Source organism: Saccopteryx bilineata, chromosome 1 (assembly GCF_036850765.1).
Source record: "Saccopteryx bilineata isolate mSacBil1 chromosome 1, mSacBil1_pri_phased_curated, whole genome shotgun sequence".
NCBI lineage: Eukaryota > Metazoa > Chordata > Mammalia > Chiroptera > Emballonuridae > Saccopteryx > Saccopteryx bilineata.
The window spans coordinates 164,265,317-164,337,405 of NC_089490.1; the positions used below are offsets into that span (position 1 = coordinate 164,265,317).

The 72,089-nt window shown below is 37.7% G+C and overlaps 2 protein-coding genes across 2 annotated transcripts; one reads left to right on the forward strand and one right to left on the reverse strand.

Annotated features, from left to right (window-relative positions):
* Positions 1-40,915: 40,915 nt before the first annotated feature.
* Positions 40,916-54,146, forward strand: SCRG1 (stimulator of chondrogenesis 1). Its single transcript, XM_066253432.1, has 3 exons — positions 40,916-41,041; positions 51,068-51,320; positions 53,909-54,146. The coding sequence occupies exons 2-3, from the start codon at positions 51,082-51,084 to the stop codon at positions 53,961-53,963; spliced, it is 294 nt and encodes a 97-aa protein (XP_066109529.1). The 5' UTR covers positions 40,916-41,041; positions 51,068-51,081; the 3' UTR covers positions 53,964-54,146.
* An 11,192-nt stretch (positions 54,147-65,338) lies between these two features.
* On the reverse strand, positions 65,339-71,290 carry SAP30 (Sin3A associated protein 30). The gene is made up of 4 exons (XM_066253433.1): positions 70,532-71,290; positions 68,851-68,976; positions 68,340-68,438; positions 65,339-65,666 (listed from the first exon to the last, which is right to left on the reverse strand). The coding sequence occupies exons 1-4, from the start codon at positions 70,853-70,855 to the stop codon at positions 65,544-65,546; spliced, it is 672 nt and encodes a 223-aa protein (XP_066109530.1). The 5' UTR covers positions 70,856-71,290; the 3' UTR covers positions 65,339-65,543.
* Positions 71,291-72,089: the final 799 nt, after the last annotated feature.

Below are 72,089 nucleotides of genomic sequence, written 5' to 3' on the forward strand. Positions count from 1 at the left end.
TTCTTGATAAATTCTTTGTCAGTAGATGTGGACATATGGTGCTGTTTCTTTAAGAACTCAGATGCCTAGCCACTCTATCTTAGAATCCCAGAAAGGTAGCCACCTGGAAAAAACTCTACACTGATTGTGAAAGGCCCATTTGTGAAGTAAATCCCAGCATCCTGACAGCAGGCGCCCTCGGAGCCGCAGCACCCAGACAGAGGTGGTGTCGCGGTGGAAACAGAACCAGCAGAGCCGCCTGGCTCTGAGGTCTGATGATTGGCTTTGACATTGGGTGAGAGGATCAAAAGCCCTTCAAACACCAGCCTCCTAGGAGAGCTCCATTGTCTTTTTTCTCTTCCAGCCCCGTGTTTCCCCACTGCCCCCCGCCAGGAGGGAGACTGTCAACACCATTGTGCTCCCAGCTCAGACCTTTCATGAAAAAAAACAAAACACTGAATTCTGAATCTAAGTTCTAAAAAAAAAATTCAGAAAGTTTTTATTCTATATAATAATGGATCCTAAACCTGTTATTCATCAGAATCTCTTGATCACATGAGGTTTTCTAAAAATACCAGTTCCAGGGTCCCAATCCAGGCAAGTCTGACTCCCTAGTCCTGGGGTCAAACTCAGCAATTCATCATTTTAATGCTCCCCCAGATGATTCTAATGATCAGCCATATTTTGAGAACCAGAGACTTAGTTCAGTTACTTTTTTAAACCAAATATTTTAAAGTACATCTTTGGAGATTCCGTTCGGAACATATTGTTTGCATTTTACTCCCAATTCCAATACTCTACCAAGTCCCACTGTCTCAAAATGGCCAATGTGTGGTTTATACATGTGGCCAATATAGCCAGCAGGATACATTTCCTTCCATCTTACTAGAATTGCTGAATAACATAAGTCAATGGATGAGAAAGGGTTTTGTAATTCTCTTTTTATAACATCCCACAACATCTCCTATTATCTCAAGGGACGCTGTAAACTTTTCAAGTTGAAATTCCTTTGCATTCACTTCTATTACTAAAGCATGAAAGCCACTGCTTTAGGTTCAGGGAAAGAATTCAAGGTTTTTCCTCACCTGCCTCCTCTGCCCACTTGCCCATCCTACCTCCATCACCACACATAGGACAGAGAAGTGCTCACAGGCCTTCTTGTTCCATCGAGGCCTAGTTAGGAAAATAGACACCATGCTAGGTATTTTCACAGAGCAAATCTGATATGAAAAAGTTGTTACAGATGTCTGAGAGCTGAAAAGGAAAAATGGCACAGTAACATAACAAGAAATAGATAGGAAGCAGCCCCACTCTTAGGGAAGAGGTGGAGATACCAGAATTGCATGTTGGGTCAGGGCCACTTAGAGCTGGAGCTCAGACCTTACAGTGGGCAGTGCCAAGCCACTGCTGGTACCTCAGTCGCTTGGAGGAGAGCTCTGAACCACGAAAAGGGCGCCACCTGGAGCCACTGTGACCACAGAGTGCAGTGAGGCTCCGGGAGCACGTGGAGGGCTGAAGACGGTAGCTGACCATTGCTGCCCAGTGCAAGGCCATTGATAGGGTGACACCCAGGCCTACCAGACAAGAAGAAAGAAGGAATATTTCTGTTCCTTCCTCCTACTGTCCAGTCCCCATTATGGACACCCCGAAAGGAAGTCCGTTGACCAAAGTAAACTGTGGTTTCCATTGTCTTGGCCCTTGCATCGCAAATCAGAGGAGAGAAGGGAGCCCGGAGATAGTATCTCAGTCACCGACAGCTCAGCCTTTGGGGCAGGCGAGCAGTGAGACTTGCATCTGCAGGAACCAAGTTAAAAGCTTTTGTTTCCACAGCTGTGTCTCTTTGATGGTCAAATACAATTTTAAAAGCTGTAATTATAACCATTAGCATATTAAATGATCTGAAAAGTCCTATAGCAAAGGAACCTGTTTTATTTGGTTTAATTATTCCTAAAATGTATTTAGTGTGTATTCTTTATTTTTTTCATATATGATATCCCTCAGAATAAGCAAACTGGGCTGTAAATGCCACTCTAAAACAAGGTACTACTTAAATCTAAAGTTAACTTGTTTTGAACTTGTTAGCTTCTAAAGCTGGGAGGAAAAAGAGTAAATCAAAATGTGAAACATAAAGAAAAATAGAATTTTATCTGCAAAGTATTAAATCTAACAATTTCTCTTTCATGTCTTCTGGTATCTATAAAAGGGACACCCTCCTCTGCTCCCAGAATTCCTCACTCAACCCAAGAAGAAACTCTATGCAGGACTTATCACTATGATCACCAGCTTCAACAAAATCTGAGAGAAACAGGAAACACTACATGAAACAATGCAAATCGGTCTGTGAGTCCTGGGATGCCCAGCTCCCCTTAACCCCACAGGGGAGCTTGAAAATGATTCCATGCAGCAAAGGGTGGCTCTAGTTTTATTCAAGGAGATAAGAAGAAATTCCACTCTCTATCTTTCTAGACCTTTTAGTACTATGATTACTTCTACCCCCTCCATGCCTGCCTCAAGCTGGAAGAGGCGTCTGACTAGAACACCTGAATGCAGACTCAAACGCTGTGCAGCGCAGTGCAGCACTGTTAACTGGAGAGGGGGGCTGAGGCCGTTGCGTGGCAGCTGCAGATGAGTGCGTGGGCAACAAAAGATGTCTGCAAAGGCAGATGCCGAGAGAAAAGGGCCAACTAGGATGGAGAGAGAGGAGGAAAGGATTGAAAAGGAAGAAGTGAAGAAAGGGAGGAAAAGAGGAAGGGAAGGAGGGTGAGAGGGTGGAAAAAAATAACTGCCTGATGATTTTCCTGCTCCCTTGGGGACTTGGCTCTCTTTTATTCTTATTTGACGTTTTATTTTATAACACAACAATGTTTAACTAATACAATGTTTCCATCATGTTATGCTAATCTGGCTTTTACCTTCGAGTTAGATTCCTACTTGGAAATTGGGACATTCCTTAAGCAAAAACAGTTGAAATTATTTTACTTGTCTATTCCATTCCTATCCTAAAACCAGGTACCAAGAAGTTCCAACAACTGAATGTAGATGGAAGTAACCATCACATGACTTCAGCATTCTTCTTCCATCATGATATGCTGCCTGCATACCTGACAGGATACTAAATTTGTGTTTAAACATGAAAGCCCAAAATCTAGTTCTAAGAAAGTTTTCCGACCCATTTATTTGGGAACTGATAGGTACAGACAGAAGGCTCTTGTAGTTTAGTCTCCAACACTCACATAACCAGGGATAGAAATTCCTGGAGCAAAGACAGGTGAAACCAAGTCCAGTTAAATATGCATAGTTCCAGGGATTAAAATCTTCTATTTCATCCTAGCAGACAGTCTCTTTCTGAAATTAGATTTCTTTCCCTGAATCTGGCTTCACTTCACAGTCAAAACAAGACTTCTGAGTATTGCCCAAGCCAGCTGCCAACCACACCTCCTTTGAAGGTGACATATAAAGGTTGCTTCCATTTGCATTCGTTTGCCTTAAAAAACACCACATCCTCCACCTAAATTCACTGGCTATGTCTTGCTTTTCTTTCATTTGGTTCTTCCACTTTCCGCACTTTTGGAATTAATAAGCCTGCTTTCCAAGCTTTAGTTCAGCTGGAATACAGATTCAAACTTCCTTTTGCTTGTGGCTCACAACTGAAGGCCAGCAGTTCTGCTCACTGAACCCCCGTATGTGCAGGAGGGGATGGTCTGAAAAGAACATGGAGTGCCTTCCTGCCGATAAGCAGAACTCTGGTCCTGAGTTGTTTCATAATAAAGTGACCTACGGGAGAGCACACAAATTAACCCCTTCACAGACTTGAAAAATTACTCAATAAAAATTTCAGTAGTCCTTGCTTTTTCTCCTTAACAATTTTAAATATATTTATTTTATAACCTATTTCTGAAGTTCTTAGTGTCTAATTATACCGGTTGTTTTCGCTGATGATTCTGGATCTTTCCTTCACGTATTTTGTAATTTAGAATAGTGAGTTCAAGTTTGGTGGGACTTTAGATACAGGAATCCTGTGCAGGGTTAAAAAATATGTCTTTCCACATGCAGCCCCATGTTCATTGCAGCATTGTTCACAGTGGCCAGGACATGGAAACAACCAAAAAGCCCGTCAATAGATGACTGGATAAAGAAGATGTGGCACATATACACTATGGAATACTACTCAGCCATAAGAAATGATGACATCAGATCATTTACAGCAAAATGGTGGGATCTTGATAACATTATACGAAGTGAAATAAGTAAATCAGATAAAACCAGGAAATGCATTATTCCATACGTAGGTGGGACATAAAAGTGAAACTAAGAGACATTGATAAGAATGTGGTGGTTACGGGGGGAGGGGGGAGAAGGAGAGGGAAAGGGGGAGGGGGAGGGGCACAAAGAAAACTAGATAGAAGGTGACAGAGGACAATCTGACTTTGGGTGATGGCTATGCAACATAAGTGAACGATAAAATAACCTGGACTTGTTATCTTTGAATATATGTATCCTGATTTATTGATGTCACCCCATTAAAAAAATTATTTTTTAAAAAAGAAAAAATATGTCTTTCTACAGAAGGCTTTTAAGTACTTTTATTGAAAGCTCTATTATTTTTTCTACCTGAGACTATTTTTATACTAATTTTGTTGCATAATTTAGGCCATCCAAACAGTATAAATTTAACCCCTAAATTTGAGCGAGGGCAGCTTGAGGTTCTCAGGTTTTTTCAGATTCTTAGGGTTTTTCTTCCCTTCCCCCGATAGATCAGGCTAAGGTAAAGAATTTTCTTTAAGTCTCCCTTTGGGAAGGGATAAAATGATTTTAGTTCTTCCCTTTTGAAACTGGAAAAATATCCATGTTCTTGATGCCTGTTACCACTCAGCCAAATTAATAGAGACAAGATTAAATCTTTATGGGCACTTTATTCAGATGACTGGAGGAGTTGGGGGTTCTGTACCCCAAAACCATCTTAACACCTCATCTCAGCCAACCATTTTATAATGAGAAGAAAGGGAGAGGTAAGGGATTTGGAATTTAGGGAGAAATTAATTAGATCAAAGTTGTAGTCTAAGGGTTCTTCTAGCATTTCTTCATCTTTGTCTCCATCCTCGTCAGTGGGCATTCAGTCCTTGGGGCATCAGGGCTTAGATACCTTGTTTGTGGATCTCCAAGGCTTGGGGCACAGAGGTGGACTGCTTGCAGCCTCATGAAGTTGTGTAGGCCTATTCATGGATCTAGCTCCTGGAATAAAGCTTTTGACTTACATTAATCATTAATCCAATTTATTATAACTAAAAGCTACCATTACTAAAGCTAAATTTCTAACTCTTGAGTTCCCCCTATCACTTTCACATATGTATTCAAGTGTTCTTTGAGTCTTCGATCTAAATTTCTGCCCTTCATGGACTCCATAATTAGTTAACTGTACTTTCATACCATCAAAACCAGTGGTGGGATTCAAAGAATTGAACAACTAGTTCTCTGCCTTAGTGACTGCTTTAAGTATAAAAGACAATATACCAAAAGGTAGTTTATTATATGTCTTTAATACTTAAATAAGAATAAAAGAGATACACAAAACTAGATTATAAGAAAGAATTTTTATTTATTCATTCATTTTAGAGAAGTGGGAGGAAAGAGAAAGACAGAGAGAGAGAGAGAGAGAGAGAGAGAGAGAGAGAGAGAAGGGTGAGAAGAGCAGGAAGTATCAACTCCTATATGTGTCTTGACCAGGAAGCCCAGGGTTTTGAACCAATGCCCTCAACATTCCAGGTTGACATTTTATTCACTGTGCCACAGGCCAAGCCCTATTCTTTCTTTTTTTTTTAGAAAGAGTTTTAAAATATTAGTGAAAAAATATTAAATAATACCTGACAAAAAGCAAAACTGTTATATGTTTGTTTACTAAAGTAACAAACATGAGGGAATTAAAATGTAGTATTTCATCAAAGGTATAATGAGTTTTATGAAATGAATAAATAAATATTACAAGCATAGTTCTGTCAATTTTTTTTCACCTATGGACAGAATGAATATTACTATGGACACTTAGAATACGCTGCTGCTCAGATGAATGTTAAAAAAGAGTAAGGAATATAAATTGGTGATTTCCACATTGGGCGGCTGCCTAGGCTCCCACCTTAGAGAGAACCCTGATTACAAGTGCCATTTTAACAACTGGTTTGCCAAACTCAACAAAAAATTAGGTATTAGCCTGACCAGGTGGTGGCACAGTGGATAGAGCATCGGACTGGGATGCAGAAGACCCAGGTTCGAGACCCCGAGGTTGCCAGTTTGAGTGTGGGCTCATCTGGTTTGAGCAAAAATTCACCAGCTTGGACCAAGGTCGCTGGCTCGAGCAAGGGGTTACTCGGTCTGCTGAAGGCCCATGGTCAAGGCACATATGAGAAAGCAATCAATGAACAACTAAGGTGTCGCAATGCGCAATGAAAAACTAATGATTGGTGCTTCTCATCTCTTCATTCCTGTCTGTCCCTGTCTATCCCTCACTCTGACTCTCTCTCTGTCTCTGTAAAAAAAAAAAAAAAAATTAGGTATTGGTTCTGCCAAACTGGTGAGAACTGGCTAAATCCCACCACTGATTAAAAACCAAACCCAGCATGACCAGGCAGTATGGCACAGTGGATAGAGTGCTGGCCTGGAACACTGAGGACCTAGGTTCAAAACCCCAAGGTCACCAGCTTGAGTGTGGGCTCATCCAGCTTGAGCATGGGCACACCAGCTTGAGCACAGGGTCATTAGCTTGAGTGTGAGATCATAGACATGACCCCATGGTCTCTGGCTTGATCTCAAAGGTTGCTGGCTTGAACCCAAGGTAGCTGGCTTGAACCCAAGGTAGCTGGCTTGAGCAAGGGTTACTGGCTCGGCTGGAGCCACCTGGTCAAGGCACACATGAGACAGCAATCAATGAACAACTAAGGTGCCACAATTACGAGTTGATGCTTTTCATCTCTTTCCTTTCCTGTCTGTCTGTCCCTGTCTGTGTCTCTCTATCTTGCTTCCTAAAACAAAACAAAACAAAACAAAACAAAAACACGCAAACCCATGGTTAACCAGACTGGCAAAAAATAAATCCAGAGCAGTCCAAAGATCAATTTCTGGAGTATTTCCTTCACACTTTCTTAATAGCACTTAAAAGCATACTTGTTATATTTTTATTCAGTATATCTAACTGATATTTAGTAACAGAGTCCTCAGATTATCTAGTCAGCAATATTGCTAGAAATGAAGGTCCTATGTTGTTATTTTTCATGTATTTATACTTCTAATGTATTTCTTCTCCTTGTTATCTGCCAAAATTCCTTTTTGTGTGAAACCACTTCTGAAAATAGACTTGCTTGATAAACACTTTTGATCCCTTGTAGACTTACATTGAAAGTATCTTCTCAGGCAAAGTGAAAAGAAGATCTGTGCAATTATCTGCTGGACTCAACCAACAGAAACCATCAGTATGGAGAGTGCAGCACCTCCTCCCGTCCCCCTTCACAACCATAGTTCAAAAGTGTCCTGATACTCTTCAAAACAAACTGGAGTATGTGTGCTTCTTTATGGAAGAGGTTCTTTGGAATCAGTTTGGAAGAGGAAGGAAGGAAGGAAGGAAGGAAGGAAGGAAGGAAGGAAGGAAGGAAGGAAGGAAGGAAGGAAGGAAGGGAGGAAAGAAGGAAGGAAGGAAGGAAGGAAGGAAGGAAGGAAGGAAGGAAGGAAGGAAGGCTCCAATTCTCAAAAAAACCTAGACTCTTCCTGGAAAAAATGAAGGTTTAGGCCTTACATCTAATATTTATTTAAAACCCTCTCCATTTAAAATTTTTCTTTGGCTTGACCTTTATGGAAATCTTTGAGTGGGAAAATTATAAGACCATATATTTACAACATCAAAATTAATTTTTAATTTGATCAATTTAATCAAACTCACCCATCCAGTTTTAAAAAATATTTTATTGAATTAATAGTAATAAGAGGGATTATTTAGAAACGAGAGTGATTCTGGAAAATTGGATAAAGTAATGCAAATTTCATATGCTGGATAGAATATTCATAAGGCCTTGTGATTATTAAAAGCTATTAGCAATGTACTTTATATCATAATTTTACAGATCTTCTTAGGAATGGTATTACTTAGACTTTCTTGGGCATCATTTTACTGATTACCAATACAGAGAGTATTTGGATCTAGCCTAAATTCTTCCTTCTGCAAATCAAACATATTTCCTCTTGTTGTATTCCTAATGGAGACCAGATTCCTACATAATAACCTTTCATCTTCCTGAAGACCCACCCACTCAGCCATGCATTCCATTGCATTGTCTTAGTTACCCAGCCACTATGGAGGCTATATCCTGAAGGGAAAAGTTCAAGATCAAAAGAGATGTCTCTCTCTTCATGAAATAACAAGTATAATTTCCTCCTTTCTAGTTTTATTAACAATGAGAATTTCTCTTCAAATAACACACTGAAACCAAAAGTGCCAAAGACAATGCATCACTTCTAAATCCCAGAGAGGCCTGAAAATGTTCCTCTAGTAAACATTTTCAAAGTAATGCCATTTGTGCAATAATTATAGTTTGAGTTTTTCTGTCATCAGAATCAAGTGGCTGATTCTCTAATGACCCTTTTTGCTCCAAAAACAATGATTCTGACTGTTTCTGACACAAATTACATTGTTTACGGGCATACCTTGATTCCATCTCTATCTCTTTTTGACTCTGTTTTCAAAGTAAGTAACATACAGTGTTAATTAAGTCAATCTGGATAATTAAATTCTATCATCTCTATTCAACATTTATTCTGTTCCTTTGCTCTTTCACTTCCCTCCACCCCAAACATATACATAAAAAGAAAGTTTTTTATTCTCAATAATTAATTCTTATGTCTGACTTTTCTGGTTGTTTCCACATTTTTCCCACATAGACCCTCTCTCTATATATGTCCGTTAATCCCAAAGAGTCACCATGTATTTATAAAATCATTATAGAAAACAAAATTAGTAATAACTATAACACCTATTATTTATTAAGCACTTTTTATTACCCAGGGTTTCTGTTAGGTGCTTTATATACATTACCATATTTAATTCTTTTGACAACCTGTCAGTATCTCAAAGTGTGACCTTATTTGGAAAGAGAATCTTTATAGGGGTGACTAAGTTATAGTGAAGTTATTAGGGTGAGCCCTAATCCAGTAGAATTGGTGTCCTTATTAAAAGGGGATATTCGGGTACAAAGGCAGGGAGAATGCCATGTGACTATAAAATCAGCTACCTACAATCCAAAAAGAGAGAGGCCGCACAGCCCTCAGAAGGAACAACAGCTCTCAGAAGAAACCAACTCTGTCGACACCTTGATTTCAAACGTCCAGCCTCCAGAACTGTAAGCTAATAAATTTTTGTTGTTTAAGCCACCCAGTTTGTCATACTTTGTTCCGCAGCCATAGAAAATCAATGCACAACCCTACAATTTAAGTCTTATTCTCTTTTTATAAACAAAGATACTGAAGCATTGAAAACCTTAACCAGAGTCATATGGGTAATAAGTGGTAGGACTGTCACTTAACAGATCTGTTTTGTTCTAAAGCCTGTATGCTTTCCACTATATCATGCTGCCTCCAAACTTAAGTTGTTATTTTTATCTATACGTCTAAGAAAACATATCCAGTGCACATGGGCTACAGAATATACTAGAATTGTACAACCAAGGTATTTTTATATCCTTTACTCTGAGGAAAGCTTTCTGAAGACTACTTCTCTGTTTTGGGAGTGAGTTATCACAGAAAGTTCAAGAGTTAGGTTATCACAGAAAATTGACCTGTTCTGGGAAAGACAAGGTTATTTATTCACTTGGCCAAAGGCCACAGTTTTCTTGCCCTGGACATCCCTGGAGAATTGGAAAGGTGAAACCAGACATGTGGGAGGGGCTTAGGAAGTTGAAAGATGTTGTGCTTGCTTGCCTGATTGAGGTTGGATGTGGAGAATACAAGGAAATCTTTGAGTGATTTTTCTGGTAGAGTATCCTAGCTCAAGTTTGGAGCGAGGCAATAAGATTCCCAAACAGCAGGTGGTAACAAACAAACAAAACCAGACAAATCGGAGGTAAGAGAGATTTCCTGACTTGACTTTTAACAAAACACTAGTCCAAGGCCCAGCTATGCCATGAAAGGAGCCATTACCTACAGAGCTGTGGACTGTTCATTCACTACATGAAGGTGCCTGGCTAGGGTGGTGAATGGGGGTTGAAGTCCAGCCTGTGTTCCCCCAACCAAGCTGTGTGCCATGGAGCTGCACTGTGCCTGGTCAGCAAAAGGTGCATCTTTTCCTGATTCACACAAAAGCATCTCCTAGGCTACCTGTGACCCTGACAAAGAAATCATTATCTCAAATTGGGGCATTTGTATCAGATCCTCAGATCATCCCTCTGCTCTGTGGAATACAACAGAACTTGTTGGGTATTGTAGGATCAAAAAGCAGTACTTTATACACATGATGGTGTTGTGATTTTGAGATTTTTTTTTTGTTTCCCTTAAAGGGTCTCTTTACTTTTTTGTTGCTATTATTGGGATGTCTTTTTGTTAAACTAACAAAGTACAAAAATGCAAAAAATTTTTTCATGTTGGGACCAAAGTTTCAAGAGAAAAAAACATACCAGGAAGGCTGGATAAGCTGCTAGACAGGAGACAGGCAGAAATAGGCAGTAATGAAGTGCTGGAGCTTCCCCACTAGTAAGATCTACATATGAGGCCCAGCTCTGCAGTGCAAATCAGGTGAAATAACTTCCCAATTCTCATCTGCCTCGCTATAAAATGAGAGCTCGTTCATTCATCCCACAAACATTACCGTATTTTTTGCTCCATAAGATGCACCTAAGGTTTTAAGGAGGAAAATAAGGAAAAAAAATATTCTGAACTAAATGGTGTGTTAAAATATTTAATAAAATATACCACAATAATATTTCAGCAATGTAAACTCAACAGCACTATTAACAACCATTAGCACTGTTATTAACAAATGAGAAGAGACTTTAATGTTCAAATACTCTTCTAGTTGTCCGGGAACCCCAGGAACTCATCATCGCTAGTGTCAAAATTTAAGCAGCTCAGTTGTTCACAATCACTGGTATCACTTTCTTCGCTATTTTCATATATGATACCATCTTTAGTGCTCTTCAGTACCATCTAAGGCATTGCTAATGCCACATTTTTTGAATGACTGTACCACGGTTTCATTCTTCACTGACTGCCATGATGTTTTCACCATGCACAAACTTGAGTGACAGTGGGTCTCTTCACTCGTCCAGTTGGTATCAGATCATGCTTATCAGCAGCCATCCATTTGTTCCACTCTCCTTGCATAAAGACTTTAAACGGTTTGTTGATGGAAACGTCTAGAGGTTGCAACTGGCTGGTAAGACCCCCACGAATTACAGCTAAATGAATCTTCACTTCTTTAAAGTTTTTTTGTGTGTGGTTCTGCTAATATGTGCTCTAAACTGGTCAAGCACTAAAGGGCAGCAAGTGACATCAGCACTTCACACAGAGCTCCAGCAGCTGCAGCGCAGCCCGCCACCGCTGCAGCGAGCCTCTCACGTCTGCCCTGGATGATGCCAGATGAATGCGCCCACACAACGTCACTCACCTTCCCTCCTGCGCTGCATGCAACTGTGGAAACAGGAACCAGGAGATCACTCAGCAGATGCCGCTGTGGCGGGTATGATTACGCTCCCGCTGGTGCTCATTCTATAATACATATGTTTACCAGCGCAGTGCCCCATAGCAGATAAAAAAAAAATGAACATTTGCTCCATAAAATGCATGGGCATTTTCCCCTCCATTTTTTTGGGGGGGAGGGAGTGCATCTTATGGAGCAAAAAATACGGTAACTAGGTGGCTACTATGTGCCTGGTATTATTTCCGGGGCAAGGTCCGTGTTTTCATGGAGATTACATTCTACATTGGGGTGGAAAGAAAAGAAAAAGACAAACAATAAGCTAAAATATGTGTATAATTTAATGGATGAAATCTCTCTCCCCACAAATACATCAATAGGCATTTCCTTTTTGCATTTCCTGGTATCTGTCTTAACTAGAGCCATCCAACTGCCAAAGAATGGGGAAAGAGATACAGTAATGCAGTAAGAATGCAAAATGATTTAAAGATTTAATATTTAGTTGCTGACATCCAAAAAGGATTTCCAAGTCAACAGTAAGATAGTAATCCTTGAAACCCAGGTTTTTTTCAGCAAACCTTCTAAAGTGGACTGACTGAATAAGATCATAGATTTTTTTCTTTATAATTAGTTTTTATTATGCTTACATTTATAGTTGATATTTGAAATATGAATGTATGCCAAAAGTGAATTTATAAAGATATAGCTAGAGTCATTCCTTGTAACAAGTGCAACTTGTAAGAAAAATAAGTATTACTTAACCAATGTAGAACCTTCTATATCCCCATTATGAAACTGGGAAAACATACATTCCATTTTGTCTTCATATTTGACAAAATGTTGATGTGACTGGTCTGTGCTGATTATTCTTTATTACTAAGTGTGAGAAATTACAATGATTTGAATGAGTAAAGCTACAGATCATGGAATTTTAAGCATACCTGCCGCAGAGAGTAGGAAGATATGAAGAAGAAGAAGGTTAAAGTCCAAGAAGTGGGGGAAGAAAGGAGAAGAGAAAGCCGGACACATTCCTTTTGTTCTCTGCCCCATTTCCCGGGCCCAACCTCAAAGATCTGAATGGCTGTGGAGAGTGGAGGAGGACATCAGAGTTGTGGCTTACTCTCTCCTGCGGCACAAGAAGGCTCCCAAATAGGATTGTCAGATAAACTGCAGAAAGCCCAATTAAGTTTTTATTTCAGAAAAACAACAAATGGTTTTTTAAATATAGGTACCTCTTATGAAATATTTGGGACATACTTACATTAATTTTTTTTCTATTGTTTATCTGTAATTTAAATTTAACTGGGTTTCCTGTATTTTTATTGGCTAAATATGACATTACTAGTCCAAAGGAACTTTTAACTTGGGGTCCCAGCCCCCAGTAGCATGGAAATGATGGCATAGAAGTGGCAGCAGGAGTGTTGGCAGCCAGACCTAAAGAAGGAATCTTGTTCTTAAATGTTACCTGTATCAATAAATATTATCTATTATTTTTATTAAAGCAATTGTGAAATACCCTCTTTTGTGAAAGGTCCCTGGAGAAGGTGCAGGTGTTGGGGAATGCAGCAAGTATGGAGAGAAGAAGTAGGCCCTGGCTGGATAGCCTGGTTGGTTGGAGCATCGTGCCAAAGCGTAGAGGTTGCCAGTTCAGTCCCAGGTCAGGGCACAGACAGGAACAGATCGATGTTCCTGTCTCTCTCTCTCTCTCTCCCTCTTCCTCTCCCACTAAAATCAACAAAGAAAATAATAAAGAAGAGAAGAAATAGGGCTGATATTTTTATTCCAGGGGTTGATTGGCACTGGATAGGTTTATGTAAGATAAGAAAACTGGTGAGGCATGCTGGTTTAAGGAATGAATGCTCTGAATCCAGCCCTCCTGAGTCTCAGTGGGCTTTTGAACGAATAGACTAAAAAGATACAGAGCTCTAACAGAACCAGCAATTATAGAAGCTGGGAAATACAGTAGCCCACTATACTTAGGGGGAGGAACATGAAGAGATCCAGTAGGTGTGTGAGAGACACAGAAATGGATGTCTTTTAAATTAAGTGGAGTGGAATAGTATTACTGCATTGGAAAACTGCTGGAAAGCCAGCTACTAATTAAAACAACCAGAAAATTCCTTGCTGTTGAATGAAACTCAAGAAAAGCAATCTTTTTGAATAGCTTTTCCTTCTGAGTTCATGGCTAAACCCTCTTAATTAGTAAGAAGAAATCTTTTGGAAAATGAAAGGAAATGTCCTAAGACCAAAAAGAGTAAGTCAAAATGGCAGTCATGAAATTGGCAACTTACTGATAACTGATTTTTTTTCCCCTTTAAAATAGACTTTTACTTCTGGGTTTACTCAGCCTTAAAATTTTCAAATGACATTACAGAACTGAAAAGTATTTCCACAGCAGTAAATTCTTGTCAGCTAAGAAGTTGTAACACGTATATGTAATTTTCTTTCTCATAATTAGCATGGGAACTTGGATATTTGGCATTAATAGATGATGACTGACAGTTTCTACAGAACATCTTGTCTACTTTGGTTTGTAATATCTCTCAATATGATGAGCTCACACATTTCTTAGGCTCAGTGTACATGGAGTGGCCTTGCATACTGAGGATACAGAAGGGTAATCCTACCTCAGTAGCTTTTCAGAACAATGGTGTGCCAATCAGATGCATCCTGACCTGATATATCAAAGTTTACATTATTTGCTTTAGTGAAGCTACTGTAGGTTAGTAGAAGCCGCAGCTATATTTATTTTAGTGACATATTGACAAAAAATGGAGATATCTCTTTGTAGTAGACTGAGTTGTTACTCTAGACTCTTTACATTACTGTTTTGACTTTTAGAGAAAGAGATACAATTTTGATTTTGTTAAGAAATGAGACATAAAACCAAATGGGCTAATTGATAACAGTATGGAACACCATTAAGCACAGTTAAATAAATCGTTTATGCTGTGGTCCAATAGCTAAAGCTCTTGTGGTCTGTTCAAGTTCTTTACCAAGAGTCTCCCTCATTATAAACTGATTGTTAAGTTTTCATCAGAGGGATTATATTCACAGAAAAATATTATAAGTAAAATGTTATAAAAGAGAAATAAAAAGAATTATACTATATGAAAATATTTATTCATATTAAAGGAGAATATAAATATAAGGTTTTCTTGTTAATAATTTAACTAAATTTCAAATTTAGAATAACTTCCCTAGACTGCCTAAAATTTAACTTTTTTAGCAAACATTTTCTTTATCAACGATGTAAATTAACATGCTACACCAATTAGGAAAGAATGGTTAAAATACAAAAATGTTAAACAAATTTTCTTGGGAACGTGGTTGCATTTCAATAAAAAAAAATTGATGCATTCAGTTAGGTTGATGAGCTCTAGGAGAATAATGATGACTTGGAAATCTAGACCATGTAGAAACTTAGATTTGCAAAGCTTGGATCAAGCCTTATCTTTGCATTAAAAACTTTGGCAAGTGCTACTAGGTAACAATACCTGTATTGGTGATTAAATCAACTTGGTAACTATCAAGTGTGTTGTTAAAAATATTTTAAATTAATAAAGTCACTTTTTAAAAAGATAGTCATAATTAGTATTTTAATAATTCAGATTTTTCCAAATAGTCCTGAGGTTCATGGCATTTCTTCTAAATTTCTTTGTGAAGTAAACCAAGATCACTCAGGTCTACTCACAGGTAGTACCAAAGGAAAAACAGGATCCTCTGAGCCTGTTCTACATAATATAAAAAATTCTGGCCCTATGCAGCTAATCTAGACTATAGATAATCTCTGACAGGCAATTTTAATTCATTGTATAGAAGTGTAATTATAAAGAGTGGATTTAACTTTTAAATTGTAAAATAAAAAGCCAAGGCCCTGGCCGGTTGGCTCAGTGGCAGAGCATCGGCCTGGTGTGCGGAAGTCCCGGGTTCGATTCCCGGCCAGGGCACACAGGAGAGGCGCCCATCTGCTTCTCCACCCCTCCCCCTCTCCTTCCTCTCTGTCTCTCGCTTCCCCTCCCATATCCAAGGCTTCATTGGAGAAAAAGATGGCCCGGGCGCTGGGAATGGCTCCTTGGCCTCTGCCCCAAGAGCTAGAGTGGCTCTGGTCGCGACAGAGCGACGTCCAGGATGGGCAGAACATCGCCCCCTGGTGAGCGTGCCGGGTGGATCCCAGTCGGGCACATGCGGGAGTCTGACTGCCTCCCCATTTCCAGCTTCAGAAAAATACAAAAAAAAAAAAAAAAGCCAAGATATTGATAAATAATTATGTCATATATGGTCATATTTTTGATGAAACTTATGAATTCAAGTCACTAGATAAAGCAAAATGTCAATCTGTCACTTTTCAAATGGTTTTTTATATCAGATAGTTGAAACCATGTATAGAATCCTACTAGATAGAAGTCAGTTATTTAACAATTTAGAATCACTGTTTTTTTTCATTATCTCTATGACAATTCTTCTTCCTTTTGACCTTTAGAAGACGTGTCCTCTAACGGTGATCAATAGAAACAGGTAAAATTCAAATAAACACTTGTACTCATGGCAATCCCAGCAAAAGTATGAATGGGGAGAGGTGTGAAGTCATTGGCCACAATTACCACCATTTGTGTGACTCTGAACATACTAGTCTCTCAATAAATTCTTGACTAATTAATTAGGGATTTGATCAATTTTTGCCTTCTGGCCATTATCACATCTAATCAGAAGTTGATTGTAACCATAAAACCATCTGAAACTACTAATAATCATAAATTATATTTTAAAATTAATGGAAGAATTAATGCTGACTCTGAATGCACATGTGCTTTATTATTCAGTCTCACAAAGCATTTGAAAACCACAGCTGTTGATAATGCTTTTGATTTGCCAGATCCTGTAACAGTCCACTTATTTTGCCTTGAACATGGCATTTGTACCACATTAAGGTTTGGCAAGCTTAATCTTTGCTAACCACTGGCAAATGTGAACATGCTATAAAATATAAAAATATATTTCAGCCAAAGCTATTATCAGGTATGTATTTGTTTGGATTTGACTAAGAACCTCTAATTTGTTCATGAACATTTGGCATCTTTACTTCTGTGTGGTGACTTTGCTTGCAGTGAATATATAACATGCCTAATAGTTAACTAAAGCTCTAAGTGCAGTAAAGGAGGAAAAGAGAAAGAGGACAAAGTCGTATTTTACTCCTGTTGGAGTGAAAATAAACCATTATAAATTCATAGAGGGAGCTCTTCCAATGTCTGCCCTTCCCCATCCTCCCATCCAACATGTTCTACACTAAAGATATTTTTGAGTAGTTTGCGTATTCTCTTTCATATTATCACATAAGAGCATCTACCCTTACATTTATCTGGCTACAAGTCTTGTACAAGAATAAAACTATGTTATCTAGCTCTTTACCAACACAAAGCTCAAGAAAATCATCACTGCTGATACACTGCTCACAAAATTTAGGGGATACTTTATAGCTTCATATTCATTTTGAAATATCCCCTAATTATAGTCCAACATATTGGAGTTCTTCAGTCTGTAAATCCACTCATTTAGACAAAAACAACCAGAGCAACATGTGTAACAGGATGGAGTTTGTGACTCAGTCACATTTCCTCCTGAAGGGGCATCACAGAAAAACATTTTATTAACCCACCAATTATTGCCTAACTTTCCTATTTAATCACTTCAAACTTTTCAGATATGGCATCCCATGTAAAGGAGAGAATGTAAGAATTATGTAATTATTACTTTTCATTGTACAAAATCTGAAGAAAAGGTCAGTTTCATAGCAGGACCAGAATTAACATCCACTCAGCTCTTCATCCATGCCTACCTTCCAGTGTCTGGTGACTGAAAACATTTTCTATGAATACTTTTTAGTGCCCAGTAAATAGACATATGAAATAAAGAACACTGAACATATATGTACCTACATTTCAGGTTTAAATTAAATTTAGTTCTATCAAAGAAATAAAATCAATCATCTCAGATAAACCAAACAAAGAAACAGATCCTTTCTTAACATTTATTTACTCATTCACTCATTCATTTATTAAATGATTATTTAGCGTCTACTAAGTTCTAGGTGTTATCGTTGATATTGTTCACTTCAGGAGTGACTGAGATAACATGTAAAACTACTTATCCCGGTGCCAATAAAATTAAATTTCTTTTCTGCTCAAATTTTTATGCTTAAACGAATCAATCAATCATAGCCTATATTCAATCTAAAGAAAATTATTTGCTTCCAATCTAGTGTCAGCATTCCTTTACACCCTCCCTGTATTTAATGATATACCATGACACTCAGGCATGAGCTGTTGATCCAGAGTGAATAAACCAGTCAGGCAGAATTATGGCTTGTGATTCTTGGCTTGCCATTTTTTTTTATGTAAAAGAGGACAGGAAAAGGTCAGTAAAGTGTTATAACAGTACAAGACTGTATCTGTAAACACACATACACATAGACACACACTTTTAGGAGGTTGTTTTGTTAATCCAGGCAAATAACTTTGCGATTAAAAATAAGCATTTACTATCTTTTCTGGTGCTTTGACTGAATTTAATTTTATTTATAAGCAATTTATAAATTTATAGAAGTAGATACAAAATTAAAGCCAATAATTTTTGCTCTATCTTGCATCCAATTTTCTATTTCTCTTTGACTTTTATTTATTTATTATTTTTGGCTTAGCTCCCAAGATGAGGTCATATATGGAGGAGAAGCCAATCTGAGCCATGATCAATTTTTACCTTTCAGCAATTCTCATGATCTATGCCAACTGCCACCACTGAACTGATCATGTGACCATCTACACCAGTGGTAGTCAACCTGGTCCCTACCACCCACTAGTAGACGTTCCAGCTTTCATGGTGGGCGGTAGCAGAGCAACCAAAGTATAAATAAAAAGATAAATTTAACTATAGTAAGTTCTTTTATAAAGATTTATTCTGCAAAACTTAGGGAAAATCTGACATAAAGTACTTGGTAAATAATTATTATGATATGCTTTAACTTGCTGTAACTCTGCTTTATAAATTTTATAAAGTAAAGTTACTTCCCTACTTTATAAATCACCATTACTGTGGAACCGGTGAGCAGTTATAAAATTTTACTACTAACAGAGATACAAAAGTGGGCAGTAGGTATAAAAAGGTTGACTACCCCTGGTCTACATGAATCCCTGACACATCCGGAGTGAAGAGATCATTGCATAAACATAGACATAAAGTCGTTGAAGGTCCAAGATATTTAAAGAACTCATCTATGACCTCTACTGGTCATGTTATTAAAACACAACAGCTACCATTCTTTCAGAAATGTTTTCATATTTTCATTCATTCATTTAACAAAAACTTTTTAGCACCTGTGATGTGCCAGACACTGTTTAAGGGATGACAGTAAACAAAACAGACCAAAAAAAAAAAATCTTGCTTTTTAAAATTCAGCTGGGGAGACATTTTAACTATATGAATTATAAATAAGTTAATTGAAGAGTACATTGGCAGGTAATAAATGCTTTTAAAAAGAGAAAAAAGTAAATCAAAGTGAAAGAAATCAAGGTTCTAGCCGGTAGCTCAGTAGATAGAAGTCAGCCCTGTGTATGGACATCCCAGTTTTGATTCCTGGTCAGGACACACAAGAGAAGTGACCATTTACTTCTCTACTTCTCCCTCCTCCCTTCTCTCCTTCTTCCCATTCTGTGGCCAGTGGCTTGATTGGTTCAAGCATGTCCCCAGGCACTGAGGATATTGGTCCCAGCATGACCCCCACGTGCTAAAAATAGCTCAGTATTCCAGCATCAGCTTTAGACAGGGTTGCCAGGTCACGGTCGATGCCATAATAGATAAAACACTTTTTCATTCTCAAACAATATGATGATCCTTAGTAAATGTTTTAGAAATACATGGTGAATGAATGAATGAGAGGGAAGACTGTCAGGTCCTACTTGGTAACTTCTTTTAATTACAGTGATTCTGGAAAGGAATGAGGAACATAAAACAAGAAAAGTAATTTTTTTGGTGTAATGAGGATTCTGTGGTCCTGGAAGAGAGAATTAATCAGCAGTAAAGTCACACACAATGTCAATCAGTTGCATGGAGAGAACATGTGAGGTAGATAGATGACAAAAGAATAATAAAGTAATTGGTATGGGGCAAGATTAGCATGTTTATTTCAAGCAAAGGCGACATATTAACAAGCTAAAGCAATGCTCTCCATGAGGCTCTAGCACATGCAGGAATCTGCCTCACTATCACCCCTCCTCTAACCTAAAAAAAAAAAAAAATCAAAAGTACTGTGGAGGCAGAGCCAGCTATAAGTAGGCTATAAAATTAAAGTAGATGCTCAAGATAACTGTCAGTGAGAGAGTAGAACTAAGCACAGACTTGAAGCAATTGAGAACATCAATAACTTAAGACCTAACGCATAGGTTCTCAACCTAGTTAGACATCACCTGGGAGTAAGGTTCTTTTTCACAGTGAGGTCCCAGAGAGATTTTGAAGTCAGACGTTTGTTGAAAGCCTGTATTGGTCAGCTTTTGCCAGAGCATATCCCACCTCAGTGGCATAAAAAACTAATTTTTTGTTCACATTTCATGAGGGCTCCAGGTTGACGGTGGGTCAGGTGTGACTCTCAGGGGCTCAGCTCAGCTGGCTTCAGCTCAGATCCACGTGTCATCTCATTCCAGGAACCAGGGTTGAAAGAATAACCACTCTCTCGTGGAGGAGGTTAGAATGAAGTGTGCCTCATCAAACCACAAAATTTAAAGCTTTGCTCACATGTGGCACATATCAGGTCCATTCACATTTCATTCACCAAAGAATGTTGATTTGGCCAAGCCCAGACTCACTGCAGCAAGGAGTATATATCTGGCCCATGCACAAAAGTATGGCAAGGACTAGGAGGGACTGAATAATTGTGAAGGGATAAGACACTGTAACTTCATTGAGTTACCCAACCTGTCTGAATCTTACTTGTCAATTTGTGAAACACAAATAAGAACAAACTACCTATGAAGAATAAATGAGATACTTGTAAATTTAAGACAATAATAATGGCTTATAATAAGGGATCACTAAATGTTAGTATCTTTTTTTGTCTTCTTCCAAAAGGGGTATCACTCTGGCTCAATTCTTTTTCAGGCTTACTTAAGAGGTTATCATAAGTTTCCTCTCTGTCTCTCTCTTCCCCTCCCGCAGCCAAGGCTCCATTGGAGCAAAGATGGCCCAGGCGCTGGGGATGGCTCCTTGGCCTCTGCCCCAGGCGCTAGAGTGGCTCTGGTCGCGGCAGAGCGATGCCCCGGAGGGGCAGAGCATCGCCCCCTAGTGGGCAGAGCGTCGCCCCTGGTGGGCATGCCGGGTGGATCCCGGTTAGGCGCATGCGGGAGTCTGTCTGACTGTCTCTCCTCGTTTCCAGCTTCAGAAAAATACAAAAAAAAAAAAAAAAAAAAGAGGCTATCATAATATGTTAGAAAATTGAGGAACCTAGGATTCAAAAATCTCAGTTTTTCCTTTAAATCCTGGATAAATTACTAATCTATAAAATAAGGCAGCTTCCTTTTCTGTGCTAAAGAGTCTCAATTTGGGGTAAAAGTATTTTCAGCATGTTATTTTTTTCTCTAGAGCCACTGTTTACTTTTAACACCAGGTGGCGCAAGAAAACAATGTAAAGGAAAAGGAATAAGGCGTGTGTGTGTGTGTGTGTGTGTGTGTGTGTTGAAAACAGGAAAGTTCTAGATTGTTATTATTTTCTTCTTATAGACTGTCATAAAACATAACTTGTATATGATATAATACAACATAAAATAATCATTCTAATTCTAGAATCTCAGACTTTGAGTGACCCAAAGAGTCCAGGAACCCCAGACAATTTGCAGGGTTTGACTTTGAAATTGGGAGCTTTCCTCTTTTTGAGCAGAAGTCTGAGCTCTTTGAAGCTGTGCTTTAGGTTGATACACCTAGTAGCCACATGAGGGGAACAAGGAGTGTCTGGCAAGGGAGAGAGTTGTTTAGGAGGCTCTCACAACAGACCAGAGTACACATACAAGGGTAAAATAGAATAGTGGGAGTGCGCATAGAAACAACGAGATGTTTCAGTGACAGAATCCCTAGAACTTTGCAACCATTTACATAAAGAGGTTTCAGGTAGGATAAGTCATTATGAGAGATGACTCGTATAACTAAGAAAATGTTAAGGCCACTAACAGAAGTGGCAAAATGACTTTGGAATGGCAGGATTGCTGTTATTTCTGCACTTACATACATAGAGAAGAAACCATGTGTGTTTCTGCCCTCTTAGGTTCTGAGACCATTCTCTGCTATACAAAATGCAGGTCCTAAAAGAGTCAGACTTGCCCTCTGTCCTTGCCTGCTGTGCAGAACATTGAAATGATCCAATATGACATTTGGTCTTTTCTCAAAAATAAAGGGGGTTGTTATACACACACACACACACACACACACACACACACACACACACATGATTTTACTGGTGGTAGTTTAAAATCCCTGAGGCATATTTCGGTTGATAATGGGAAAGGTTATGCATGTGTAGGGGCAGGGGTATATGGGAATTCTTTGTAACTTTTGCTCAATTTTGCTGTGAACTTAAAACTGCTCTAAAAAAATCGATTTTTAAACATCCTGGAGGATTCTGGAAAGATGGCTGAGTAGAGTAGGAAGCACTAAGAATCTGTCTCCCCTACTATACAGCAATTGCATTGTCAGGATCTGTCTGATGTAATTACTTTAGAACCCTGGACAGTTTATTGAAGGCCTGCAACTCCCAGGGGAAAACTTGGACAGTTAACTTTTGTCATTATCAGCTCTCAGCAGAGCAGCAGCGACCCGTTCCCCACCCCCAGCCATGAGGCAGGCAGCTGTATATAAGTTGCTGGGGCAGCTTGCATACACCTGCAGGAGCCACAGAGGACTCTGTCCTCCAAATATCAGGGATCTGTTCTCTGATCACTGAGTGCTGCCTCTGATCACACATGTGAAGACAGTGAGGTAGGTAGCCACTGTTGTTGCCCATTTCTCCCTTAATGGAAGTCCCACCCCCACTGCCTTAAGTGACAACCAGGAGATTTAAAGGGCCTATGACCTTTTTTTCCCTTTTTTTCTTCCCTTCATTATTCTTTTTCCTTTTTGGGTAGTCAGACATTAAAAACTAAAACATTTTTTTAAAAAGCTGCATATATGGGGAATATTAGAAAGTCACTGGGCATGCCCAGGGAAAGGCTCAGAAAAGACCGAGGATCCTGAGCTTAACACCTGAGGCTGACCCTTGGCACAGAGACAGCTTACACAATACAAAAAACAAAAAACAAAAAAAACCCCACGATAACAAAAACAACAAATCCTGGAAAGGACAAAAAAACTCTTGATTTCTAGAGCTATCATATTACTAGATTCAAATGCTCAACTTTCACAAGGAAAAAAAAAAGGGAAAGTTTGGTGCATTCAAAAACTAAATCAATAAAAACTGTTCCTAAAAATGATTTGGTAGCAGAACTATTAGAAAAAGACTTTAAAATACCTGTCATAAAGAATTGGAGGAAAATGTGGGAAAAAATCAGGAAAACAATATAAAAATAAAATGGAAACATTAATAAAGAGACAGAAAACCTAAAAAGAAAAAAAAAACAAAGAGAAATTCTGGAGCTGAAATATAACTGAATAACTGAAAAGTAACAATAACTAAAGTAAAAAAAAATCATTAGAGGGATTCAAAGGCAGAAGTGAGCAGGCAAAAGAAAAATATCAGCAAACCTAAAGAAAGGACAATGAAAATTAGTGAGTCTGAGAAACAGAAAGAAAAATAATTAAAGAAAGTGAAGAGACCTTAAAGATCTGTGGGATACATCAAGTAGACCACCATACACACTGTGAGACTCCCAGAAGGAGAAAGAGAGAGAAAGGGGCAGACAGAATATTTGAATAAAAATGGTTGTAAACCTCTCAAACTAGATGAAAGACGTATATATAAACATACAAGAGGATCAACAAACTCCAAATAAGATAAATTCTGAGACCCACAGCAAGACACATTATAATCAAATATTCAAAAGCCAAAAACAGAGAAAATCTTAAAAGTAGCAAGAGAGAAGCAAATAATCGAAAGGATATTCAATAAGATTATCAACAGATTTTTCCATTAGAAACTTTGGAGGCTAGAAAGCAGTAGGCTGACAGTGTCAAAGCGATAAAAGAAAAATCTTGTCAACTAAGAATGCTATGTCTGGCAAAGCTATTCCTTCAAAAGTGAGGAAGAATTTAAGCCATTCCAAGATAAACTAAAGTTGAAGGAGTTAGTTACCACTGCAAGAACCTGCCCTGCAAGAAATGCTCATAGGTGTCCTGTAAGGTAGAAATAAAGGGACAACCAAAGCTATAACAGTAATCAAAGCTGTATAAAGAAATAAAGATTTCAATACAGGTAAATACATAGAAAATTATAAAAGCCAGTAACTATTATAATAATGGTTCATAACTAAACTTTTTGTCTTCTACATGTGTCAAAAAACACAATCAGAGTAAAAAGGCAACCCACAGAACGGGAGAGAATATTTGCCAATCATATATATAACTAATATCTTGATTAATATGCATAATATATGGTAAACTCCTAAAACTCAACAATATAAAAACAAACAACCCAAATAAAAATGGGCAAAGGACTTGAATAGACATTTTTCCAAAGGAGACATACAAATGGCCAATAAGTACATGAAAAAATTCTCAATGTCACTAATCATAAGGGAAACACACATTAAAAAAACAATTAAAAACACACCCATTAAGATGGCTACTGGCCCTGGCTGGTTGGCTCAGTGGTAGAGCGTCAGCCTGGTGTGCAGAAGTCCGGGGTTCGATTCCCAGCCAGGGCACACAGGAGAAGCGCCCATCTGCTTCTCCACCCCTCCCCCTCTCCTTCTTCTCTGTCTCTCTCTTCCCCTCCCGCAGCTGAGGCTCCATTGGAGCAAAGATGGCCCGGGCGCTGGGGATGGCTCCTTGGCCTCTGCCCCAGGCGCTAGAGTGGCTCTGGTCGCAACAGAGCGACGCCCCGGAGGGGCAGAGCATCGCCCCCTGGTGGGCAGAGCATTGCCCCTGGTGGGCGTGCTGGGTGGATCCTGGTCGGGCGCATGCGGGAGTCTGTCTGTCTCTCCCCGTTTCCAGCTTCAGAAAAATGCCAAAAAAAAAAAAAAAAAAGATGGCTACTATCCAAAAAATCAATATCAAAATTGGCAAGGATGTAGAAAAATTGGTACCCTTGTGTACTGTTGGTGGGAATGTAAAATGGTACTGCTACTATAGAAAATAATGGAGCTTGTTCAAAAAATTAAAAATTGAATTACCATATGATCCACCAATTCCACTTTGGGGTATATACCCAAAAGAATTGAAAGCAGGATCTCAAAGAGATATTTATATACCTGTGTTCATGACAGCATTATTCACAATAGATAAAACATGAAAGCAACCCAAATGTCCACTGACAAATTGATAAGCAAAATGTGGTATATACATACTTGGAATATTATTCAGCCTTAAAAATGAGAAAAATTGCCTGACCTGTGGTGGCGCCGTGGATAAAGCATCGACCTGGAAATGCTGAGGTCGCCGGTTCGAAACCCTTGGCTTGCCTGGTCAAGGCACATACAGGAGTTGATGCTTCCAGCTCCTCCCCCTTCTCTCTCTCTCTCTCTCTCTCTCTCTCTCTCTCTCTGTCTCTCCCTCTCCTCACTAAAATGAATAAATTTAAAAAAAAAATTTAAAAAAAAAATTTAAAAAAAAAAAAAAGAGAAAAATTGACAATGTACTCAACATGCATGATCCTTGAGGACATTATAGTAAAATAAGGCAGTCACAATAATACAAATACTGTATATAGTTCTACTTATTATGAGGTTCTTAGAGTAGTCAAATTCATAGAGACAGAAAGTAAAATGCTAGTTTCCAGGGACTAGGGAGAGGGAGGAACAAGCAGTTATTGTTTAATAGGAATAGAGTTCTAGTTTTTTAAGATAAAAATATTTATGGAGATGGATGGTGGTGATGGTTGTACAACATTATGAATATATTTAAAACTATGAACTGTACCCTTAAAGATGATAAAGGTAGTAAGTTGGATGTTATGTGTTTTTTTACCACAATTTAAAAAAAATGGAACAAAATATATAACAGCAAAACTAAAAAAGAAAAAAACAGAAAGAAATCCCATGATATTTCTCTAGTCTCTTATAAGTTAATGTGGCAATGTTGTTACATGGTACAGTAGAAGGAGCAGTGGCTTTGGAATTCAACAGGTCAAGATCTAAATCCTAAAATCCAGCTCTATAGTATTATCACCTCATTTCTGTATTAACCTGACCAAAAGAAAGCACATTTGTGTTGTTCTAAGGTACCCTTATTGTCTTGAGCAAGTTACTTAATGTCTCTGAGTCTTAATCTCATCCATAACCGCAGGGAAATAACATCTCACAGATTTGCCATGAGAAATAAAGTTAGTGTGGCTATAGAGTAAGTAATCAGTAAATGTCAGTTCTCTTTTCCTTTAAAGAAAAGGCTATCAGGATGTCCATATGTGAATCTGTCAGACAAATTCAACATCAGCACAGAGATAGATATAATGGCTTTGGTTATCTATGGCCACTTTTTGCAAGAAATGTTGAGCTCTCATAATGTGAGATACTAAAAAATTAAATCTATTAAGCTGGCCTATAGCTTGAGACATGACACGACATTTACTGATCCACAATAAGGGGAAGAAGAAATTACACAATACATCTCTGTCCTCATTACTCAATCTCTACTCAACCTAAACCTTGCTTCATTAGAGATTAGTCACAGCCTCAGAGAGCAATACACATACTGAATTGCAAACCCCACTTTGCCATCTCACAAAGCTTTTATAAATCTCATTTGCAGGGGATGTAGCTCTTACTTTATTTATGGAATGAATATTTTGAGAGAATTTTTACAACAGTTATTATTAGTAGTCCTTTGGCCAACTTTCCAAATAGGACAAAGAAGAAATTCATATGTAACATTAATTTTTCTGTTTTTTATTTAAAGAGAATATTTTCAAGAAACACAGGAAAGGCCCTGGCCGGTTGGCTCAGCGGTAGAGCGTCGGCCTGGTGTGCGGGGGACCCAGGTTCGATTCCGGCCAAGGCACATAGGAAAAGCGCCCATTTGCTTCTCTACCCCCACCCCCTCCTTCCTCTCTGTCTCTCTCTTCCCCTCCCGCAGCCAAGGCTCCATTGGAGCAAAGATAGCCCGGGCGCTGGGGATGGCTCCTTGGCCTCTGCCCCAGGCGCTAGAGTGGCTCTGGTCGCGGCAGAGCGACACCCCGGAGGGGCAGAGCATCGCCCCCTGGTGGGCAGAGCGTCGCCCCTGGTGGGCGTGCCGGGTGGATCCTGGTCGGGCGCATGTGGGAGTCTGTCTGACTGTCTCTCCCTGTTTCCAGCTTCAGAAAAATACAAAAAAAAAAAAAAAAAAAAAAAGAAACACAGGAAAATTTCTGAGATGTGAGGCTAGGAAATCATTTCCACAGTTGGGTCATTGCTCTTTTCATCTCATCCTGGAGGTGGGCAAAAACTATTAGTCACCAAAAGACCAATGACAAACATCCTACAGCAAACAAGTGTGCAGTAGCCATCAACGGGTGTCAACCATTGACTCCCTAGGAAGGAAACAACTAAGCAAGAGAAACAGATGGTGCTCCACCTTTATAACAGTCAGGAATGAAAATGCCAGAGGAAATCATAAAAGAATATATTCTCTTTGATGGGGGGAAATGGGCTACTGTGAGCAGAGCTGACAGGAAAAAGTACTGTTCCACTGCTGTTCTTGTGGATGAGAACACTGTACCCTTTTTTCATTAACTCAAATCACTTGTACTTTCATGCTACTTGACCAAGATGTCCAAAGGGGCTGGGTACAAATTGTGTTTAGTAGTGCAATCCTTCCTTTCTGACCCCTTACTGAATGACCCTTGATACACCATCATGTGGTCTCACCATGGCCCACCCTCTCAAGATAAAGAGGGCAGCAAGGGCCATAAGAAGCTGTAAATTTGTTACTTGGCGAAGTCACAGTATGATCACACAATAATGCAATATGTTTCCCAAGGTTCAGGGCTATGAGACACTAGAATGCGTTATAGAGAAGATAATTGAGAATTACCTTGGGCTGATTTTTAAAAAGCAAGTAAGGGGGTTGACTTTTGGGCATGGTTTGTGTTGAATTTAAAGAAAGACACAGACGTCAGGGAAGCAGGCCCAGGGCTGCTTGGGTGGAGCCTCACAGGATGGCAATACGGAGGAGTGGCCACAGTGTTCTGGGGACTGGAACTCAGCTGTGCAGGTTCAAAGAGTGGGTTTTTGTCTGCACCACTGGGCAATTAGTTTGTAGGCTAACCTATACTAACCAAACCCTAAAAAAATGACATATCAAAGAGAAGACAAATATTTATTTGTAACAGGTATATAATAACTTTCTGCTCCACTGAAGTCTAGTGACTTCAGTCCTGCCCATTATCAGATCAGCTGGAAGACCAAATTCATCATCAGAATATTACTGGTTGAACAAACATTGGAAACAAAAAAGCTGGATAAACTTAAAGAGTGTTTCATCTACATCCTGGAAAGCCTTCTGAGAATACATTTACAGGTGATCTGTGTACCAGTGACTTTCAAGAAAAAGTCTTCTCCTCTGGAAAGTGTTAGGCAATCAGCAACAAATTCTCACTGCCTTGTCTCCCCTCCTCTAAACAAATGCAAATTATATACTTACTATGGCCCCAACCACGTTAATCACAGTTTTCTTCAGATGAGACCCAATACAATTCTCACTGCTTTGTTTTATATTCAGTCATTTTCCTGAACCTATACCTGGCTCATCTTAACTATCCCAATCTTCTCAGTTCCTCATTACCAGCTCTCAGAGAGGGTTACTGATCGCTGATCTCTTTAATGATGTGTTGGTTCTTATTACTTCCTCCAAAGGAATGATTTTCAGGTTCTGAGGGCATTTTAACATGCATATGACAAGTTCCCACAGCCTGCCTGGAGGCAGAAAGATGCCTCCAGTAGCCTTGCTCAGCACCAATTATTCTGTTCATCTAGGGAATGCTGGAATGCTTTTGTAACGTGTTTTATTTATTTTGCCTCCACACATTCCCGCCTTCCTAGAGGAAGAGGTGAATAAACCATGCTATGTCTCCCCCCAAGAAAGCAATTTTTCACCTTAGGTGGGCCATCTGTTTCTCCTAACACAGCTCTGCTTTGACTTGAATTTAATACATCTTGTCCCAGGCATTTTGCCAGCTGTAGGCTCCAGGAAATAGAGCAACTAAAAGTGGTTTTCTTGTGATGTCAGATCTTTTTTTTTTAATGCAACTTATGAAATTAACCTAAAGGAAATTGTGCATCACTGTTCACAAGAGTGGTTCACAGAGTATCAGGGGTCCCAGAGTCACAACCAAATTGTATATGAATTTCCTAAGAAATCCCATTGAGGCATGTCAGCAGATCCAGCAGTGGGCCTGATAAATGGAAGGGAAAATTGATTAGCTTTGGACCCAAAACAGACCCCTAAAGCTAAGTGTTCTCCATCCTTGATGCAGATTCAATTCACCTATGGAGTTTTTTATCTTCATGCCTTGGTCCCACTCAGCTGGTCCCATGCCCAGCATGTTGAGAACAATTCCCTTGAAACCACTGGTGATCAGAGACCTCTTCTTAAGTTCCCAAGCTACTAAGAAAAAAAAAAAAAAAAAAAAATCCAGGGCAGAAAGAGTGTCAAAATGTATAAGCTGCACAGCAAAAGAAATGATCAACAAAATGAAAAGATAACTTAGAGAATGGGAAAAATATTTGCAAATTATATATCTGATAAGGGGTTAATATCTAAAATACATTTAAAAATTACACAACTCAGTAGCAATAAAACAAATAATCCAATTAAAGTGGGCAATACAATGAAGCGATTCTACTTCTGAACATTTAGCTGAAAAAAACAAAAACACTATGTTGAAAAGTCATCTAGCAGCATAATTTACAATAGCCAAGACATGGAAACATCCTAAGTGCCCATCAGTGGATGAAGATATGAAGAAGGTGTGGTATATTAATACAATGGAATACTCAGCCATAAAAAATAAGGAAATCCTGCCATTTGTGACAACATACATGTAACTTGAGGGCATTATGCTAGGTAAAAGCCACATTTAGCTTTACGAACACTTACCAAACATAAGATCACTCCAGTAATTTCTAAAATTCAATAATGATTTAGAAATTACTAGAGTGATTTAATGACCATTTTACCTTGTTTTGCATGTGAGTAGTTTCATGACATGTAGTTTAGAGAATAGAAAGAAAATATTTTATTTACATACTGATTATTTATACAGTATACTGATTCCATTTATTTATAAAACTTATATTTCCATACAGGTTGCTAAATATCCTTAGATTGGGCAATGTGAAATTGGTGGCAGTGATTCAGCTGGTGGGGTTTGAAATGACTTAATTGTATTTCTGTCTCTCATCCCAGGTTGGTCTGACTAGGGCAAATATGGGTTTCATTTGATTTACAAATGAGATGTCATTACTGTTCTCATACTTCCTGAATCTTCAGAAAGATCTGTTCTGCAGCTGCAAAGTACAAACTATGCGAAAGAAATGGCAATGTTGCATTTTTAGTAACTTTGCCAAGACAGTGAAGGCTCATTCATTCATTCATTCATTCATTCAGCAAATAGTTATTGAGCACCTAAACTGGGCCATGCACAGTCTTAGACATTGAAGATACATTACGGAATAAAATAGACAACAACTCTTACTTATGGCACCAGCAAGTGATTTCAGGTGGTGCTCATCATTCAAAGGCAAAGGAAAGACAGAGCCAGAGAGAAAGTTGGGATCTGATTTCAGCACCCTTTCCTGCACACTCTGCCCTCCTTGGGTTAGTCATTAAAACACTGTGATTAATTCCATAGAACTGAGACCTCATCTACTCAGAGACAGTTAAGCAATCATATGGTAGGTACCAGAAAAAAAATCCTGCCCCAAATTTATTTCTCTTTTGTCATGACTTAATATCTAAAATTCTGCCATTATAGAAGCATTTTTCACCAAGTGTTCCTTAGAATCTAGTCCCTCAAAATGCTTAATTAAAAAATAAAAAAGGTTCAGTGCTTAAACATATTTGGCAAACACTTCAACTCTTGGAGATTCACAATGAAGTGGCATATTAAATATAATCTGCATGACCTCCATCAGTTTTAGATTCAGAATTTGAGCATCTGTCCTTATTTTTCTAATTACTTGAGTATGCCCTCATTCCTCTGTATTGGAAGTAATTCAGTATCTTTCTCTTAAAGATTCCCATTCCCCAAATTGTCTAGGAATCATGGGAACAAACTTAATCTAAAGGCAGCAGTGTTGTTTCAAATATCACATGGAAAGAACTGATTAGTCCATTGAAAGCTCTGATTTTAATCACTTCTGCATGGTGCCACTGTTGAAAACTGGTTCTGACAGGCTCCAGTGAGTCCTTGTCCTGCCCTAGGGATGTCCTTTCTGCTGCAGAACCCTGTGTAGGCAGCAGGGTGTCACTGAGGACACGGACTCCCAAGGTGACAATTTATTGAAATTATGCTCATACAATAAGCCACTGTTCCCCAAACATAACAGCTTTGCCCAGGTGACAAGGTGTAATTGGGTTTCTGACCACAGCTACACACTGTATCTAGAACAAGCTGTCTCCAACAAACCTCGAGGCCCTGGTATTGAGCCTAACTCACTGAACAAGACTCCTTCTTTTTTCTTGGGGGAACTTTAACATTTTTTGCTGCCAGGGAACCTCTGTCAGAGATATCGCAGCCATTCAGAAAGCTCTAATTAAGTTAAATCTCCAAAGGGAAGGAGATAAAATCTTGATCACTTTCCTTCATAAGGATGCTGCTTAGTCTTAGGTAATTTTAATTTGGCATAGATATGAAGTTCAAATCACTACAAGTGTTTCTGTTTTAAAATACTTTAAAATCATTTGTTCTGAATAATTTGGTCTAAGTTGTTTATAAGATTTCATTTGAAAGGTAACTAAAAATCTCAAAGCACATAGAACATAGCACTTATAAAGTTTCATGGGATAGAAGAGATTCTATTATATTGGAGGCAGTTAAGTATCTGAAGGGCCTTCTGTCACACAGGCAAAAGAAGGGCAACAAAAGAGTCCCTGGCCCGGTGATTCTGTGGACAGAGTGTCATCCCAGTGTGCCCAGGTCATGGTCCAGTCCCCTGACAGGGCACAACCAACGAAGAGAAGCAACCAATGAGTGCGCAATTAAATAGAACAACTAAGTGGAATAATGAGCTGATGCCTCTCTCTCTCTCCCACTCCCCTACCCCAAATCAATGGAAAATTTTTTTTAAAAAGGTCAATGAAAAAGAGAGAGGTAGATTATTCCCTTTTCTAATTTTGTATATTAAAGGGGGCATTATCTATCTACAGAAAACCCCATCTAATATTTCATAAGGTAAGCTCTCCTTCAGAGAGCTTTGTCTCCTGATTTCCTTCCACTGAACTAAAAGCCCTAAAACCATCAGGCTTCTTGGTAAGCCAATCCTCATCCCTCAGTGAGTAGGTTCCTAATGGAGAAATCTCAGAACCTTTCAGGTCAGAGAAAAAAAATCTTAGCATTTGCCAGTATGGCATTAAACTCATTAATTTTTGGACACTAAAAAGACCATAATTTCTATGGAGTGGAGAAACACATTGAACAAGTATGATATTCTTCAACCTCTCATTCTCCTTGGTACTTGGTCTTCTCCATTTTCTCAAATATTTTACATCAAGTGCCTTAAGATATAAAATAAAACATAACATACACTGTTAAAACTTTCTTGATACCTGGGTATTTTATACTCAGCCTTACTGGACCAATCAACACAAGTCCCTTGAATACTGTGGAAAAATACAGTGAAGATTCTGTAAGGTGGTAGCAATGTGGGGGAAATTTTTATTAGCTCATCTCCAAAAAAGAAGGCTCTTTGGAATACTAACATTAAAGACAAAGACTAAAACTTGCCATTTGATAGAAGATACTGTTGTAGAAAGGCCTTTTATTCGTATTTGGGGGGGGCACAATTGTTATATTCTGGATTTCTAGCAACCATTTGCATTCCACTATAATGCCTACCCATAGCCTATGGAATAATAAGTTGTGTTTTAATAGGATTATACTGGATGTAAAATACATCATGCATTTAGAGATAAAATATATAGGGAAATTATTTCCTATTTCTATTTCTTACTATGTTGTGGCATGTCATGTGTCCTGTCATATAGATACATAAAGGGAGCTGGTTTTAGTAGTCTAATACTGTGCTATATTTGTTGCTTCAACTTGCAAGTGCTTTTGTTTGGATTTTCAAACGTGTAATTTTTTATATGTTTTATTAGTGAGGGAGCAATAAAGGCACAAGTTTGCAGCTAAGTTAACATGTATAAATTTCCCTGTTTGCTATGTAAAAGAAATGCCACAGCAGACCATAGGTCTGCTCATATTTCAAAGAATATTAAATGAAAATATTTCTAAAGTGCCCTATATTTAAAGTTCTCTTATTCCGTAAAATATTTATGGGTTCATTGTTTATACTTTCATATATATAAAAATAAACCTGCCTGATTCTGAACAGAGTTATAATGCAAAAGGTTTAATTATTTTTTAAACAGCTATATTTGAGAAGCCACATAAAAGCCAGATGATTACAAATTGACAATTATAATCAATCTGAAAACTAAATGTTAAACAGATACTGATCAACTTATTTGAAAACTTATGTTGCCTGACCAGGCAGTGGTGTAGTGGATAGAGCATTGGACTGGGACACGGAGGACCTAGGTTTGAAACTCCAAGGTTGCTGGCTTGAGTGTGGGCTCATTCAGCTTGAGGGTGGGCTTACCAGCTTGAGCACCTGCTCACCACTTGAGCGTGGGGGTCACTGGCTTGAGCGTGGGATCATAGACATGACCCCATGGTCTCTGGCTTGAGCCCAAGGTCGCTGGCTTGAGCCCAAAGTCACTGGCTTGAGCAAGAGGTCACTTGCTCTGCTGTAGCACCCCTCCCCCCATCAAGGCGCATATGAGAAAGCAATCAATGAACAACTAAGGAGCCGCAACAAAGAATTGATGCTTCTCATCTCTCTCCTTCTTGTCTGTCTGTCCCTATTTGTCCCTCTCTCTGTCTTTCTCTCTGTCACACACACACACAAAATTAAAAAGTGTATATATTTAAGAAGTTGGGTATCATAGGACAGAAGGCAGAATGTGACAAAACAATCTAATTGTATTACAAATGAATAAAAGCACATCATTGAAGAGTGTGATAGAGGGAAATGTGCTGACCTAAGTAACTTTGCATATGAAGTCTATAAAACCCTGTATATAAACACTGTACTCTAGGTGAAAAGATTATTTATTACAGGATATGAGTTAATTAGCAATTCTGATACTGTTATACGTGTATACAGAAATTGATCAACTAAATAAATGACAGATGGTGGAAGACAGGCTTCTTCCTGTTGAAGTGGGAAATTACAGATAAGAAAGGAAAGGAGGGTAGAACATTTCATGTAGCAATGGATTAGAGTTGGAGACTCATGTTTAGCTTGATATAGATATAATGTTTACACAGAGAAATATGTATAGCTATGTGTACATATACACAGATTAGTATACACGTATATCAATATACTTCCTTTCTCCGTCAGCTGAGAGGGCCTAGAAGTTCTGAGACAGCAGTAGCAATGGGCTCACCAAGTGCCTGGATCTTATTTTCTAACCCACTCTCAAACTAAAGGAACCAGGGTTCTTTGGAGAAATGGCTGATTCTAGGACTGGGACAGGAATATACAAGATGAGCCTGGAGCATCCTATAGTGCCATGAGGTAAGGAAATGTTGGGGGGAAAAAACCTGATGAGGGTATATTTCAAAAAAACACAGGAGACAACTGAAAGAGCTCCCAGTGGCTAAATGGGAATAATTTGAGCCACAAAAAAAAACATTTTAAAAGTAATATTGGATTATAAACCAAAGTATAAAGTAAATATCCATGAGTTCATAATGAGGGAAAATAGACAAATCTCACATGTAGAAGAATTTTTTAAAAATTGTGTGGATAGTCTGCCCTCAAGGAGGTAGAGCATAACCCTCCACTCCCTAAGAGTAGTGTACACATGGCTTCTTTCCAAAAAGGGACGCATGGAAGGGAGAGGAAAAGAGTAACTCCATCATGGAGAAACCTGACAAACACCATTTGAGCCGGTAATCAAGGTTCCTATTATCATTGATAAGTCATGTTTATAGAAAGTGCCCTTGATACTCTATGATGAAAATTGCACTTTAACTGTGGGGTCTTTTTTCCAAAAACACATAATCCAAATTTAATCATAAGATTAATCATTAGACAAATTTCAATTGAACATTCTATAAAACACCTAACCAAGGAAAGTGTAAGAAATTGTCCTAGTCAAGAGAAGCCCAAGGACATACAACAAGTATATGTGATGTGGCATCCTGCAGGGAGTGCTTGAACAGAAAAAAGGAAACATTTCTTAGTAAAAACTAAGGAAGTTAATAAATTATGGACTTCAGTTAACAATATACTCATATTGATTCACTAATGATAACAAATGTACCATATTAAGGTAAGCTATTAAATAATAAAAGAAACTGGGCATATATAGGATGTTTCTGTAAGCAATTTTTTCCATAAGTCTAAATCTACTCTAAAATTTAAAACTTTATTTAAAAAATGATATTGAGAATCATACACTCATAGAAAGTGGGAAATGGAAGGGTCCATATAAGTCATCAATTAAGCCCTTTGTTTACAAGTGAAAAGACTGAGGACTTATAGTAGGATTTAGTAGCCTGCACTTTGGAGATGGCCTTGAGAAAAAATGTTGTCTAGCTGCTGAACTACAGCCTCACTGACACTAAATATGAATCATAATGCACAGTAGACACTCAACAAATAATTATTGAATGGTGACTAATTCCCCCAAACCCACCCTCTATCCAAGTATTTCATCCATTCGCTCACTTATTAACACATTCATTCATTTAACAAATATTACTGAGTGTCTGGCCCTACAGTTTTACTTCTAGAATTATAATCACTTGGAAACGCTATCCAAATGACTGACATTATGGCAATTTTCCATATCTGACTTTGTAGGAAACTCCATTTAACTGATTTAAGTTTATAAGTGTCCAAGGGAAAACTAATTTAGTCAAGTATTAACAGAAAATAGAAAAGACACATTAGGAGAGTGATGACTCTAAGAGACACAGAGAATATATGTGGTTCATTTACACTCAAATTATGCCCTGTGCGTTTTTGAACAGTATTGTTATTTTAGATTCTCCAATCTCATGCTACTACTTTTACTATTCATTGAGGCAATAGGCTAAGAGCATAGTTTTATTTTGCTTTCCAGTTTCAGCTTCACAGTTTTGGCAAAGTTGCCTAGTCTTTTTAAGTCTTAAGTTCCCCTATCTGAAAAATTGCCTCATAAAAGAATGTTGCTTGCATTAAATAAGCCAACATTTCTAAAGTGTTTAGCACACTTGGCAATGACATTATTATTACTGGTATCAACATTGTTATTGCTATCATAACCAACCAACCAGATGCTTGTACCTGTGAAAACACTTTGTGAGGCTTAGGGCAATAACTCAGAATTTACAAAAGAACACACGTTGGCACATTTCATAGCTCTTTTGATCTTTCTAGGTTTGATAAGCGGGTCATTTCCAAAAAACCACAAAATTATTGTTGAGATGTGGGCTATGACTCTATTTACTCTCAATCCAATGCCCCTTTTAGACTTCCAGGAAACTAAAGGGGTTATTTTCAAGTTCCTTTTCTTCTTACCACACTTCATGCCTGATGTTCATTTTACTGACTTCATTTCTATCATATTTAAACATCGTGTTATTCAGGGTCCCCACGACCTTTGTGTATAAATGCTGTGAAAAAGTCCAGCACTCTCAGTGTACATCATGCTCTCTATGCCCAGGTAAAAGAGGTCTTGGGTTTGCTATTCTGACCAAAAGTTTCTAAGCAAGAGGGCTCCACTATAATACTCAGGATAGCCAAAGCTGCTTGTCTGCAAATCTAGCAGTTCCCAAGGACATCAGGTCTTTGAAATTGCGTTCCAATACAAATGCCTCTAGAAAACAGTTCTGATCTGGTAGCTGTAGCCGTATCAGCTCAACGTCTTATACAAAGCTCCTTGATAATACCTCTTTCCTGAGGGCTCGCTTGAGACTCCTCAGTGGAGTCTGTTTTCATAAGTTTCACTTTAGTGGGTAATAGACTTTATCTTGTTCAACCCAACTGCAAAAACCATTCTCAGCATAAATGTTCCAAGTTCAGCGGAAATCTTAAGGGAAACTTTAAATAGTTTTAATGAAAAAGAATACTCTTTTACTGAGTTCAAAAATAATTAAGTTAATAAAACAGGTTAATTGCTTCTTTTTAATTTATTTTAAAGGAATTTGAAAAGGTAATTTTGTCTGTAGCTCATTATTATTTCAACAAACATACTGTGAATTAGTTTTCCATTAGCGTAATTATTAAAAACTCCTTTTGTCAAGGATACTCACATAAAACAGGTCCTACCTCTCTCCTGGGAGGAACCTGTGAAGGTTGAAACCTGCTGCTGGTTCTCCCCACACTGCCACTCTCAGTGACTCCAGAAGGACTAAAGCCTGAGGGAAATGAGAGAAAGGGGTCAATTAGGGTACACAGGAGCCACAGATTTTAAATCAGGTCATGTGCATGAGCTCCCAGGTGGAAAGCAGGGAAAGGATTTGTGTGTTCTCATTTTTTTTTCACAAGCTTAAGATGTCAGATGTCTAAAATTATATCTATAACATCTCCTGAGACTTGACCTGATTGGAAGGATTTTATGTTATTGTTTGGTTTTTAGGAAATATGAATCAACTTGTTTTTCAAGTTAAAACCAATACTTTCAACATAATAGCTTAAGTTCTAGATCAAATGTTTCTTTACTCATGAATTAGCTCTGCCACCAGTTTGTGGGGATTTCCTACTCCTAACAAATGTGATTAGACATAAGAATGATAACATATATATATATAAATAAAGCACACACACATATATGTAAGGAGAGTATCACATAAAAATGTAGCAGGACATGTTTTCTAGAAATCTGTACAGTATGTCTGAATGGCCTTACCTACCTTATATAAAAGGTTTACTTTTGGAGACTCCAGAGGCTGTCTCAAAGAGACAGATGGTCTCCAGAGGAACATAAACCAGGGTTCAACAAGAGGTCTGAGTAATAGGCCATCAGCAGAGAAAACAAAACAAAACAAAACAAAATGCCTAAGTTTCCATATACAAGAAAACAAATAGTAGTTTTAGATTTGAGCCCCAAATTGAAAGTCATCAGGGCAGCTTCTGTCATTGCAGGCCTTTGTTTGCAATTCAACTGCTTCTCAAATGGGCAACTCTGTGTAATAGAAATCAAGATGACTAGCAGTGGCTGCTTTCTAAATTTAGTAATGTTCAACAATTCTCTCTTGAAACGATAGAAAGTCCAGCTAGTAATAAGTAAATGCTTGGCACACAACAAGGGACTAAGAAACCAAGATCCAAATGGGCTTTTCAGGGGTAATTTTTCCTAAGCAACGAGGAGCACAATCAAGAGGCACTGGTAGTTACCAAAAACTATGGTGTACCACTTGAAGCAGGCATGCAAGAAACACAATGCCAGGCATATAGATTTGAATACTGCTGAATACAAAAATGAATTCACATTTTGAACAGCTATGAATTAAATACAGGAAACAAAATGAGCAGTGCTATAAAGGAGACAAAAGAGAATTAGATACATGGGCAAAACAAGAGTAAAACAAGGAGTAAAGAGAAAACCCCATCTATAGAAAAGTCAGTTTGTATTGGCACCATACTTCTGGTCTCGACTGATGTTGAGTAAACAAAATAGATAGATCTTATGATGAAGTGAAGGCTGACTAGTTCTCGTTTTCATTCTTACACTCACATACTTCTATACATGTAAGGTCATACAAATAAAATTAACCCTATCTGTGGCATAATCTTTATTTAACAAATATCACAGGAGGGTTATTTATAAATGTGCAAAGGAAATGTGGAGTCAATTACAGGTATGCCTCTCATCTGTTTTCTTGAATTCCCTGTCACTTTTTCCAGCTCCAGTAAAATGGAGATCAGAGACTCAATCTCTGTCAGTGTTGGTAATTGTTTCTGGTTTTGCTGGTCTTCCCATTTCTCTACATATCTTCATGTTGGGGTGTGTATGTACGGCTTCCATAAAACGGCTGTCACCAGGGTCCTTCCACTCACCTCCATCCTTCCTGAAAGGCTTTTTCCTTTGACTTCCATGACAATGCTCTTTTAATTTTCCCACTACTTCATATTCTCTGCTTATTCCTTAACTGCCAATGCTTTCTAAGATTCTGATCTTAGCACTAGTTTCTTCTCACTGTACAATCCATTCTAAGAGGCACAATGGTGAAGAGCGTAGACACTAGAGCCACTTTCCAGGGTCTTGCCACTTTCTGGCTGCGTGTGTGCGCGAGATCTTGGGCAGATCACCTAAAATCTCTGAGGTTTCCTCATTTATAAAGTAGAACTAATAATCATGTCTACTTCATACGATCATAGGAAGAGTAAATGAGTTCAGACATGTGAAGTACCTGGCACGTGGTAAGTGCTCAGTAACTATTAAATGGCATAGCCATGGCTTCCACTATCATTTAGTTGAATAATTCAATTAGTTGTTTAGTTGATATTCTGTTAATTAGTTGATTAACTCTTAATTCCCTAGCCCATACTTTTTTTCTGAGCTCCAAGTCCATTTAATCAACTGCCTACTAAATATTCCTAATCACATCTAGGGCTCCTTAAATTCAACATTCACTCACTAACTTATTTCTATCTCCCCACTCCTGCTCCAGCAAAAACTACCCTTTTGGTATTTTTTCTCCAAGATGAAGAATAGCATCATTCATCCAAGGGTCCAAATTTTTGAAATTTAATAAAGTCACCTACACTTTTCTCAACTACCTCTACCCTAAATATGAAGGGCTAATTGGTCACTAGATCTTTTCAGTTTTGCTCCCTAACTATCTTCTCTCCTGGACTACTGCAAGAGCTTCTCTTCGCCCTGCCTCTAGTCTCTTTCTCCCACACCATCCTTCTTTCACACAGCAGTTAGGGGTTCAAACTTTTTAATGCTTTTCATCATCTTTCCATTAACCTTCAGGATAAAATACAAAATTTTTAGCATCTTATATGAGATACTTCATTAACTTGTCTCTCTCTATCCCACTAATCTATTCTTCCACCAACTCTAGTTCCAGGACACAAAACTACCTGTAATGCCAAAACTTTTTACATTGTCCTTCACCTTCATGCCTTTGTTAATATAACTTAGAATGACATTTCCTCCATTTTCTGTCTAGATAATTCCTGTTCTATTATAAGATTTCCAACTCCAGCAAGAATATGCCAAATTGAACTAACCCCCCCCCCGCCAAACTGAAGGACAGATAACAAGATGCTACAATTCCAATAAAGTTTGCTTGACACAGAGTAAAATTCTTTTGTGCCTTTATTTCTAAGACACAGATTAGATATCTTTTTAAGTCATTTTATTTTTTGCTTTCCACTGGCTGGTAGTGAGAGTTGGAATATATCTTTAAACAAAAATGCTATAATAGGGATCTAGATGATGAGGAAAACTTGGTGACAAAACACAAAGAAACTATGAAAGAGGAAGAAGCTCTCAGTATTTTCCTAAATCATACTAGCCATTCCTTCTCCACCTCCTTTTCCCCCTATCCCTGTCTTCCTAGCTCTCTGTCTCTCTGTCTCTGTCTCTCTCTCATACATACATGCGTTTGCACATGCACACACATTTCTCTTAAGGTAAAAATCACTCTGTGTTCTTTTTAAATCCCTCAGGTTTTATATTTTATTGCTCCAAGTCTGCCTGTCTGATGTTCTTGTATACACTCATTATTTCACTCTGTAAAGAAGCTGTTTAGTTCCTCCTCGTCTGGTTTGTAAGAACCCAAGGGAGGCAGTTCTTGCAGCCGAGTCTTCCACTCCCCTCCCCGCGAGTCTTGGCTGGAGCAGCAAGTCTGTCAATCCAGGAGAGAGACAAGGCAGACAAAGGTTCATTTATAAAGAACCTCCTTCCAGCACCTCCTCTTTTCTCCTTCTGCCCAAACTCAGCCAGTGAGTTGGAGCATTTTAAGATTCCTCTGCCAAGAAGACCAAAAGAAAAGAAGAAAAGGTATGTAATTTTTTTTCTTAAAAATTATTTTGTGCCATTTATTCTTTTCCAGACTACTGCTAGAGATTAGAGCAGAAATCAGTTTATATGTTGAGTCAGAGAAAGACAGAGAGACAGAGAGAGACCCTCTAAAGAGATGATGTATGTACTTAAAAAAAATGCTTCTTGGGATAAATATAAACAATCAGATTAAGAGAATGGAAAAGGTACATTCCTTAACTGTGAAAGTCATTTAATTATAGGTTTAAAAGAGGCAGTTTCCTCTCTATTATTTCCTGTTAATGCACATATCTATTCTAAATCTGGTTCGTAAAACAGGACCTTATTATGCCACCTCTCAGAACTAATGTGAGGATGATGAAGTATATAAGTTTTTTTTTTAATGCAGTAGTTACATCTCTATATTACCTACTCAACATGAACTACAAGGTCTAAGAAAGCAAATATATTTTTGCTTTTTAAAAATCCTGATTCCTAAAAAGAAACTGGCATAAATGTGTGACACAAAGAGGGAATTCATTGAGTTCATCCTTGGATCCCCACCACAGAACACAACACAGTGTCTGTACTGCTAAGATAAAGGGAACCCTCTTTCCCTTTGGGGTTTATAAAAATTTCTCTTCAAAATTCCTTAACTTAGTTACGTAGTCTATGAAAAGTTCTCCAAATACTGGTCCTTTTCTCCATGATGATCTTTTGTAACCAGCAAAACAATCAGAATGATGCAAAACGGTATATGAATACCATCTTCTAGCATTCTGTGAAGCCTGAGGCAGATCACCTTCGGGGAGGATACAGACTTTGTAGTCTCACTGTTGAATGTCTTTTGGATATTTGGGCTGGTCATGCCTGTTTTAATGATGTTTGAAAGGCTTATCCACTTTCTATAACCACTTTGATTCCTTTTACACACTTTGAGAAGTTTCATGGCAGGACTCAGTCATTCTAACACAAACCTTTTCTATAACGATAGGAAAGAAAATTTAAAAAATAACAGTTATTTTCATTCTCCAGACTGGACACCAATTTTAATCTCTTCCAACTATAATTTTAATATTTTAAATGTCAGGTTCTGGGCTATAATTTTTATTTGCTTTTGCAGCTTTTGCTTCTCTCTTGTTGTGTTTTGAAAGAAATCTGAAAATGGACTGCCCTTTCTGTCTAATTCATCAACTCTGCTTCATTCCACTTTTTTTTAATACCAGTTCCCAGAACTGACATCATCTGCCTATATGAGCATTGCGCCATAAATGTCTCAACACTTAAACTACATAGCCCTGTTAGTTTTGGCCATTAAATGGGATATTTTTTCCTTTTAAGTCTCCATTTAACTCTAGCCATTCAAAAGCTTACTGGTACCAAATACCCTCACACAATCAAGATTTGCAATTCTCTACCTATATGATGGTGGCAATTATTACTGCTTAATTGTAAACATTTTGACTAAAATCTTGTATGCTCTACATTGATCTTTTAAATATTATTCCATTAATATTATGCCAATCTATTAAACATTGGGATATGAATGAGTATCCTACTTTAGAAACAATATTACATAAATTGAGTTTGAAAAATAGATAATTATTTGAGGATCTCTTGCTTATTCCTTCAGCTATATAGCTTTTAGCTTTGTTTCCTTTTGTAATTTGGATGTACTCCGGTAAGAATTTTCAGTGAATGTACTTCAACTGAAAAAGAAAAAATATAGAGCAATTTGCTCCAAACTTGCCAAAGTCATTTTATCTTGTTGGAACTTGACAATATATGGTCTTGATGGATTGCCAAGGATTAGGGTTGGTGTCTTCTAATGAAAAAACAACCAATGCACCACAGGAACATACTGGTTCAGACATTGTTCCACTCGCTAAATAAGAGTTAAAGCTATTTATCTGCACTTAAGTGAAGGAAGAAGAGAAGACTTCAGTTCAAACATGTAATTTCTAAAGTGTTTAAAAAAAAACTGCCAAAAGTGCTTGCCAGATGTGGAACTTTCCTTCATAGTATGTGACTGAGACTGTGACAGAAACACTGTTTTATGCTCTGGCATGGACATAGTCAGAAGAGGTGTGTGGTATGGCAGCATACCCACTTACTTTTCCTGCAATTTATTTTTCATTCCTTCAGTGCATGTTTTTTTGAATACTTACTGTGAGCCTAGCATTGATGCAGGCGCTCTGAGCCAAAAAAAAAAAAAAAAAAAAAGTAGAAGTTATAGTCCTTGCCTTTATGATGCTGGCATCTTCTCCTCCAGTCCTCTGAATTTTGGCTGGCCCTAGCCTCATTCCTTTGCCTCATCTCTTCTGAATCTATACTCAATACTTTGCCAGTCCTATAGCTATAAATACTATCCATAAATAGCCTGATGACTCTCAAATTTGTATTTCTATCCCTGATCATCAAACACATGTTCAACTGTCTACTCAACGTCTTCACTTAGAAGTCTAGTAGGCATCTCAAACGTAACTTGTCCAAAAATTTACTCTTGAATTTTCACAAAATTGACTTCATCTAATTCTTTCTCAGCTCAATAAGTGCCAGTAACATTTAGGTAAAAAAAATTTAAGTCATTCTTTTTACTTTGCCTCTTGTATCAACTTTTGCAAATAGCTTCTTTTCTTCTACTTCTAATCTTGTCCTACCACAACACATCTTTGTAGAGTTAAAAAAAAAAGATTTTTATTATTTATTTATTATTTTTTTCTGAAGTGAGAAGCGGGGAGGCAGAGAGACAAACTCCTGCATGTGCCCAACCGGGAATCACCTGGCAAGCCCACCAGGGGGTGATGCTCTGCCCATCTGAAACATTGCTCATTGCAAAATGCGCCATCCCAGTGCCTGAGGCGGTGGCCATGCAGCCATTCTCAGCACCCAGGCCAACTTTGCTCCAATGGAGCCTTGGCTGCGGGAGGGGAAGAGAGAGATAGAAAGGAAAGGGGGGAGGGTGGAGAAGCAGATGGGCACTTCTCCTGTGTGCCCTAGCAGGGAATTGAACCCAAGATTTCCACATGCTGGCCGATGCTCTACCACTGAGCCAACTGGCCAAGGCCAAAAAAAAATTTTTTTAAAGACATAAATCAGATTATGTTACTATTCTATCAAACTCTTCCAATGGTTTCCCAATATACTCAATAAAATTTAAAGCCCTTATCATGTCCTATAAGGTCCTTTATGACAGTTACAGATCTTCCTTCAAGATTATAGGTAAATTCATAAAATGACCAATTCACTAAATGGCCAATGGCTTTTGGTAAATTTCTCATTCTCAACTGTAGTGATATTTTCCATATGGTTAACTAGCTTATGAAAAATGCTGACAATGGCAAGGCATTATTAAGTCAAATTCACAGTTACTATAGTACAGAACTGTGTTATGGGAACATAGAACAAGGGATATGTTAGAATGGTATGAGCTGGATCAGGGAAGACTTCCTAAGAGAGATGAATTTGAGGTTTGTCCTTAATGAACAGTTTGGTCAGAAATTAATGTAAAGGAAAGAGGTTAGAGGAAGCAACAAGGCAAAGACACAGGTTTAGGAATGCAGAGATGACAGGTGTGTCTTCCTACTAGCTCTGCAATAATAAATGATCTGTGTGGAGCAGAAATGGAAGGAAGACCTGAGGATTAGTCTAAGAAGTTCGCAGTCTTTTAGCTACCATGTAATCTCTGTTGGCTCTGGCTCAAGATTAAATATGTGTTTTCAGAGAAGCATTTATTAATACTACAAAGATGGGCCAAGCATTGTATTAGCCATTAGGTATGGGGTGGCAAATATAAATAGACTGTCCTGGTTAAGCTTTCTGTGGGAATGATAGATATAAAATGAGTAAACTCACAAATATATAATTCAAATTGTGATAAATATCATTAAGGACAAGAAGGAGACATTATTGAAAAGAGTCAGGTTGAAACAACTTCAGATTGGTAGTCAGGAAAAACCTTTGAAGAAATTACATTTAAATAGAGAAATCTGAAAATCTAGACCAAGCCAGCCAAATAGAAATCATTTCTCACAGAGAGGGCAGCATATAGAAGGAAGAAATATTTCCTTTTGATTATAAGAAAATTATACATCTTTATTGCAATATTTTTAAAATGGGTAGTATGGACTATTTTCTAACAAAATGTAATTATCAAAATTAACTCAAGAGGTAGAAACTAGATAGTATTTGGGGTATATTTATACTAAAATTATCCATTGTTTATCTGAAATTCAAATGTAACTAGGTATCCCATTTCTTATATGGCAGTGCCATAATTTAGCAATGTTAAATATGGTGACCCATGTATATCAGACAAAGGACTGTAAAAATTGTCAGAGAGTGCTAGTATATGATTTTGAATCCACCTGCTTTTCTGTAGCAGAGTATAATGGAGACACTCTGAAGAATTAACCTCAGTAAAAATCAACCTTTTCAGATAAGTTTGTCCAAACACGCCTTGGCATCTATTCTCTTACCTTTCCTCCTTTACTTATTACCTTATGAGCCAGTATGGTCTTAATCAGTCCTCTTCACTGGTTTATAATCCCTCTATCTGATTTATCTTCCACCTCATCCATAAATGTTACCGTTTGTTGGTATCGTGCACCTGGCCGTCTCAATTTATCCTTCTCATCTTTGCATACCCCCCCAAAAAAACCCTCAAAATGTTAACAACAGTTATCTCTACAGTGAAACCCTAGTTGAATTTAATTCTATCTATGTCTTTTCTGTATATTCCATGTTTTACACTGAGTATTATTCCTTTTATTGAGAAAAACAAATTTTTCTTAAAAAAATATACAGCCTGACCAGGCAGTGGCATAGTGGATAGAGTGTCGGACTGGGATGCAGAGGACCCATGTTTAAAACCCCAAGGTCATCGGCTTGAGCATGGGATCCTAGACATGACCCAATGGTCACTGGCTTGAGCCCAAAGGTCACTGGCTTGACGTCCAAGGTCGCTGGCTTGAGACCAAGGTCACTGGCTTGAGCAAGGGGTTACTTGCTTTGCTATAGCCCCCCCACCCCATCAAGGCACATATGAGAAAGCAATCAATGAACAACTAAGGTGCTGCAACGAAGAAGTGATGCTTCTCATCTCTCTCCCTTCCTGCCTGTCTGGCCCTCTCTCTGTCTCTCTCACTAAAAAATAATAATAATAATAATAATAATAATAATAAAATATCTAATCAGGGTTCTGGCTCTAATTAGAAAGAAGCTTCAGCAGTTAACAGTCAGGAAATGAGCTCAGAACAAACTACCACTATATAGGGGGGGAAAATTATATATATAATTCAGTGAAGGGAGGCAGAGAAAGACTCCAGTAAGCACCCTGACCAGATCCATCCGGCAAGCCCACTAGGGGGCGATGATCTGCCCATTTGGGGCACTGCTCTGTTGCTGAGCAAGTAAGCTCTTCTTAGTACCTGAGGTGGAGGTCATGGAGCCATCCTCAGTGTCCAGGGTCAACTCGCTCCAATCAAGACATGACTGCAGAGAGAGAGAGAGAGAGAGAGAGAGAGAGAGAGAGAGAGGAGCAAGAGGGGTAGGGATAGAGAAGCAGATGAGCACTTCTTCTGTGTGCCCTGACCAGGAATCGAACCTGGGACATCCATATGCTAAGCCAACGCTCTACCACTGAGCCAACCGGCCAGGGCCTATAGGCAGGAAATATAATACGCAAATAAAATACCCAACAGATATCAAAAATGGACAAAATTAAGGTAGGTTACCAAAAATAAGAATATTGTGCTCCATAATAAAAAAAAAGGCTAGAAAGATCAAAGCTGCAAAAGATACTTTAAAAATACCAAAGACATAAGTTTAAGAAGGATAGTTGGGTAGGTCTTATTAAAGAATAAAGTGAGCCAAGATTTGAAGAGGGTGAGGCAGTTACATATGCGGAAGAGCTTTCCAAGCCGAGGAAACAGTTGATGCAAAGGTGCTAAGGCAAGTATGTGTCTGGTATTTTTGAGGAATAGCTAGAATGGAATGACCAAGGGGAAGAGTAAATTAATTCAGATACCAGTATTTCCCCATGTATAAGACGCACCCTGTTCTGAAAATGTTGAGGTCTAAAAACTGGGTGCGTCATATACAGTGGTTGTAGATTATTTTACAGTGGTACCTTGAGATACAAACAGATCAACATATGAATTTTTAAGATACGAGCTGCCACTCGGTCTGTATTTTTGTTTGAGATCTGAGTGAAATTCTGAGATACGAGTCATGATTCAGTAAGCTGCTGCTAGTTGGCGCGTTGGCACATGGGTCCAGTATTGGCAATTTGATATGAGTTGATTGACTTACGAGCTCAGTTACAGAACAAATTAAATGCATATTTTAAGGTACCACTGTACTTGCATTTCCTGCTTTTTCACGTTTGTTGTCTTGGCGCTTATTGTTTTGCACCTTTACCTGTGTATTATGGTAGGTTACGTTTTGTCACATTCTACCCAGAAATGGCTTGGAAAAGATTTTTGTACAGTGCTGAATTCAAGTAAAAAGTGATCCAGCTTGCAAAAGTGAATGGAAATCATGCTGCTGAACATAAGTTTGGTTCTTCTCCAACTGAGAAATCAACTTGAGATTGACTACGGGAAGAAGAAAACCCTACTGTAAACGCCACAGCAGAAAAAGGTCATGAGAGGCAAGTCAGCAAAATGGATTGAAGAGCAAAGGGCAATTGGAATTCCTGTGTCCACAAAGATGGTTCAGAATGAGGCAAAAAGTTACTGATTTCAAAGGAGGACACAATTGGTGCTTCAGGTTCATGAAACAGAATGGACTAAGTATGCGTACATGTACCAGCCTTGCTCAAAAGATGCCTGAAAGCTGTGAGCAGAAAGTCCTTAAATTTCATTGTTTTGTCATTCAGTGTCAGAAGACACATCAGTTTGAGTTGGGACAGATTGCAAATACAGACGAAGTCCCCCTTCAATTTGATGTCCCAAGTAACAGACTGTTGATAAGAAGGGGGTAAAAAGTGTAACTGTGAAGACAAGTGGACATGAAAAGAGCCATTATACAGTTGTTCCAATGGAACCAAGCTGTCTCCTATGCTGATTTCAAGGACAAAACAATGCCAAAAGAAGACATTCCTCAAGGAGTGATTGTCCAAGTTCATGACAAGGGTTGGATGGATCAGAATGGGATGAAGATCTGGTTTGAGAAAGTTTGGAGAAGAAGATCAGGTGGGCTCTTATGCAAACCTGCTCTATTAGTGCTTGATCAGTCAGGGCACACATAACAAAAAACACAAAGAAGATTACTGCAGAGCAAAAAACAAAATTTGCTGTCATACCTGGAGGTTTGACATCCTAGCTCCAACCACTTGATGTCAGCATTAACAAACCTTTCAAAGCTGCCATGAGAGATGAATGGAACCAATGAATGAAGTCTTCTGGGGACAATTTGACATCAGCAGGAAGAGTGAAGAAACCAACTATAGGAGAAATTTGTATCTGGATGAAAAGATCCTGGGATAATATCAAGATTGAGATCGGTGTCAATTCATTTAAGAAGTGTGGCATTTCAAATGCCATAGATAGAACTGAGGACAAGGCACTATATGAAGATGGTGATTCATCATCAGACACAGATGAGGACAAGCTAATGGATGGGAGTTTTGACAGTGATAAAGAGTTGTATAAATTTTATGATGAATAAAACTTGAGTTCAGTTAACTTTATGTGGTACATTTTTTTTCAAATTTCGGGCCCAAAAATTAAGGTGCATCTTATACATGAGGAAATATGGTAAGTTATGGGGAGCCAAATTGCATATGGAGGCCACTGCAATTACTTTAGCTTTAGCTCAAAGAAACTGGAGTTATTGGAAGAGAATAGGTTTAGTTGTTGATTCATGTTTTCCTTGATTCTGTTGGTATTCCTAGTACTTAGGATAGTGCATGGCATAAAGAAACACTGAAAAACAGTTTGCCAAGTTGAACCAAATTAATCTAGCTTGTTCCTAATTTTCTCTCTCTCACATAATTACTTAATCATTTTATCAATGATTCCTACATCAGTGCTATTCTCATGAGTCCCTTACTTTCCCAAGATTAGCTGGTTTTCTCCTGACTACCCATGACAATTTGGTCTTGGTATGGGCAAAGAGATTCTAAGTCACCTGAGGAGGTATATGAAGATTTGAAGTATCTGAAGATAAGAGAATGATTTCAGACTATATTTCCATAGTCTATATCATCTAGGACAAAATACACAAGAATCATTCCAGAAGTATGAAGGGCAACCTGAATGGCTCCTCACTCAAACCATAGGGGTCTTATTTGTTATACTTTGGGACCCAATAGCTACTTACCTGATTCAAAAAATGGAAATCAGAGGAATCATAATTTAATTTGGGAAAAGGAGTAGAAGAAGGGAGAAACACCGTTCAGAGTTTGACTCAAGTATCAAAATTACTAGAGTATCATATGTACCATATGGTTCATTTTCAGAATCCATAAGATTTGGGTATCTGTCCTTCATATTCCTCCAAATAGTAAGAGTAACATAGAAAACTTTGCTTCTTCCCAAAATGGAGTAGTAAGAACCAGGTTTATCCACTCCCCTGAAACAACAACAAAAAAAGTGACAAAATACGTGAAACAACCTTTGCCAAAACACACCGGTTTCTGAGAGATGGGAATCAAGTGAGGTGAGCCCTACAATTTCCCCTAGTCTACTGCCTTGGTAGATGTATCTAATCACTGAAAACTTCATACTAAAATTGCCTTTCAACAAAGTACAATAAAACATGTCTTCCCCCCTTTTTTTTAATACTCCACAGTAGAAAAGATACTTTGGCACATGTCAACAAGATGAAAACTGAAACGCTGTGGATTCTGATTCTGGGTCCTCCACTATCTTCTAGTCTTCCTTAACTAAAATAGCCTCCATTCTTTTCATGTCTAATATTGAAGCCAGAGAAGCTTTATTATATAGATGGTGAATATTCCACAGTTGTATGCAAATACTGTACTTAAAGAGTTATCTCCTGGAAATGCTGAGGTCGCCGGTTCGAAACCCTGGGCTTGCCTGGTCAAGGCACATATGGGAGTTGATGCTTCCAGCTCCCCCTCTTCTCTCTCTCTGTCTCTCCCTCTCCTCTCTAAAATGAATAAAAATAAATAAATAAATAAATAAAAGTTAAAAAAAAAAAGAGTTATCTCCTGAAAGGGGAATTAGACTTGTTTGGCACAACCCCAAAAGTTCAAACTAAAACTGGTGGGTAGTAGCAAAAGAAAAATATTTTATAGTAAAGGAAACAGAACTATATCAGTGGAATATGTTGAGCTAGTCAGTAATGAGTTCCACATCATGGTAGGTGTTTAAGAATAAGCTACATGTTTATCAGGGGGAATTCAAGCTTCTGTTTTCAACTGAAGCTTTAATGAAATAATCTATGTAAGAATAAAAGTTCACAATATCACGAAAAATTTGCCAAAAAAAGAGTCCCAAATATAATTTTGTAAGATTTAAAAACTTAATTGAAAAAATGTTAAAAATTAAAACTTAATTGGACTATAAATATATTTATAGAATATCATCATCAATGTGAAGATAAATGGGCTTTTTGTTTTTATCAGGGTAGGACTCGAGTTGTTTGAGAATGTTGTTAAGATATGCACAATCAAGAACCACTGTACCTGATGATATTTGTCCTAGAAATTCATCAGAGTTTTATCACCTTAAAAAGCAATTTTTCTCTACTGAATATACAAAAAAATATTACTGTGTGTACTTAAAATGCAGATTCTGAGCCTTGCTGCCACCTCTTCTCATCCTGCATTTCTCATTCAATATTTCTTTGTGGAGCTAAGACATTTAATTTTTAATAAATATTCCAAGTGATTTTTATTGTAGCTGGTCCTTAAACTACACTTTGAGAAACACAAAGAAGAGAGTAGAAAAGATTAACTCCTGTTCTTTCTACCCAGTAGTTTATGAGAATGCGAAGAACTTTATGTTCAGATGAATTTCATCTCTAAGAAAAAACAGAACAAAACACTGACATATTTTGTTTTTTCTTCTATTTCAGGATCAAAAGCCAAAATGAAATTTATAGTACTTGTCACCATTGGGCTAACTTTGCTGCTAGGAGTCCAAACCATGCCTGCAAATCGCCTCTCTTGCTACAGAAAAATACTAAAAGATCGTAACTGTCACAGCCTTCCAGAAGGAGTAGCTGACCTGACCAAGATTGATGTAAACATTCAGGATCATTTCTGGGATGGAAAGGAATGTGAGATGATCTGTTACTGCAACTTCAGCGAATTGCTCTGCTGCCCAAAGTAAGAAAATATAATCATGAAATGTATTGCTATGAAATGTATGTATAATGATTGTTTTTTGACACTTTTATAATGAACTTGCTGAAAATTATCACCCTTTATAGTAAAATGCTGCTCAAATCTCAGCTACTTTCTAGAATCATCACCATTATGTTTGGAACTAAATATTTTCATTTAAGAAACAGAATTTGGCAGATTTTAATAAAATAAAATCTAAAAATTTAATAACCTTCCAATCTATAAAAATCTAAATTTTATATCAGATTTTACCACAAATAATAATAATAATTAATAAATAAATCTACAGTAGCAGCAGTCAACTTCAAGGTTGATATTTTAAAGTAAACCAGTTTGAAAACTAATAAAAGTTTTTATTAGTTCTATTATTAAAAGATTTTTAGCAAATAGGATCAAGTAATTAACTGGACAGAAAAGTTTGGTAATGGTCAAAGAAAAAAATTTCCAGCTGTATAAATATAAGTTAACCAGAAATAAACTAAATAAAGATTTTTCACTGACTAGGTATATTTTAAGTATAATATAATAGTAGATAAGTCAATAAATATTTCTAGCTCTTGATTTTAAAACCATCTTCCCTTGGTTATGGAGGAATTTTTCAAATGCTATAATCTTGACTATTTTATACTTAAATTAGCTGTTTGAAATTACTTTTAACATTATTATATTTTCATTTTTCTAAGAAATCTGTAAGGTAGAAAGGGCAGATATAACATTACTGATAGTAGGACCCAGGTCTTCTGATTTTTTTTATTTTTTTATTCATTTTTAGAGAGGAGAGAGAGAGGTAGAGAGAAGGGGGGAGGAGCTGGAAGCATCAACTCCCATATGTGCCTTGACCAGGCAAGCCCAGGGTTTCGAACCGGCGACCTCAGCATTTCCAGGTCGATGCTTTATCCACTGCACCACCACAGGTCAGGCATGGTCTTCTGATTTGGACCAGACATTTTTTCTATCAAGCTAGTTGGTTCTTAATGTGTGGTTCTCTGAAGAGCAGCTTCAATAACACCCGAGTTCTTGTTAAAAATATCCATTCTTGGGCCCCAGATCAGACCCACTAAAGCAGGAACACTGGAGGCAAAGCATAGTAATTATGGCTTAACAAGCTTTCTAGGTGATTCTGATGCATGATAAAGATTCAGAATAACGGTACTAGATGTTGATACCAAGAACTTCAATAAACTGATTCCACAATGACTTAATTTTTCCCATGCCATATAAATGAAACATCATCTAATATTAAAATAGCATGTTTGCTTTTTTGTACTTGGACTTGAATCCAATTTACAAAAATGTACTTACATTTATTTCATGATATAATTTTGTAGCCTGACCAGGTGGTGGCACAGTGGATGGATAGAGTGTCGGACTGAGATGCAGAGGACCCAGGTTCAAAATCCCAAGGTTGCCGGCTTGAGCGTGGGCTCATCTAATTTGAGCACAGCTCACCAGCTTGAACCCAAGGTCGCTGGCTTGAGTAAGGGTCACTCGGTTCACTGTAGCCCCATGGTCAAGGCACATATGAGAAAGCAATCAATGAACAACTAAGGTGCTGCAACGAAGAATTGATGCTTCTCATTTCTCTTCCTTCCTATCTGTCTTTATCTGTCCCTCTCTCTGTCTCTTTCTCTGTCTCTGTCACCAAACAAATTGTAATTATCTGTTCAATTATCAAATTAATATAAAAGTAATTTCTATCTGATACTGTTACCCTTTTCCTAGCAGCTACAAATTGACCTTGCTAAGTACATTTCCTTTTTCCTCTGTAGACACAAATTTTATTTGCTATCCTATTTTTTATTTTTATTGAAATATAATTGACATGCAGCACTGTTTAAGTTTAAGGTATATGGCATAGTGATTTGATAGATATATATAGAAAAATGATTACCACAATAAGTTTAGTTATAGTTAACATCCATTACCTCAGAAGTATAGTTAACAAAATGTTTTATTTTTTCCTGTAATGAGAACTTTTAGAATTTACTCCTTTATCAAATTTCAAATATAGTATACAGCAGTGCTAACAATAGTTATCATGTGTACATTATATACTAAGTATATTTCTAATGAGCCATAATTATACTATCTTACACCTATATATACTTTTATATTATTCCCTGCATTTTTATACATTACCTTATATGATTTTCCAACAAGAGTAGCTTAACATTTCTCCTTTCCCCATGAAAAGCTAGAAATTTATTTATTGACTTTCTAAGAAATTTTTAATATTCTGTGTCTTACCTTTAGATGTAAACTCATGGTCCATCCCACTCACATCAGAGGAATAAAAATTTTGGTATGATTATAAGGTTTTGAAATTACCTAATCTTTTCTTTATAAAGAAATGAGAACATACTATTGATAGCAAATAGAGGAAAAATAGAATTGATTACCTTTTTGGTCTTTGTTGCTCCTGTGGCAAATCCTCTCACTCATTCTCTTTGTACTTTAGTCACCTAAAAAGAATAGTCATATCTGAAATCCTGGAAATCTCTGTCTATTTTTAACCCAGAAAAGATGAATTGCTTTTAGCTAGATTTAATTGATGTTATATTTTCTTTCAGAGATGTCTTCTTTGGACCAAAGATCTCTTTTGTGATTCCTTGCAACAGTCACTGAGAATCTTCATGTATTCTGGAGCACCATCGCTGATTTCCCAGAAACTGCACTACATCCATGTAACTGCATTTCTAGTTTCTATCCAGTGCAATAAAGCAAAGATTCTATAAATCCTTACTTGTTTAAGACAACTTGTTTAAGGATTCTATAAATCCTTACTTGTTTAAGTAAACTTTTCTTAAACAAGTAGTAATAAAAATTAATTCAATTTAATTTTTCTCTGTGGACATTGTTGGTACTGGTTAAAAATATTGCCTAGAAAAATTTAATCTATGAGGTGTTAACTACATTCAATAAAAGAATTCTGCTCCCCAGATAAATAGCCATAATCCTGCCTCAAAGATTGAGAACATTTAGTTCTTAGTTCACAGTTATCGACTATCTAATACTTAATACAAAGAATCATGTATAAATTGACATTCTTAGAAGGGAAACTAGAAGTTTCTAGTAAGAGGGAGAAAAGAAGTTATTGAAGTATATATTATGCATGCCAACTATTTTAAGTACATTTTCATTTTACTTTCCTAAAAACAGCAACAAAATCCTTCAAGGTAAGTATTCTTAAACACATTTTTCAGATGATGACTCAAGTTTAAGATATTTGCTAAAAATCAAGGCAAGAATTTGATTAGTTCTAATTCCAAAACCCATACACTATACATACTTACACACAATAGTTGTATCCTTAAAACTATGATGCATATCCCCAATGTATCAATTTTTCTTGAGAATAGCACATATTAAAAATACACACATGTAATGTCTAAGGATTAAAAAGTCAAATGAATTTTTGAAAGTAAATAAAACTGATGCCTTCAAAGATATTTTCTGATTGTTAAGAGACAGCTTTGGACTATGCTTGTATCCTTAGGAGATAAACATTGACCAGGGGCCATTGCAGGTAATTTCAGGAAGTCCCTCATGCAATAAAAATTTAATAAAATACTTGCTAAGTGCCAGCTATTATTAACATTTGGGCATATAGTAATGAATAAAATGGATTTGCCTCCTAGAAATTGTATTTTAACAAAAGTGTAATCATTACAAACAATTATTTATAAATGTGAAGCCAGCTATTGACAGGGGAAAGGGATGCTATACAAAGTATCGTTATGGGGAAAGTTTGAGAAGCATATTATTTGTAGTAAACTTAGGAAATATAATTTTGTGAATAAAAGTGACATTATTTAATGGAAATACAATAGATCCTTGGAGGTCCCTAATCTGTTTCTGAAGACCACACTCTAAAGAGTATCTGGTATCTGTTCGATATTCAATAAGTGTTACCATGCTAGATCAAACAATTTTGAGGTAATCAGAATTTAATTCCTCTTAAAATCTGTACAAACATAAGTCACAACCTATTTTCAAATAGTATGATTGCCTACAAAGATGCATAAAGTAGAACTGTTTTTTAAAAAAGAACTATTTTTAAAAATCAAATTTATTGTTTCATCAATATAACGTGATTTGATTCAGCTTTCTACCTTCAGTGAACTGACTGGTATTAGAATTGGACTAACTCAATAATAAATGTCTTACATCCTTTCTGGAACAGTGCATAGAACAGGTAAATGAAGAAAATCATAAGTAAACCAGTTTCACTTCCTACCTGGTATAAACTCTCTGTAAGGGGAAAAAGTGGTAAAGATCAAGTATCTCAGCATGAGGGCATATATGAGGCAACAATGGCTTTTGAATAAGTGTTCCCTTATTATTGTAATCAAACCTGATTGTAAAGTGCCAAGGTTTAGAGAGATTAAGTACCTTGTTTAAGGTTATATTATCAGACCAGTAGAGCCAGGTTTTTAAAATATGGTCAGTCTTCCTCTATCACCTAGAGTCTTAACCACTCCATTATTTAATAGTATCATCTAACCTATTTTCTTTTTAGGAAAGTAAACCTTTACTTGTATGGGCCACATGATTTTACAACTCAGATAGTTCATACATGGTAAATGCTTATTAAATACTAATTCCTGTATTTTTTTCCTTGATATTCTGCATCCTTGTTCTTACTGTGAATCTCATGGTGCTGAGTACAAAGTTAACAGTAATACCAATAGTGCACTTTTTTTTTTATAACATTTCTCTTTTCCTCATCATAATCCATAGGGATTCCTTGAATTTCTTGTTAGGATTAGGTACTAAACCTAAAGGATTATTAGGTAGTCTGAAGCAACATGGAGAATCAAAACAATAAGCAACAACTATTGGAGGAAGGAAAGAACAGATAAGGACATTCATAGATCATTTTACAACTTTAAATTCCTTATAAGTGCCAACAGGTACACGAGTTCTTTCTAAAACAAAACATTTTTGTAAAACATTATGGCATATGCTTTTAAAATATAAATAATCTTATCAGTAAAGCACTATAGGCTTTACATAATTTTTCTAAAAGAAAAAGTTATCAAATTCACATATTTTATAAATCATCTTGCAATAGCCTAAGCCTAAACTTTTCTCTAAATGATTTAAAGAAAAATTACTATTAGAAAATTATAGTAAACTCTAAGATCAAGTATAGAAAATTATAGTAAACTGACATTGAATTAGCTTTCTCAATTTACTTCTATAGAATGGTATTCACCATAATGTGTTCATCTTCGTAGAGTGAAATATCTAGTGAAAGAAATGTGTGGCATATGTGTAGCCCATATATACTAGAAATTTTAGCCCTGGTTGGATAGCTTGGTTGGTTAGAGCATAATCCTGAAGTGCAGATGTTGCTGGTTCGATCCCAGTCAGGATACATACAGAAACAGGTTGATGCTCCTCTCTCTCTCTCTCCCTTCCTTTCTTGCTAAATCAGTAGACACAATTTTTAAAAATTTACAAGTAAATATTGACAGTAGCCCTGGCCGGTTTGCTCAGTGGTAGAGCATCGCCCAGCATGTGGAAGTCCAAGGTTTGATTCCCAGTCAGGGCACACAGGAGAAGCGACCATCTGCTTCTCCAGCCCTCCTCCTCTCTCTTCTTTCTCTCTCTCTCTCTTTCCTCACCTCCAACAGCCATGGCTCATTCGAACAAGTTGGCCCCAGGTGCTGAGGATGGCACCATGGCCTCACCTCAGGCACTAAAATAGCTCAGTTGCCGTGTAATGGGGCAACAGCCCCAGATGAGCTGAGCATCGCCCCATTGGGGGCTTGCTGGGTGGATCCTGGTTGGGGCACATGCAGGAGTCTGTCTCTCTGCCACCTCACCTCTCACTTAATAAAAAAAGAAAGAAAAAAAACCTGACAGTAAATTTTTTTTCTTTTTTTGTATTTTTCCAAAGTTGGAAACGGGGAGGCAGTCAGACAGACTCCGCATGCGCCCAACTGGGATCCACCCGGCAGGCTCACCAGGGGGCGATGCTTTGCCCATCTGGGGTGTCGCTCTGTTGCAACCAGAGCCATTCTAGTGCCTGAGGCAGAGGCCACAGAGCCATCCTCAGTGCCTGGGCAAACTTTGCTCCAATGGAGCCTTGGCTGCGGGAGGGGAAGAGAGAGACAGAGACGAAGAAGAAGGGGAGGGGTGGAGAAACAGATGGTCGCTTCTCCTGTGAGCCCTGTCCGGGAATCGAACCTGGGACTTCCGCACGCCAGGCCGACGCTCTACCACTGAGCCAATCGGCCAGGGTGCTGACAGTAAATTTTTAACAAAAAAAGAGTATATGTGATTTATAATTCCAGAGGTTTAGAAGTAAAAAATTAAGTCTACTGGGTATTATGGGTAAAAAATTGACTTGATATATTAAGTATGCATTAAAGGGGGTATACAAACACATACATATATATTCATATATATGATAACATAGTAGCAATTAGTATGACTATTGTTTGAGGATTATAGCTGACCACATAGATGATTAATGCAACTAGGATATGGTATATAAATAAAATTTATAGCATCAACTTTCAGCTCAAAAGAAATATAAGAAGTTCCATAATCACAAAGGAATAAATTATATAGTAAATGGTACTTATATTTGAAGTGTGTATATATATATATATATATACACATACACGTATATAAGCAACACACTGCTTGACTCTTTTTAAGCTAACTCTGTAAATGAATAAACAATAATATGATAAAAATTTATTTTTGAATCACTATCACTTGCCTTGATATCATAATCTGAATTTTGCTAACTAAACTTTATGGAAATCCCTATAAAATAGTAGCCAAGAAAGCTGGGGTAACTAAACTACTATCAGACAAAACAGATTTTTAGTAAAAAAAATTGTAACAGAGACAAAGGAAGACATTTTATATTATCAAAAGGCTCAATTCACAATAAGATATAGAAATTATAAACATATAGGTATCATACAATAGAGCCAGAAAATATATGAAACAAAGATGACAGACCTGAAAAGAGAAATTCACAATTCTATAATAACAGTTAATCTCAATACCTTCCCTTAAATAATAGAAAGACATCTAGACGGATGATAATTAGGAAATAAAGGACTTCAACCACACTATAAACGATCTACACCTAATAGACATACATAGAACACTCCACCTGACAAAAAAATGAAATATACCTACTTCTGAATTCTTTAGGATTAGTCATAGAACAATTCTCCATAAATTTAAAAAATTGAAATCATACCAACTATTTTCTCTAATCATGGTGAAATGAAGCTAGAATTCAATAACAGAATAAACACTGGAATACCTACAAATATGCAAAAATTAAACTGCATTTTTAACAACCAATGTATCAAAGAAGAAATCACAAGGGAAATTAAAAATACTTTGAGATTCAGGAAAACAAAAACAAAATGTACCAAAACTTATTGGATGTAGTAAAAGAAGTACTCAGGCCTGACCAGGCGGTGGCGCAGTGGATAGAGGGTCAGACTGGGATGCGGAAGACCCAGGTTCGAGATCCCGAGGTCGCCAGCTTGAGCGCGGGCTCATCTGGTTTGAGCAAAAGCTCACCAGCTTGAGCCCAAGGTCATTGGCTCGAGCAAGGGGTTACTCGGTCTGCTGAAGGCCTGCAGTCAAGGCACTTATGAAAAAGCAATCAATGAACAACTAAGGTGTTGCAATGTGCAACGAAAAACTAATGATTGATGCTTCTCACCTCTCCGTTCCTGCCTGTCTGTCCCTGTCTATCCCTCTCTCTGACTCTCTCTCTCTCTCTGTCTCTAAAAAAGAAAAAAGAAGTATTCAGAAGGAAATTCATAGCTATAAATATCAACATCGAAATAGAATAAAGATCTCAAATCAGCAACCTAACTTTATACCTTAAGAAACTAAGAAAAGCAAATTTAATCCAAGCAGCAGAAGAGAGGAAATAATAAAAATCAGAACAGATATAAAAGAATAGAGAATTAAAAAACAATAGAATCAGTGAAACCAAATAAAATGTCAACAAAATTGACAAACGTTAGCTAGCCTATTAAGAAAAAAAGAAGACACAAATACAGTCAGGTGCTGCTTAACAATGGGAATATGTTCTGAGAAATGTGCCAGGAGATTCTGTCATTGTGTGATCATCATCAAGTGTACTTACATAAATATAGATGGTATCATCAACTACGTACCTAGGTATATGGTATAGCCTACTGCTCCTAGCGTACAAACCTACACAGCATGTTACTGTGCAAAACAACACAAGATTAAATCAAGCACAATAGAAAATGATGCAATCAAGAGACTTGATAAACATGAGATGTATGAAGGTACTGCCAGTGTAACACATCATACTGTTTACAGCAAAGTTATTTTTAAAGTAGAAAGAGTATACTCTAAAATAACAGTAGAGTATAGTAAATACTTAAACCAGTAACATACAGGGTGAGGCAAAAGTAGGTTCACAATTGTTTGTATAAAAAATAATATAATAAATAATTTTTAAAAACTCGGTTTTGCATACTTACAACTGTAAACCTACTTTTGCCCCACCCCATAGTTGTTTATTATCATTGTCAAGTATGTGTACTGTACATAATTGTATGTGCTATATTTTTATTGACTAGATTAACAGCACCCTAGGTTTGTTTACATTAGCATCACCACAAACACATGAAGAATGCATTGCACTACAATGTTACTACAGCTGTGACATCATTAGGAAATAGGAATTTTTAGCTTCATTCTAATCTTATGGGACCACTGTTGTGTATGAGATCTTTTGCTGACCAAAATATCATTATGTGGGGCATGACTGTAACTACAAATTAGAACTAAAATCAACAACCTTACAGAAATTAAAAGCATTATATGAGAATGCCATGAACAATTGTATGATGACAAATTAGATAATTTAGATAGAAGGAACAAATTCCTGGAAACACACAAATTACCTAAGCTGACTCAAGAAACAGAAAATCTCAAAAGACCTATAACAAGAAGAGGTTAAATCAGTAATCAAAAATCTTTTATTAAAGAAATATCCTGAACCAGATGGCTTCACTAGTGAATTCAATCAAACATTTTAAAGAAAAATTAACATTAATCCTAAACTTTTCCCAAAAATAGAAGAGAAGGGAATACTTCCTAATGCAATATATGAGGCCTGCATTACCCTGATAACAGGGTCTGACAGTACAAGAAATCTCCAACCCAATATACTCAATACACCTTATGAATATAGATGCAAAAAATCTTCAACAACATACTAACAAACCAAACCCAATGGCACATTAAAAGGATTATACACCATGACCAAGTGAGATTGATCCCACGAATGCAAGGGTGGCTCAACATAAAATCATTTGATGTAATATACCACATTAATAGAACAAAGGTGGGGGGTGAACATATGATCATCTCAATAGTTACAGAAAAAGCATTTGACAAAACTTGATAACCTTTTATGATGAAAAAAACAACCACCACTCAGCAAACTAGGGATAGAAGAGAACTTCTTTAACATGATAAAGAGCATTTGTGAAAAATCCATAACTAACATTATACTCAATGGTGAAAGACTGAAAACCCTCCTCCTAAAAAAAAAAAAGAACAAGATAAGGATGGCTGCTTCCACCACTTCTATTCAACATTGTACTGAAAGTCCTAGCCAGATTAATTTGGCTATCAAAATAGATTAAATGTGTCCAAGTAGGAAAGAAAGTGTAAAATTACCTCTATTTAGAGATAACATGATTCGATATATGGAAAATCTCATAGAATACACAAAAATACTACCAAGTTAATAAACAAATTCAGCACAGTCACTGTGTCAACATACAAAAATCAGTGTTTCTGTACACCAGTAATGAATAATAAAAAATAAATAAGTAAAGGAAACAATTCTATTTACAATGAAATTTAAAAGAATGAAATATCAGTAATAAATTTAAGGAGGCGAAAAATTTGTACCCTAGAAACTACAAAACATTTTGGAAATTAAAGAAGACTTAAATAAATAAGATATGCCATGTTCATGAATTGGAATACATAACATTATTAATATGGCAATCTTAAAGTGATCTACAGATTAATAAAATCCTCATCAAAATTCTAATGTATTTTTAGCAGAAATGGAAAAATACTCAAATTCATATGGAATGATAAGGGGGTCCAAATAACCTAAAAACAAACTAAAAAAGAAAAAGTAGGATGACTCAGACTTTCTTATTTCAAAACTTACTACAAGGCTACAGTAGTCAAAAGAGTGCAGTATTGGCAAAAGAATAGAAATATAGGCTAATGAAATAGAAATGAGAATACTGAAATAAACCCAAACATCTGTGGCAAATAAATTTTTGACAAAGGTGCCAAAACCCGTCAGGTGAGAAAGAACAGTCTCTAAGCAAAGGGTGCTGTAAGAACTATAAATAACCACAGGTAAAAGAATGAAGCTGGATCTCTAACTCACTCCATATGTAAAAATTGACTGAAAATGGGCTAATGAGCTTGATTGAGGAGATAAAACTATAAGATTCCTAGGGATAAAAATAGAAGTTAATTTTTAAAACCTCAGATTTGGCAATGAATTTTTAGATCTGATACTAAAAACATGAGCTATAAAAAAATAAAATAAATTGGACTACATAAAAACTAAAAGATCATTATCCAGATTGTAAAAAGGCAAGCTACAGAACGGAAGAAAATACTTGCAAACTTCAAATATACAGAATAATATCTAGAATAAAGAATGCTAAAACAACAAAAACAAATATTTCAATTAAAAAATGAACAAAGGACTTGAATAAACATTTCTCCAAAGACCACATACAAGTGGCCAACAAGCACATAAAGCATTGGTCATTAAGGAAATGCAAATGAAAACCACAATGAGAGAACACTTCATACCCAGGATGGCTTTAATTAAAAAAAAAAAAGGAAATACAAGTATTGGAAATTTGGCAAAATAGTAACCCTTGAATATTGCTGGTGGGAATGCAAAATGGAACATACTACGAAGTTTGGAGGTTCCTCTCAAAACATTAAATATAGAATTACCATGTGACTCTACAATTCTACTCCTAGGTATATACCCAACAGAAATAAAAACATGTCCATACAGAAACTTGTATGCTAATATTTATAACAGTACTAACCCAAATATCCATCGATAAATGACCAGAAAACAAGTTGTGGTGCATATATTATATTATGCTAAGTGAAAAAAACCTAGACACAAAAGGATATATACAGTTGACTCTTGAGCAACAGGGATTTGAACTGGGTGGGTCCACATATACACAGATTTTTATCAATAAATGCTGTAGATCTCAATAAATACTGTATAAATACAAATACTGTATTATTTCTTATGATTTCCACCTCATCCTTTTGCCTGGCCTGTGGTGGTGCAGTGGATAAAGCCATTGACCTGGAACACTGAGGTCGCAGGTTTTGCCTGGTAAAGGCACATATGGGAGTTGATGCTTCCTGCTTCTCTCCCTTCTCTCTCTCTCTCCTTTCTAAGGTGAATAAAGTCTTAAAAAAAACCCACAAATATTATGATTTCCTTTTTTTTAATGTTTATTTTCTTGATTTTAGAGAGAGGAAGGAAAAGAGCAGGAAAGCGACAGGAATATCTGTTCCTGTCTGTGCCCTGACAGGGAATCGAACTGGCAACTTCTGTGCTTCAGAATGATGCTCTAACAAACCGAGCTATCTGGCCAGGGCATGATTTTCTTAATAACATTTTTCTTTAGCTCACTTTAAGAATACAATAGCCTGACCAGGCAGTGGCGCAGTGGATAGAGCGCCGGACTGGGATGCGGAGGACCCAGGTTTGAGACCCCAAGGTCACCAGCTTGAGCATGGGCTGATCTGGCTTGAGCAGAAAAGCTCATCAGCTTTACCCAAGGTCGATTGCTCGAGCAACGGGTTACTCGGTCTGCTGAAGTCCCATGGTCAAGGCACATAGGAGAAAGCAATCATTATGAACAGCTAAGATGTCACAACGAAAAACTGATGATTGATGCTTCTCATCTCTCTCTGTTCCTGTCTGTCTGTCCCTATCTATCCCTCTTCTCTGACTCTCTCTCTGTCCCTGTAAAAAAAAAGACAAAGAATACAATATATAATAAATGTACAAATAATAAATGTTGACTGTTACCAGTAGTTTCCAGTCAACAGTAGGCTATTAGTAGTTAACTATCTGGAGAGTCAAAATCTGTATGTGGATTTTTGACTATGAGAAAGGTTGGTTCCCCACCCCATGTTGTTCAAGAGTCAAATGCATTTCAAAGCTGTTCACTATATAAACATCCTTATAAAGATAGTCCAGAATACCACCAAATTGTACACTTCAAAAATGATAATTGTATATAATATATTCACCTCAATTAAAAAGGCCTTAAGTGGCCCTGGCCGGTTGGCTCAGTGGTAGAGCGTCGGCCTGGTGTGCGGAAGTCCCGGGTTCGATTCCTGGCCAGGGCACACAGGAGAGGCGCCCATCTGCTTCTGCACCCCTCCCCCTCTTTCCTGTCTCTCTCTTCGCATTCCACAGCCACAGCAGAGGCTCCATTGGAGCAAAGGATGGCCCGGGTGCTGGGGATGGCTCCGTGGCCTCTGCCCCAGGTGCTGGAGTGGCTCTGGTAGCAACGGAGCGATGCCCGGATGGGCAGAGCATCCCCCCCTGGTGGGCGTGCCGGGTGGATCCCGGTCCGGCACATGCGGGAGTCTGTCTGACTGCCTCCCCGTTTCCAGCTTCAGAAAAATACAAAAAAAAGGAAGAAAAAAAAAAAGGCCTTAAACAGAGCCCCCTTCCCCCCAAAATAATAGAATTTGTTTTCTTAAATATATTTCAGGTACTGATTTTTAGCATTTTCCCAAACTGTTCAATAAAAGGTAATTACTGAAAAACTGACTCAGTTCTTGAACCCATGCTATTCATTCACTGAAAAATAGACTCTCCTTCTAATGAACCGGTACTTTAAATTTAGCTACATCAGTGTTTCTCATCCAAGGGTGACTGCGCCCCAAGGGATGTTTGGAGTGTTGACAGGTATTTCTGGTTGTGATACCTTCAGAATGCTACTGGCACTAGTGTGCAGACTCCAATGATACTGCTCAATCTGGAACACACAGGACAGCCTCTCATCATAAGACCCAAATGCCAACTTTGAAAATCACTGAGCTACATTACTGGTTTCACCAATTTCCAGCCTAAAATCTGCACCACAACCTCAAAATACTTCACTGAAGCTGTTTTGTTTCAATGTGTCAAATGTAAATTTGACTTGTAATTTTAAGAACTTGGGTAAACAATTCAGTATCAGGAAAAAAGGGTAAAAATATTCTATGGAAAACTGACAGTGAAATATAAAAGGAAATAAAATATAAATCAAGTCATAGCTTTGTATGACAAAAATGTAAAGATCTGGTTGAACTCCCATATTTATTAGTTTTAATTTGCAATGTTAATGGTACAGAACATGACTGAAAAGGGGTACTGCAGAGGTGCTTTCTATATTCATGCCATGCCATATAAATACTTTTTCTGTAAGACAAAATTTAAAGAAACAGCTCTAGCTAATTCTGTTTTTATTTGAAACTTTCAGCACTGTGCTTACCTTTGCTGGCATATTAATTCTTCTTTAGAAGGAGGTAGGTATTAAACTATTTTTCTTCCTAATACTTCACCAAGATATCATAATAAAAAAGGAAATAAGAAGAAATTGCAGCCCAATGGAACTCTATTTTTTAAACTTGTTAGCACTAAAGAGTACTTTACAAAATAAAGTTATTTAGGATATTTTTAATTCTAAACAGATTGTCCCAGAGAAAGCAAATGTGCTAAATTTGTTACTTCTTAATTTCTTGAAATTAAAAAAAAAAATGGGGCACAGGGTATCAAAATGATCTTTATATTATATTAAAATCTCAATTAATACAGTTTCCTAAAAGTCAGTTTAAAATAAAAATCAAGTTTCACAAAATAAATACACTGAAGCAACTATAATAGTAATAACCTTTATTTAAAATATTTGTTAATCTAGGAAAGCTCATTTTACATGAGTTTCCAACTAATTATTAGAGTCAGAAACAAAGAAAATAAAACCAGAGAATATCCTCTGTAGAAAAAATACACAGGAACATTTATTTCTACATGTGAAAAACAATAAACAGTCTTAATATCTGAACATCCAAGTCTTAGTCTCAATTCCATCTCTCCTAGTGAACACCACTATCAACCTTGAGATCTGATTTGTTCTTGTCATTCTTCACTGAGTAGATGAAATATGTTAAGGTGTCTTTTTCATTCACTGGAATAGACCTAAAGTGGCAACCAACTATCTATAAAGAAAAAAAAATTGAGGAAATTAAATTATAGGTATTAACAAATTTCATCAACTAGGTAAAAAACACTTTCATCAAAAGAAAAAGTGCTATGTGATGACAATAGATATTTCCTTCTAAAAACTGTATTCAACGAAATAACAACAGGGCAAAAAGCATATAAGAATAAGATGTTAGGGATAAGAAACAGTATGATTTCAAAGGACCCTTCAACCCACTCAATTAAATATACATTAATTAGAATGTATATTTCCTCTTATTTATTTTAAACTTAGAATCTAGGTTAGGAAGTAATTTTTTACTTTTAAACTTTAAATATCAATGAAGTAAAACAGAATGTAAGAGTCATATGCATCAGGTAATAATTTAGGCCCTACTCATAGAAAAAGGATAAATACAAAGTTGAAAGTTTGATAGTACAGAAACAAACCCTGAAAGATCTTACAAATATGTTTGCCACAACTTACATTCATTCATTCATTGTCAATATTCTTTAAGATTTCTTGAAAAATTTTCTGAATAAAAATTATAAATGGGCCCTAGCCAGTTGGCTCAGTGGTAGAGCATCACCCAGGCATGTGGATGCCCTGGGTTTGATTCCCAGCCAGGGCACACAGGAGAAGCACTCATCTGCTTCTCCACCCTTCCCCCTTTCCTTTCTCTCTCTCTGTCTCTCTCTTCCCTTCCTGCAGCCAAGGCTGCATTGGAGCAAAGTTGACCCAGGCACTGAGGATGACTACATGGCCTCTGCCTCAGGAGCTAGAATGGCTCTGGTCACAATGGAGCAATGCCTCAGCTGGGCAGAGCATCGCCCCCTAGTGGGCGTGATGGGTGGATACCAGTCGGTCACATGTGGGAGTGTGTCTTCTCTGCCTCCCCACTTCTCACTTCAGAAAAATACAAAAAAAAAAAAAAAAATATATATATATATATATATATATGGAAAAGGAGAGGGGAAAGAGGACTGTTCACTGAAGAATGTTTACCTGCTTTCTTACCTTTTCACTAATCTAACGTGTACTGCAACTATCAATAGAAGTACAGTTGACTAAACTGGGATGGGATGCTCAAAGGCATATTTAGATACTAGAAGATAGAACTTCTCAACAGAAGGTTATCCAACTGACAAGAGACTTACTCAACTCTGGAATCACTTATAAATATCTGTATTTCCGACTAAATAAACTATAACAGTGCCATTTGGGTTATGGTTATTTCTCATTTCTAAAAAAAAAAAAAATAGCTCTAAAAATAATATATTTTTTTTTACATCAGATTATCAAAAGCTTCAGGGTTGGTTTTGTAATTAAATATGTACACTTAAATATTTAACATTTACAATAATAACTGCTTTGGTTCTAATTTGTCCCAAAACAAAGTACTTACACTCAATTAGTACTTGTACATTTTGATATATAAAATATAGTTTTACCATGGTAAACAATATCTATACTTATGTTACAATAATGTACAAAAAGACTAGATCTTTTAAATCAAATTAAAAAAAAAATTGAGTTTTTGTTGCCTAAGCAAGAAGAAAAAATTCTAGCTAAGCCTGTGCTGGCACAGTGGATAAAGCATGCACCTAGAATGCTTCAGTTGCCAGTTCAAAACCCTGGGCTTATCTGATCAAGGCACATACAAGAAGCAACTACTGAGTTGATGCTTCCCGCTCCCCCACCCCTTTTTTCTCTCTCCCTCTCTCTAAAAAAAAAGAAAACAATAAATAAAATCATTAAAAAAAAAGATAAAACATTCTGGCTAAGAAGTTAATATACTGGATCATAATGTTAAAAAGCATTCCATTCTGCCAAAGAATTGTACCTTCTAGTCATCTTTCATCTTATTCAATATGTACATTTTACAAAATGTTGGATTACTAACTTCAAGCTAAAAAATATGAGAAAAGTGATTTACATATTTACATTTCTATTCTTCCCAGTAGGTTAACTATTTTTATGTTAAATACGATCAAAATATATATATGTAAATCAATAAACATCTTAATATCATGCACAGCTCTCTTGGTTCTGTTTTTCCTGAAAACACACACTCAACTTTTTCAAATTCACTAAAGAACTAGAAGTCCTACATCAAAGCAAACTATGTAAGTAAAAGCTTGGACATAGTCTTTGCATCTTCCAGATGTGAAGAAAACATGGAGGCCTAAAAAACAAACTAACATCAACAAGGACAAATTCTAAAATAATTAAATCAGAAAGTTATGAATATACTGTTTAGGAGCTTACCTGTAGACCTAGTCCATTAGAAACTTAAAAAAAATTACAATAAAGGCATCAAAGCTTATTAATTTATTATTCCTCAATTAGATGTTCAATAAATATTTACTGAGTAAATGGGATTTTAAAATAAATTTCTAGAACAAGAATAAAAAGTTCTCACTCAATACTTTTGGAAGCCAGTAATAGAAGATGCTTTAAAAAACTATATACAATCCATTGAGTAGTAACAAAGTAATTTCCTAAGAGGTAGACAAACTTTTCTAGGTAACTAGAGTCTTCCACAATAGATTTTAAAATTAACTTTGATCTTTCTAACTAATATATATTGTTTTATACACTCCACTAACAATTTTATTAGCATTTAACGCCACTTTTTTGTATAAACAGAAGCCTTTAAAGTTTTAAATAGCTTAAAATTCACAAATACCTCAACAAGTTGTGCTTTATTAAGTCCTGGTCTGGTTGGAAGTTTGAAGTGTCTTTTGTATCTCCTAAGTGTATTTACTTGTAATTGGTATAAATCAACCTAGAAAAAATTAACACATATGAATTAGTTTATGTAATCTGTTGAAAACTCATCTTGGATATGTATTAACATTTCAACTACAGGACAATAAAAACTTCATTTTATTATTTTAAAAGCCTTCTACAGAATCAAAACTATAAATGTATATAATAAACATTTCAATCTTTTGAGGATAAATATTAAACTGTTTGCAGGGGAAAGTTGTAAGATAACAGAACTAAAAGAATTATCAACTGATAATATAACAAGTCAAATTGTGTAACTGCATGTTAACTAGCTATATTTAATTTTGCTTTCATTTTCAGACTTTTCTAATATTTCAGTATTTTAAAAATTTGTTCACATCTTTTTATATAAGTTTCAGAATTAACTACTTAGAATTTACATTTAACATGCAAAAATTTTTCTTTACCTCTGGAGTATCAATATCTTGAACAGGTGAATCTCCTCCATCATCATCACTTCCTTTTCTCTTTCTTCTGTTTCTTACACTCTGAATTAAGTTTTTATGATAATCACAAATGTAAAGATGCCTTACCTGAAACAAAAAAGTTTTACATACTACTTAAGATTACAGTAAAATATGTCTATGTATTAGTAAAATACATAGGCCACAGTGAATCATTTAAAAAAAAAAAAAGTCACAACAGGGCATGGTTAAGAAAAGGGAATGTTTTTTCCTCAAGTCCTGCACAGTTAAAACATGCATCTGGCAATAACGTTGAGGATAGGGAAGTGGAGTGGGTAGGGGTGATTGTAAGGGAAGGGAGCTCCGGAGGCAAAGGAGAATGAAAAATTCTAACTTTGTCATCAAATTGTAGTGTGTGAAGTAGATGAGTTAGGTTATGCTGTTTTGCTAACAAGGAGGATGATGTTGCCCACAATTTTGCTATTTGGTAGTATTTTCTCTACTTAAAGAGCCTATGTTAGTAGCATAATATATGCTTCCTAATCTTTCTAATTTAATACTCAAATTATAACCCAGATATAAAACTCTTCATTTTTATAAATAAACTGATTTTCACGTTCTACCTATATTAAAAGTAGAAATTATAAACTTTTTTTTAGTGCTACATGTATGTATATGTAATGTTTTTCCAATCAGAGCAATATGAAATTATTCAGTGCACCTAAAAAGTTTCTCATGAACAGAACTGAAGAACTGTTTAAACAAGCATAAAGCATCACAAAATTCCCAAAACGTTAATTACATATAGTCTTGAGAGCTGTATAGCAACTGTTGAAATACTGGGCTTCATATAGTAAGTTACTTCGTTAAAAAACCAAACACAATTAAGGATCTAGCTAACAGGCTTTTAAATTAACTTTTTAAGCTAAGTTTAAAAAACAAAAACAGAAAAGCAGGACATGTGCTAGGTTCTGACATCTTGTTATTAATTCACCGCCTGTCAGAGCTCCGGAAAGTGGCAATGGCTGTACAAGTCCCCTAGAGAGTCAAAGAACAGACGTGCAAAGGGGGGAAAATCCTGATGGTTGCCCAACAGATGGCAACGCCGCGGCGACGACGTGCTCCCCGCCTCGGAGCAGCTGCCCTGGACGCCGCCGCCGCCGCCGCGGCTCCCAACCCGGCTCCCCTCTCTCCGAGCTCAGGCGACCGCGGGACGGGGTCTTTCCGGACTGCGGCGTCAGGCCCTTGCAGGATTCCACTTTCCGAGACCGGGGACGCTACTCCCCGGAGCCAGACGCCGGCGCGGGCAGCAAAACAAAGAAGCCGCCTCTATTCCAGAAGGAGCTGCCGGGGACAAGAAAAGTACTCCAGGCCCTCCCTGCGTGCGCCAGTTCCCTTTGTTTCGCTCCCAGGTCTCCGCGAGGGGGCAGGGGGAGACGGGGCGCGGGAGGGACGCGGGGGGTGACGAGGGAGAGGAAGCGCCGCGGCGCCCGAGTGTGTCTCTCGGAGGTGGCGATCGCAGTTGCTGCGACTTTGTCGTCTGCTTCCTACCAGAGAGCCACGAGCGGCTGCACTGCACCCATGTCTGGGGGACTCCTGAGCCCCCGGCTCCACACCCCGTTGGTTCGCACCGCTCCCGGAGCCCCAGGGGCGGGCGGGGTAGGGCCGTCCCTCCGTCACTTACGCTCTTATCCAGCTCGATCTTCACCTTCTTCTGCGAGATGCTCTTCTGGATCCTCTTGCTGAAGCTGGCGTTGCCCGCCGCCCGGCCGCAGCGCTCGCCGTCCTCCCGCAGACAGCACAGTTGGCCGGGGCCCGGCCCGGCCGCCCCTGGGGGCCCGGCCGCCGGGACTGCCCCTGCGCCCGGCACCTCAGTTCCTGCACCCGCCCCGGCTCCGTTCCCGGCCGAAGCCGCGGCGGCGGCGGCAGCGGCGGCAGCGACCACGGCGGCCACTGCGGCGGCCGCATCCCCTCCGCGGCTCATCTCCTCAGGCGTGAAACCGTTCATGACTCCGCGCTCCCGGCGCCGACGCTGACAGAAATGCTCGCTCGCCTCTCGGCTCCGCCTCTCTCTGGAGACTCCGGGGTCTCCGCGGGGTCCCTCAGGCACCTGCCCGAAGGCTGCAATTCACTCTGCACCCCAGGTCCTCTGGCGGCACGACCAAACACCTAGCGTCCCCAGCCTACTGGTGTGTGCTGGCTGTGGGACAGTGGACAGTGCTTGTGGGGGTCGGGAGCCAGTGCCGAGCTGCGACAAGAGCTGGGACCCAGCTCTCTGTCACATGGAGAGTCCTCAGCGGTTGGATCTCAGGGTCTCCGCCTCCCTATAGCCCTTCAATCTGCGCAAGCGCGACAAGCCCTCTCCCAGTCCGCCCCCCTCCATTCTGCCGTAAGGCACGACGGGAGTTGTAGTACTCTCTTTCAGCGTTAACCTGAGTTCCGTCCTGACCCCGCCTCTCTCGGGTTATAGGAACTACTTATCCCAGTATGCATCGCGCAACGACGGGCAGGGCTTTTAATTAATTAATTAATTTTTTTAAAGCTCGGGAAAAACAGGGGCGTGTTGTTGAGTTTGCTGTGTTTTCTCGTTTCTCATCTCTCCCGGGAGGTTGGTTGGTTGGTGTTTAGCTCCTGGAATTTTGCAGAACTGGCATTCTAGAATCTAGACGACGAGGTCACTCAACGCCCTAAGCGAAGCGTAAAACGAGGGGGCGGGAGTAGGAGGAGAGTGAAGGGTACTGGATAAAAGTTTCGGGGCGTTATCATATGCGTGATAAATGAGTTGTTGGTGTGACCGTACTTTGTGGGAAACGCCCGCAAAGGAAAACATAAGGGGAGCTGGCACTTTTCGGGTCTTGGAGGTCCTGCAGCTAACAGCGGGGCTAAAGAGTTCCAGGAAGAACGCAATTTAACAAGAGCGCCTCGTTAGGGGAAAACGTCCAGCCCGACCTCTAGACAGACTATGACAGTCTCCTCACAAATGCCTCAGCCGAAGGTCGTTTGGAAATCTTTTGCACCTTCCTGCAAGGAACACGTTTTATTCTTGGGCTCATAAAGTCGGCCGCTTCCTGACTTATTGACTGTAACAGCCCTTCTTTTCCCCGCCACCCCCAACCTCTTCTCCTGGAATGAACCTGGAGAGGGAGGAGTCTAATGTCTTTTAAAAGCGGACGCGGAGCTTTACCAATACGGAGTTAGCCTGAGTACTTTCCAAAGGGGTGTCATAAACCGCATTTCCTGGT

Excerpts from the sequence above, each read along its gene's own strand:
- SCRG1 (XM_066253432.1), top strand. The coding sequence starts at position 51,082 with ATGAAATTTATAGTACTTGTCACCATTGGGCTAACTTTGCTGCTAGGA. Across the intron at positions 51,321-53,908 it reads GAATTGCTCTGCTGCCCAAA|AGATGTCTTCTTTGGACCAA; the intron begins GTAAGAAAATAT and ends ATTTTCTTTCAG.
- SAP30 (XM_066253433.1), bottom strand. The coding sequence starts at position 70,855 with ATGAACGGTTTCACGCCTGAGGAGATGAGCCGCGGAGGGGATGCGGCC. Across the intron at positions 68,977-70,531 it reads AGATCGAGCTGGATAAGAGC|GTAAGGCATCTTTACATTTG; the intron begins GTAAGTGACGGA and ends TTTTTGTTTCAG. Across the intron at positions 68,439-68,850 it reads AAGATATTGATACTCCAGAG|GTTGATTTATACCAATTACA; the intron begins GTAAAGAAAAAT and ends AATTTTTTCTAG.